This window comes from Pan troglodytes, chromosome 14 (assembly GCF_028858775.2).
Source record: "Pan troglodytes isolate AG18354 chromosome 14, NHGRI_mPanTro3-v2.0_pri, whole genome shotgun sequence".
In the NCBI taxonomy this organism is placed as follows: domain Eukaryota; kingdom Metazoa; phylum Chordata; class Mammalia; order Primates; family Hominidae; genus Pan; species Pan troglodytes.
The window spans coordinates 26413913-26485259 of record NC_072412.2 but is presented as its reverse complement, the minus strand read 5'-3'; the positions used below and the strand labels follow the sequence as shown (position 1 = coordinate 26485259).

Genomic DNA, 71347 nt, shown 5'->3' with positions numbered 1-71347 from the left:
TTTACCAGCATCTTAGAAGCCCATGTGTGTTCTCCCCTGAGCACAGCCCTGTCCTCCTCCAAGAGGAATCTGCATACTGAACTTTATATCATCATTTTTTGCATTTTTTGAAGAGTATTTCACAATTGTATGCATTTCTACACAACATGTTGTTTAATTTTGCTTATTTTTTTCTACTGTATACTCCTAGAATCATACATTGCTCTATATTTTTGTGACTTACTTTTTTCATTCAACATTATGCCTTTGAGATACATCCATGTTGATACAAGCAACTGTAGTTTATTTATTTTTATATATTTACATTTTTTTGAGACAGTGTCTCACTCTGTTGCACAGGCTGGCATGCAGTGATGCAGTCATAGCTTACTGCAGCCTCAAACTCCTGGACTCAAGCAATCCTCCCACCCCAGGCTAAGTAGCTGGCACTATCGGCACACACCACCATGCCTAGCTTTTTTTTTTTTTTTTAATTTTTAGTAGCGATGTGGTCCTGCCATGTTGCCCAGGCTGGTTTCAAACTTCTAAGCTCAAACAATCCTCCTGCCTTGGCCTCCTAAAGTGCTGGGATTACAGGCATCAGCCACTGTGCCCAGCCTGTACTTAATTTATTTTTTACCATTGTATAGTACTCCATTATATAAATATACCAGAAAATTAATATTTGTGGAGTGAATGGATAAGTGAACACATCCATCATCATACAAAGCCCCATTTCTGACAACAGAATTTTGCTCTGGACATAAACATTTGTTCTCTCTTCCAGTCATTGCCCCTAACACATCTTCTCCATCACATCCCAACACTGTTCTTCAGCTGAGGGCTGGCCCTGCCCCTCTCCACTGTACTAAATCCTGGGGTTTATTTCATTCTAAATCTAAGTTACCCTTCTTTGGGACATCTTCTGTGGTTAATCAATCAACCAGTCAATTACTTTTGGAGGCAGAAAAGACTTTAAAGGGCTTGTAACTGGATGCCCATCTACTATGATGCCCTCTGGCAAGTGGACAGCCAGGTGTGTGAGCACATCTAGTGTGGAGGAACCCACTGCTTCATGACAACACCCATTCCATTGGCCATTGTAACTTTCAAAGTTCTTCTTTCTCTTGAGCTGAAACTCATTCCCTGTAACTCTCACCCATGGATCGTTGTTCTGCATTCTGGAGAGACAAACAAGAAACCTAGCTCCCTTTCCCCATCATCCCCACCAGTGCCTGCAAAGCATTTGCAGGTTCCCTTTGCCCCACTTATCACCCACCCTCAACACCCTCACCACAGGTTCTTCTTTTTTCAAAGTTGACCATTCTCAATTCCTTGTATCATCTCTTGTTTAATATGATGTCTAGGTTCTTTTTGTAGACTGGCCACTATCCTCTGATGTCCCTTCTGTTTGTCAACATGATGTATGAAATAATCTCAGACAATGATTTCCTCAGACAATGAATGCCCCAATGGTGTCTCACTACTTTCAGCATGAATATTCTGTATTGTTGTCTTGGTGCTTCTTGGTGTGGTAGAATGTGTTACATGTGAACATATGCAAGAAACATTAGACATCAGGTAACCACTCTACAACCACACTTTAAGCATCCTATCCTGGGCATATATATACATATATGAGGAAGGAACAAACATTTAAAAAATCACAAGGGTTCTATGCTGAGTAGCTATGATGAAGTTCTGGTTTCTTGTTCTAGGTAAATTTGCATAAAATAATTGATTCATTTATTGATTTCTGTTTATCAATGTGTCCATCTCATTTCCCCACCAGAATTGCAGGTTCATAATAGATTGGGGCTGTAATTAACCAAACATTCAATGTTTTTCTCCTTAGTACAGCCCCGTATACCCTGTGAGTGAGAAAAGTGTCTATTAACATTGATAAAAAATATTTTAGTGTTTCAATGTGAGGGCAATCTGACTATGAAATCTGTCACCCCATTTACCACTAGTTGCTAATAACAGCAGCTAACCGTTATTTAAATCCCTACTGCATTAGTTTGATCATAATAAAATATAGTAGCTCTAAAAGCACACTTCATCTCCAGAGCTAGCCACGTGTGTCATTCGGACATAGATATCATTAAAGGGAAAGGAAATATTTTAGACTAGGAGCAGTGCTCTCAGATCTAACTAGGTACACTGAAAATTAATTAAACATTTGGGACCCTTGACAAGGTCAAATGATCAACTGAAGAACCACCTGACATTAAAGAGCAGCTCAATTAATTTATATTCTTGTTATAAACATATTCAGACAATCTTGAAGAAAAGGAACATTTTCAAATATAAAGATCTATTAAAAAGTTATAATAAGGAAGCCCTTTTTAGCCAAATGACGCTAAATCAACTGGGCATGGTGGCTCACGCCTGTAATCCTAGCACTTTGGGAGGCCGAGGTGGGTGGATCACCTGAGGTCAGGAGTTCAAGACCAGCCTGACCAACACAGTGAAACCCCGTCTCTACTAAAAATACAAAAAATTAGCGGGCGTCCATGGTGGCGTGAGCCTATAATCCCAGCTACTTGGGAGGTTAAGGCAGGAGAATCACTTGAACCCGGGAGGTGAAGGTTGCAGTGAGCTGAGATCATGCCACTGCACTCCAGCCTGGGTGACAGAGTAAGACTCTGTCAAAAAAAAAAAAAAAAAAGAAAGATGCTAAGTCATATGGAAAAGGTGTCTTTTCTCCTATTTCACACTAGATTTAAAAAATCCAACTGGATAACAGATCTAACTGTGAAAGGCAATACAATAAACCTCTTTGAGGGAAGCCTCTTCATGATCTTGAAAGAGGCAAAGATTTCTTAAACAGGCAACAAAAAAAACACTAATAATAAAGAAAAATAATGAATTAGACTACATTGAAATAAATAATTCTGTTCACCAAAAGGCACTATTAACAGAGTAAAAAGAGAACTTATATATTGGAAGAAGATTTTGCAACATATGATCAACAAATATTTATGTTCTAAATATAAAAGGAACTCCAAATTGACAAGAAAAAGAATATTCAAAAAAATAACAAAAGACTTGAACAGAAACTTCACAAAAGAGGACATCCAAATGGCCAATAAACATATAAAAATTAGCGTGGGCATGATATCAAGACCCTATCTGTACAAAAAAATATGAACAAAAGTAGCCCAGCATGGTGGCATGTGCCTGTATTCCCAGCTACTTGGAAGGCTGAGGTGGGAGCATTGCTTCAGCCCAGGAGGTCAAGGCTGCAGTGAGCCACGATTACAACACTGCACTGTAGCCTGGATGACAGAGTGGAGACCATGTCTCAAAAACATAAACATAAACATAACAATTGCTCAACTTTGGCCAGATATGGTGACTCACACCTGTAATCCCAACATTTTGGGAGGCCAAGGTGGGAGGATTGCTTGAGGCCAGGAGATCAAGACCAGCCTGGGCAACATAGGGAGAATGATTCAGTTTCTACAAAAAAAAATTTTTTTTAATTAGCCAGGCGTGGTGGCATGCACCTGTGGTCCCAGCTACCTGGGAGGCTGAGGTGGGAGGATCCCTTGAGCCCAGGAGGTCAAGGCTGCAGTATGCCATGATACCACCACTACACTTTAACTTGGGTGACAGAGTGAGACCCAACTTTAAAATATATGCATATATGTATATACATATACACATACAGATATATATACACACATATACATAGATGTACACATATATATATACACATATATGATTAATTGCTCAACTTTATTAGTCACCAAGGAAATGCAAACTATAATGATCATATCATGCCAAAGCAGCCAAAAGGAAAAACACCAAATATTGTGAGGACGCAGAGCTACAAGAACACTCACAATGCTTCTGGCAGGGTGTACATTTGCAAAACCATTTTGAAAAACTGAATATAAACTGAATTGAAGCTGAACATATGCATACTCTGCAGTCCAGAAATTCCATCACTAGGTAAAGACTCAACAAAAATGCATACTTATTACACTCAGTGCAATAACAGTCAAAATTCCAGAGAGTTATTTTATAAATATCAACAAACTGATTCCAAAGTTTATATGGAGAGGCAAAAGCCCCAGAATAGCCAACATGATATTGAAGGAGAAAAACAAAGCCAGAGGTCTGACACTACTTGACTTCAAGATTTAATAAAGCTACAGTAATCAGGATAGTGTGGTATTGGGGGAAGAACAGGCATAGATCAATGGAACAGAATAGAGAGCCTAGAAATACACTCACATAAATACAGCAAACTGATCTTTGACAAAGAAATAAAGGAAAGACAACACAGCAAAGATAGTCTTTTCAACAAACAGTGCTGGAACAACTGGACATCCACATGCAGAAAAATGAATCTAGACACAGACCTTATGCCACTCACAAAAATTAACTCAAAATAGATCATAGACCTAAAATGTAAAGCGCAAAGCTATAAAACTTCTAGGATATAAATATCCTAGAAGATAATATAGAAGAAAATCTAGATGACCTTGGGTTTGGCGATGACTTTTTAGATGTAACACCAAAGGCAAAACCTATAAAGGAAATAATTGATAGGCCCAACTTCATTAAAATTAAAAACTTCTGCTCTGTGAAAGACAACATCAAAAGAATGAGAAGACAAGCCACAGACTGAGAGAAAATAACTACAAAACACATTTCTGATTAAGGATTGGCATCCAAAATATACTTTAAAACTCAACAAGAAGACAAACGGGGACAGGCGCAGTGGCTCATGCCTGTAATCTCAGCACTTCGGGAAAACCGAGGCAGGCGGATCACTTGAGTCCAGGGGTTTGAGACCACCTGGCCAACATGGCAAAACCCTGACTCTACTAAAAATACAAAATTTAAGGTCGGGCGCGGTGGTTCATTCCTGTAATCCTAGCAATTTGGGAGGCTGAGGCGGGCAGATTGCCTGAGCTCAGGAGTTCAAGACTAGCCAGGGCAACATGGTGAAACCCCGTCTCTACTAAAATACAAAAGAAATTAGCCAGGCGTGGCGGTGTGCACCTGTAGTCCCAGCTACTCGGGAGGCTGAAGCAGAACTGCTTGAACCAGGAAGGCAGAGGCTGCAGTGAGCTGAGATCGCGCCACTGTACTCCAGCCTGGGCGACAGAGCGAGACTCTGTCTCTACAAAAAAAAAAAAAAAAAAAATTAACTGGGCCTGATGATGCATGCCTGTGATCCCAGCTACTTGGAAGGGAGGCTGAAGCATGAAAATCACTTGAACCTGGGAGGCAGAGGTTTCAGTGAGCCGAGATGGCACCACTGCACTCCAGCCTGGGCGATACAGCGAGACTCTGTCTCAAAACGAACAAACAAAACCAAAAAACTATTCACAGATATTTACAGCAGCAGCTTTATTTGTAATTTTCAAAACCTGGAAGCAACCAAAATGTCCTTCAGTCAGTGGATGAATAAACAAACTGTGGTATATTCAGACAATAAAATATTTAGCAATCAAAATAAATGAACTATCAAGCTACAAAAAGACATCAAGGAACCTTAAATGTATATTAGTAGAAGCCAGTCTGAAAAGGCTACATACTGTATGATTCCAACTATATGATGTTCTGGAAAAGGGAAAACTATGGAAACAGTAAAAAGATTAGTAGTTGCCAGGAGTTACGGGAAGAGGAACGGATGAATAGGCAGAACACAAAAGATTTTTAAGGCAATGAAACAATTCTGTATGATTCTATAATAGAAGATACACGTCACCACGTTTGTCAAAACCCATAGAATGTACAATGCCAAGACTGAATTATAATGTCAACTATGGACTTCGAGTGATAATCACATGCAAATGTAGGCTCGTCAATTGCAACACATACGCCACCCTGTGCAGGATGCTGCTAGTGGGGGAGGCTGTGCTAGCGTGAGGGCAGGGAGCACGTGGGAACTCTGTATTTTCTGCTCAATTTTGCTGTAAACCTAAAACTGCTCTGAAAAAAATGTCTATTAAAAAAAAAATTTTGGCCAGATGTCTGTAATCCTAACACTTTGGGAGGCTGAGGCAGAAGGATAATTTGAGGCCAGGAGTTTGAGGTTACAGTGAGCTATGATTGTGCCACTGCATTTCAGCCTGGGTGACAGAGCAGACCCTGTCTCTAAAAAATAATAATAATAATAACAAATAAAAAAAATTTTATAAAATAAAAAATAAAATAAAATAAAATAATTATTTAAAATAAAAAATTTTAAAAAGGTGTGAGTAGATGAGACTATAAAGATTTATTTGTTTTATCACCAAGGATAGACAGTATCTTTATGGCAAGATTAACTTGGAGAGTCACCCTAACTTAGTGTTATTCTCATGTAAACCTCCAAAACGACACTATAAAATGCAGCTTTCTGTGGGTGATAAATGGGAAAAGACAGAACCTGTTGTCCAGCTTGTGTTAACAATTAACAATAAATGATAAAAACAACAACTAGGAGTGAAAAAGAGGGAGATGATTTTGTCAAGGAAAATCTTGGGTGCAATGGCTGATTTGACAACTAGAACTATTGCTACGTGATCTTGCAATTCAGTTCTCATTCATTTCAACATTTCCTTCCATTTTGTGTTTTTTTTTTTCTTCTCTGCAGGATATTTAAAAGTGTTCCAATGGTGACAAAGAGTTCTTTACCTATTTGAAATGGAATGCCACTTGAGCCACTTTGAGACTTCATCCCATTGTCATTTCCATTTGTCTTCACTGCCTCAGGAAAGACAAGCATGGTTCAAGGACAAAGCCCAGGCTCAACGAGCTCCAAAGAGGAACCCACAGAAAACAGAGGCAGCCCAGAGTGTCTCAGCTTAGTGCTGCTGAAGCCTGGGCCCTTAAAAGCTTCTAGCAGATTCTGTTTATAGATAAATTGTGACAGAATCACTCATGTTGCATATTTACAATGAGAGGAGATTTGGGGAATACAAAAGGCCTTTCAGAGAAGTTGGTACGTCGTAAGAATGGGTTATCCTTCCTCCCTAGGCGAGGGCAGGAGATCCCAGGCTGGGTAGAAGTGGGGAGGGGTGCCACAGGCCATGCCTGAGGGGAGATGGCTGGACTGGACTGGACTGGACTGGAGGAGAGGTGGGAGATGGCTCAGGCAGTCCTTCAGGAAGATGGCATTCCCCAGTCTGGCCAGAAGCTCAGAGGCCTGTCGGACCAGGCTGCCCACAATGACGGCCGTCTCAACAGTGATCACCGTGGGCCCGTCATTGGTGACCAGAGGACCTCACCCCTCAACTTTTATCTCCCCTCACTTGGCAAAACAACACGGTGCCTGGCACGTGGTAGACATTCATTGAAAAAGTTTTTGAGTGAATGAAGAAAAGAAACATTGTGTAACATTGTGTGACTTTTTATAATGGACACTTTTCTACTAGAGAACCTTAAGCTTCTTTCTCTCATTTGGTACATAAACACAAAATATCTCCTAATAGGGCAGGGCACAGTGACTTACACCTGTAATCCCAGCTGACTCATGCCTATAATCTCTGCACTTTGGGATGCCAAGGCAAGTGGGTCGCTTGAGCTCATGAATTCGAGACCAGCCTGGGCAACATGGCGAAACCCCGTCTCCACAAAAAAAATACAAAAATTAGCCAGGCATAGTGGCACGCATCTGCAGTCCCAGCTACTTGGGAGGCTGAGTTGGGAGGATGGCTTGAGCCCCGGAGATGGAGGTTGTGGTGAGCCAAGATCATGACACTGCATTCCAGCCTGCATGACAGAGTGAAACCTTGTCTAAATAAATAAATAAATCCTAATAAATACAAAGTGGTCCACTTACTCGTTTTCAAATCTTGGACTTTCGCAGAAGTGGTCTTCCAAGAGACTCTGACCCGTCCCCTGATAACTGATGTTATATATAAGCAGACACATACGGTTTTAAAACAAAGTGAAAAAAGTATTTTCTTCCCACTCAAAGAGAAAAATGTATTCGACCTTAATTCTCTGAGCTCTGGTTCATAAAGTCAAATGAGCTTCTAGTTATCTGGCCAGGAAAGGAGAGTGGGGCCGAGAAGCAGGCCCCTCATTTATAGGAAAGTTCAGCTTGAGCTACCCGCAAACAGCCCAAGCCTGCTCTCAGGGCCCTGCGGCTGATGCCTCAGAGGTCCTGCCAGCTCCAGGGCTGAGGAGCTGTTAGTAGGTGGTTATGGAAGGTTATAGTACCATTAACAAGTTGAAGGGAGAAAGAGGCACGTCATGAATTGGCTCTGACCCAGTGTCCCAGTGACTTCCATCCACTCTTCTTTCCTTGTCACAGCCTTGCCTGCTTCTCTGTCCTCCAGGGCTGTGTAGTCATCTAAAGCCATTAGTAGGGCACCTGCCACACCCAGATTGCTGCTGGTGTTGTCAGAAAGAAACCCCATCAGCTCTGCCCATGTGTTTGTTCCCTGTCTGCGCTTGGAGGGCTTGGGATTCATTGCCTTACACAAAGGTCCCAGTCTGGCTTAAGGAACTGGGGCTTGGTACTGATACAGGAGTGCTGGTAAGGGAAGAGTGTGGCATGGAAGTAGGGAAAGGAAGTGCTGGGTAAAGGAGGGCGTGGTCCCTGGCTAGGGCTCCACCCCCACGGACCTAGGTGAGGACAGGCATTTCCTGCCCAAATGTTGCATTTCCCAAGACCACCTTGGCCTGCCACGCCCGCATCCTGGGCCTATAAAAACCCTCAAGACCGTAACAGGCCAACATTGCAGGCTCAGCAAGTGGAGATGGGCGCATCACCGGAGGAACCGAGGCGGCTGGAACACGCAGGCGGCTGGATGTTGACGGGAATGGACCCACAGGTACTAGGAGACAGGACCGGCAGAAGCGGAAGGATGAGAAGTTTGGCTGGGGCAGTCAGAGGAGAAAGCCCAGGCCTTTGAGCTGCCTGACTCCATGGGAAGATCTCTCCACTCTACTCCCTTCTGACTTACCCCGAGTTACTTCCACTCGAAACCTTGCACTCGTTCTCCAAGCCCGGGTGTGATCCCATTTTTCAGTACACCAACGGTAGGACCTGGGCTACAGAAAGCGCTCTTTGTAACAACGTAGAGGATATAATTGAATTGGTTAGCACAAACTGCCTCTAGACAGCAAAACTAAAAGAGCACTGCGTAACACACGCCCGCTGGGGCTTCAGGAGCGGTAAACATTCACCCCAGACACCGCTGTGAGGTTGGAGCCCCCCGCCCCCCAGCCTGCCCCTCTGTATGCTTTCCTTAGAGGTCTGAGTAGCGGGGCACTGGAGAAGGGAGCCACTCTCGTGTCACCCGGCTTGCGAGGGGGACAAGGGAACTTTTCCCATTTCTGTTGTAGATGTTTGTCGTGGAGTCATTATTAGTGTTCTTTGTTCTTAAGAGAACTCTGCTTCCCACTGGGCAGAAAACACGTGGGTTAGATCCTGTTGCCCCGGCTCCAAACACCACCTGGCACCTAGGCAAGTTCCTCTCCCTGTGCCTCACTTCAGACCATTCACATGGTGGATCTAGTCACAGCTTGTCTATCACGGTAGGAGAGTGATGGCAGCAGGCAGCCTAGCAAGCCTTCACTTGAGGGTGAAAAGTGTGGGCAGTGGTCCTAGTGGTCGTCTTCAGCGCTCTGCCCAGCCAAGCAGTCAACACACACCTCCCTAGCAGTCAGGAATTCCTTCTGGAAGGTCTCTGGGCTGTGGAAGACCAAGCATGTTCACGGAGAAATTGCAGGGCTTCTTCAGAGGCAAATCCTAAGCTTTCAAGAATGGTAGCGCCTTTCTGGTTAGAGAAAGCTAGTTGTTGCCCAATGCCCGTTCTCCTATGTTTTGTTAGTGACAGACCCCAATATTTCAAGGGCGGCAATATGTCCAGAGAGAAAACTGCAGTCCCCAGCTTCTCTTGCAGGTACATTTGGCCTTGTGCCTAATGAGGTATAAGTGCAAGTGTTGGGTAGGACTTCTGTAAAGGTTAATGAAAGATAGGTCATTGGGGCTACTCCTGCCTGCTTTCTGGAACTTCCTGGTACTCCAGCGGCCATCCTGGACCACGATGGTGGGGGCCACACAGTATAGCTAGCAGGGCAGGAAAAGAACACGTTCCTGGGTCTCAGGCAACAGCCGCTATTCCAGCCCTAGTAGCCTACCTGGATTTTTTTTTTTAATCAATAGACTTACTGTTTTTTTTAGCACTTTTATGTTTACGAAATAAGGGAGCAAAAAGTACTTAGTGCTTTAATGCTGAGGACGCCTCCTTGCTAAGTCATGTTTGCCCGAAGCCTGCATTCCCAGTCTCAATGTGAGTGAGTCCCCAGCAGACTGGAACCAGCAAAGAGGCCCCCAGAGAGGTGGAAACGCTGCTGGTTCTCTCACTCTGATTGATTGCGTGCGCCTGCGGCAATGTTCCTCGAAGCCTGTTCTGGAGACGGTCTGCATCAAAACCTCCTGGAGTGGCTGCTTTAAAACTCAACTAGTGCTTTAGAATGTTGGGGTTGGAGCCCATGGATACAGATTGAGAATTTCTAGAAGCTGCCAGTGCTGAAAACGCCAAATAATTTTTTCTTCCAGACATTAATGAAAATGTAGAGGCAACCAGCTTCATGACTTGAGAGTCAAACCATCCAAATAATGCTTTGAGCATCGATAGCTCCCTAGCCCCCCAACTTCAGTGGTCCCTCTATCAGCTGAACACGTTTGGCCACACCTGGCTCATATGGCTAAAAAAGAACAACTATTTCCTGTCCCTTACAACTTCCGTTCCTCATCTTTTCATCCAGGGCAACTTCCTTCTCACTGACTTTTCTGAATATAAGTCATATCTGCCCTACCTTCTGAGAGTCGCTTATCTAATAAGTTTGTTCTTGCTTTGTGAAGGACACCCCAATCCCTGCTAATACTGATGCCTGGAGTAAACCAAGAGGAGGGCATTTCAAAGGGCTTGTTTGTACATAATTATAGACTGGAGGCCGATGAAAGACTCAGTCAAATCCTTTTTAATCACTGTGATGACACAGAGAGAGAGATAGAAACAGAGAGAGGGGGAGGCTTTCATACAAACCAAATATGTCTATGTCAAATATTTGACACAGACAAAATATTCTTTCCCCCGATCTGCTCACAGGCCACCCTATATAGGGTTCAGTTCAATAACTGACAGGATGAGGAAGGGTGGAACGGGAATCTGTCAATATCAATGCAGTATATCGCATATATTGATATATTCATAGCCTTCTTCCAATATGGGTGGGAGGTGCCAGGAGATGAGGAAGGTAGGAGAGCCCACATGTGTACACACACACACACACGTACACTCACTCAATTGCGCCTTTAGGGCTCCCACTTCTGTGGCATGCTGATGGCCTTAGTATTGGTGAGCTGTCTGTATTGCCCTTCAAGATGACTTTCAACTCTACAAGCAAAAATCTTTTCTCTTCTAAAATTCACAGGCTTCACTGCAGGCAGACGTGACTTAGCAAGGAGGAGTCCTCAGCACTAATTACAATCCATTTTTGTTTTCCGCTATGTTTATGGTACATTTTGTGTGCTTTTTCTTACCTGTTTTTTGCTATTTTTTTCCCAGTTATTACTAACACCATTGAAATTCTTCTTTTGTGAGACTAAATAGCCAAAAGAGGAAATTATACTTCACAAATAGAACTAAGGCATGTGATGTTCCTCTCAGGAAGAAAGACAGCTATATAAGAAATTTCCACCTAGTTTTCTTCTTAAAAAAAAAAAACTGCTATTTTTTCCCTCAGAGATTAATATTTGTAAAAGCTTTATATTGGAGGTTCTTTTAAAGAATGCATCATTCAGCTGGGCACGGTGGCTCACGCCTGTAATCCCAGCAATCTGGGAGGCCTAGGCGGGTGGATCACTTGAGGTCAGGAGTTCAAGACGAACCTGGCCAACCTGGTGAAACCCTGTCTCTTCTAAAAATACAAAACAAAACAAAACATTAGCCGGGCGTGGTGGCAGGCACCTGTAATCCCAGCTACTCAGGAGGCTGAGGCAGGAGAATCCCTTGAACCAGGGAGGTGGAGGTTGCAATGAGTAGAGATTACACCACTGCACACTCCAGCCTGAGTGACACAGCGAGACTCCATCTCAAAAAAAAAAAAAAAAAAAAGATAAGCATAGTCTTAGGTCCATAATAAGTATAAGTGTCTAGACTTTTGGAGAAAGCTTATGCAAACCAACCTCCTAAAGCTAAACCTTATCGACCACCCCTGCAGAAGTTTAGTGAATCAAAACCACTGTGATGATTATTCCCATATTCACTATGATTTACCACCCTACGTTCTTTTAATGTACATAGCGATAAATCCAATGGAAACTCCCAAATACTTCTATATTACAAAAGAAAGCCACACACAGCAGAACTTTTTTCTCAGTTTAAAACTTTAAAAAATTCAATTATATAGAGACAATTCATGAAAGAAAAAAACAGTTTATAATTTAAAAAATCAGTGTTAAGTGGTGTGAAAAATTAATATTGAATACAGAGTAACATCTGGACTAACACATGGAAGTTTCTCATTCAGAAAATGTTCCCCAAACAAGAAACAACCCAAGAGAAAGATATAGCAAGTATCTCCACATGCCAGACACATCAATCATGTTGCTCCTGAAGAATTGCTCAGGTTTTATTCTCAATCTAATAATTCTTATTTTAAATACATCTTTTAAAAAGCCTTTAGGGGAAAAAAGGGGCTGTTTCTCAAGTCCATGTTTCATTTCAAACTGCTGATTAGAAGGATAAAGACAGGTTGAGTTAGCCATGCACCGACAGCAAGGCTGCTGGAATGCACTCCCCCTGGGTGCAGGCCTGTGGTCCACTTTTTGTGTCTGTCTGTAGTCAGATTGTCAGCCTCCTGTTTTACTGTTTCTGTGTTGTGATGATTAATTTTTTGTGTCAACTTGGCATTTGGTCAAATGCTAATCTAGAGGTGGCTGTGGAGGTATTTTTTTAGGTGTGATTAACATTTTAAGTCAGCAGACAGCCTGGCACAGTGGCTCATGCCTGTAATCCCAGCACTTTGGGAGACCAAGGCAGGAGGATCACTTGAGGTCAGGAGTTCGAGACCAGCTTAAACAACACGGCAAAACCCCATCTCTACAAAAAATACAAAAATTAGCTGGGTGTGGTGGGGCGCCCCTGTAATAATCACTTGAGCTGGGAGGCGGAGGTTGCAGTGAGCTGAAATTCAGCCACTGCACTCCAACCTGGGTGACAGAGCAAGACTCTGTCTCAAAAACAACAGCAACAACATTTAAGTCAGCGGACTTTGAGTAAAGCAGATGACTTCAGTATCATGGGTGGGCCTCATCCAATCAGTTGAAGGCCTTAAGAGCAAAACTGAGGTTCCTGAAAGGAGAAGGAATTCTCTTCAAGACTGCAACATGGAAGGCTGGGTGGGGTGGCTCACACCTGTAATCCCAGCACTTTGGGAGGCCGAGGAGGGAGGATTACTTGAGGTCAGTAGTTCAAGACCAGCCTGGCCAATGTGGTGAAACCTCATCTCTAATAAAAATACAAAAACTAGTTGGGTGTGGTGGTACATGCCTGTAATCCTAGCTACTCAGGAGGCTGAGGCAGGAGAATCTCTTAAACCTGGGAGGTGGAGGTAGCAGTGAGCAGAGATCATGCCACTGCACTCCAGCTTGGGTGACAGAACGAGACTCCATCTCAAGAAAAAAAAGAAGAAAAAAAGACTGCAACATGGAAACATGTCTAAATTTTCAGCTTTCTATCTCAAGATTGCAGCATCATCAACTCTTACCTGAATCTCCATCTTTTTATCTCACTCTCAATATATCTATGGATTGAAAATAGATTGATAGATCTCTTATTGGTTCTGTTTCCTTGGAGAACCCTGACTGATATATATGTTTGCGTCATATTTAAAAAGATCTTCACAGCCGGGCGCAGTGGCTCACACCTGTAATCCCAGCACTTTGGGAGGCCAAGGCAGGTGGATCATGAGGTCAAGAGATCGAGACCATCCTGGCCAACGTGGTGAAAGCCCATCTCTACTAAAAATACAAAAAAAATATTAGCTGGGCATGGTGGCGGGTGCCTGTAGTCCTAGCTACTCGGGAGGCTGAGGCAGGAGAATCACTTGAACCCCGGAGGCGGAGGTTGCAGTGAACCAAGATTGCGCCACTGCACTCCAGCCTGGAGACGGAGTGAGACTCTGTCTCAAAAAAAAAAATAAAATAAAAATAAAAATATCTTCACCATTCTGAGATTAGTAAAACAATTTTCTCTCACAATTTCCTTTCACATTTTCATGTTTTCTTTTTTTATTGTTTAATGTTTTATCCATTTGTTTTTTATTTTGGCATAACATGTAATTAAGAATATAACTTTATTTTCTCCCAGATAGGGAAATGCCATTTTGATTTGTACATCTGGCATAACTATAAAGTAAAAAGACTGATTTTATTACACAGTTTGTAAGCTGGTTCAGAGAACAATTATGAAAGAAGAGTTTCAAAAACACTTTGAAGAGTACTATCAGCTTTGAGAAAAGTGGATTACTTCACAGGAAGTACTTTGAAGAAAAAAACTCACTCAGATATAGAAGTCTTGAAGTGTTTGCATAAGACAAGAAAACCAGTAACTTAAGAAGATCTTCATGTCAAACTATATTGCCGAAATTAAACTATTTAAGGAGCTCCCGCACAGGCATTGATCTGGGGCCGAGGAAGCTGTTTTGCCCACCAGCCGTTAATACATTGTGTCTTGTGATTTTCGTTTTGCACCAGAGCAGTGACACACTGACTCAAACCAGTGGGAAACTGCATACACACAATTTCATTCTGCCCTTTATTAAATCCAAACCACACACTGAAAGCCCTTTGGCAAAAGGCAAATGGTACAACTCCAATGGGAAGATGATCTATTGAATGAATGTCTTCAAGATGCTGATTCAAGAGGTATGACTTTTCCTTCCACAAATTCAGTTTGTTCACGATGCTGTTTGAACATTATGAACATTTTAACAGTTTGGAACTAGTTTCCTAACAGAGTAAAAAGAGGAACCCAATCCTGTATCCCCCCCACAAAAAATACTACTTACAGAGTTTATAATAATGCCTTCGATTTGAATTCAAAGCACAATTCAAAGTCAAATTTTAGCCTCAACAGGTACATTTTTCTCACCAAACTATTTGACATTGTCAAATGAACACACATTCCCGAAAAAAAAAAGGGACTCAAATCAAGCACTGAATGTAATACATTGGACATAACCAGCAGGCACACACACAGGAGTGAGCACATCCAGTTTCCAGTTGTTTACGCCATAGCGTGGTCATTGCAGCCTGTCTAACCCTTGGCAGTAGCTTTTCTTTTAATTAACATTTTACAAAAGTAATCAGTTTTTGGAAGAAAAGCCATAGAAATGCACATAAGCACAAGGAAGAAAGTAACACCAGAATCTTCCCACCCAGGGATGCACACTGTGGGTGTGTTCAGGTGCGTCCTCTTTCTCTCCTGTTCTGCACATTGATTATTTAAACAGGTACATGGCCTCCATACTGTTTCTAACCTGCTTTTTCTAGTTAACCACAGATCGGAAACATTTTCCTACGTTACAAAATAGTCTTGTATACCAACATCTTAAAAGCTTCAGTACTACATTTTTTTGTATATGTGTAACAGCATGCCTAGCTCTATTAGGAAATAAAATGTTGTTACATAAAGGAAAACACCAACCTGATTCAATGTTAAATCAGTCAAAACTACTGGATTGACCAGGCGTGGTGACTCATGCTAGTAATCCCAGCATTTTGGGAGGTGGAAGTGGGAGGACTGCTTGAGGCCAGATGTTTGAGACCAACCTGGGCAACATAGTGAGATCCCATCTCTAAAAAAAAAAATTTTTTTTTTTTGAGACAGAGTCTCACTCTGTCACCCAGGCTGGAATGCAGTGGCGCGATCTTGGCTCACTGCAACCTCTGCCTCCTGGGTTCAAGCAGTTCTCCTGCCTCAGCCTCCCGAGTAGCTGGGATTACAGGTGAGTGCCACCACACCCAGCTAATTTTTATATTTTTAGTAGAAACAAGGTTTTGCCATGTTGGCCAGGCTGGTCTCGAACTCCTAACCTCAGGTGATCCACCCACGTCAGCCTCCCAAAGTGTTGGGATTACAGGAGTGAGCCACTGCACCCGGCCGTCTACAAAAAAAATTTTTTTAATTAGCTAGGTGCCATGACTCATGTCTGTAGTCCCAGCTACTTAGGAGGCTGAGGCAAGAGGATTACTTGAGCCCAGAAGTTCCAGGTTACAGTGAGCTGTGATCTTGCCAGTACACTCCAGCCTAGGTGACAGAGTGAAACCCTGTCTCTTAAAAAAAAAACAATGTTTTTAATTAAAATAAATCTATTGGGTTCCTCTTGCCCCTGTTGAAATGTGGGGTGTAAGAAACTGGTTCTAGGATCAATGCCTCGTCCTGAGCTTCCGGAAGCTGCTGGTGACTGTTGAGGCTTGCCTTTTCTGCTTGTACTCAGACAACTCCTTCTTTCTAGAGACCAGCTGTCTCCAGGCCGTGAGTCTGGAGCGCTGAGAAAGTGCTCTCAGGTCTGGGTCTCTGCTCTTGCTCCCACTGAAAGAGGTCTGGGTGCTATTTGGTCTGCGGGTTGTAGGGGCCAGCAGACTTTTTTTGTTCTTGTTTGTTTGTTTGAGATGGAGTCTCGCTCTATCACCCAGGCTGGAGTGCAGTGGTGCGATTTCTGCTCAATGCAACCTCTGCCTCCTGGGTTCAAGTGATTCTCCTGCCTCAGCGTCCCGTGTAACTGGGATTACAGGCACGTGCCACCATGCCCAGCTAATTTTAATATTTTTAGTAGAGATGGGGGTTTCAGCATGTTGGCCAGGCTGGTCTCCAACTCCTGACCTCAAGTGATCCGCCCGCCTCAGCCTCCCAAAGTACTGGGATTACAGGAGTGAGCCACTGCATGTGGCTGGGCTGGCAGACTAAACAGCTTCATAACTCTACTGCATAATAGCTTCATGGCAGAGGAGGACAAACTCGCTCCTTATTCCTGCATTGCTTCATCAGTAATAGAGGATAATGATAGTGCCTCGTCAGGCTGCTGTGAACCTTAAGTAAGATAGCAAATGTGGAGTTCTCAGTTTAATACCTGCGGGAAAGCTGTCATTACTTGCTGGACAAGACCCTTGTGGTGAATGAATATGTATTGAGATTTTGCAAGGTGTCACAGGGAACACTAAGATAAGCCAGAGGCCTTGCTTTCAAGAAGATGATAACATCCTAGAGGGCAGGAGTCAGTACAGTTTGCAGGCCAAATCTGGCTGCTCCTTGTTTTTGTATAGACCACATGCTGAGAAAGATTTTTACATTTTAAAATATATTTTTTTAAAGATCAAAGGAAGAATATTTTGTGATATAAAATTATATGGAATTCTAATTTCAATGTCCATAAATTTTATTTATTTTTATTTGTTTTTTGGAAACAAGGTCATGCTCTGTCACCCAGGCTGGAGTACAGTGGAGCCATTATAGCTCACTACAGCCTCAGACTCCTGGGTTCAAGGGATCCTCCTGCCTCAGCCTCCCAAGTAGCTGGGACCACAGGCACATGCCATCATGCCCAGCTAATTTTTAAAAAATTTTGTTTATTTATTTGTTCATTTATTTTGTAGAAATGGGGTCTTGCTTTATTGTTCAGGCTGGTCTCAAACTCCTGGTCTCAAGCAATCCTCCCGCCTTGGTCTCCCAAAGTGCTAGGATTACAGATGTGAGCCACCATGCCCAGATACAATGTCCATAAACTAATAACATTCTTTTCATTAGTAGACCTGAAACATTATACTCAGTTATTCTTGTATTTTGAATTTCATCAGTAACGATGTTGTGGAAATCTATTCTCTTTCGTCGTAAAGACATATATAATTGCCTCAATTTTGCCTCTTGTCCCCTAAGCCTAAATATTTACTATCTGACCCTTTACAGGAAAAGTTTGCTGACCCCTAACATACAGGCAAACAGCTCATTATAACATGGGGTACTCTCTCACACAGGTGCCAGCAAACTTATGAAGTCAGAGAAAGGAGCAATGGGACCCAGTGGGAGGATTAGACGCTGGTCTATGGAGAGCACACTGTTTGAGCTGGAAACTAATACAAGCGGTTACCTTTGGGTACATGGGGAGGAGCACAAATTGGGTGGATGAATACAGGAAGAGAAGTGAAGATTTTCACTTTATACCTTTTTACATTTTTAAAAATTTCTAACCATATGAAAACATACACATTTCAAAAAACAAAACTTGAAGGTTGAGCTACACCAGACATATTGGCTGTCGCCCTCCACGGAGAAAGTTCTGTGAAGGGCCCAGGTGAGGAAGGAAGAATGAGAGCCCAAAGTTCGTGGTGAGGACCTGGAAGGATGTCCTTGAGGTGGAAATGGCAGAGCCCGGTATCTACCATGATGACAAAACCATGCCCTGCTCTCCTGGATGGCAATCCCGCCTGATAAATCTTTGCTCAAATGTTGAAAGCTGCCATGGTGCAAATGACACTTAACTGGGGAACGAATCCAAGTGAGTGATCTTTCTGAACACCAGGAAGCTGGCAGAGCTATTAACTAGATTGCTCACTGGTTTTCACGTGTGTCAAACTTCTCATTCTGCAAATGGGCTGTCCCTCAGGCCGGGAATAGGAAATTTGTGGCAATTCTCAGGAGGGAAGGGAACATTCTGTTTCAAACCACCAACCCTACTTTAAGTGGAAAATAATGTAAAACTTATTGTATTTGCAACATTACATTAAGAATGATGCAAAACTTACAAAAAACAGAATTTGGGGTATTTTTGTATAAATGGAACTTGAACACAATTCCATCTAGCAGTTGAACCGGTAAATAAGTTGACAATTTTACTTTCACAAACATTAACTGGAGAGAATACCACAGGAAGGATATACAAGGACCCGGCAAAAGTGAGTTGGCATTGAGGGAGTGAGTCCAGGTGACTGGAGTCAGAGCTTTCCCTTCCACTTTATTAAAAAGGAAAAGGAATTCAAAAGAAATAGGAGGAGGAATTCTGTGTATTAGAAAAAAACAAATGTTGCTGAAGAAGGCTAAACTATCGGGCTGCCACGTAATCCTGTTGACCACACCCCATAACTTGGCACTCACGCCTTCCCTGACTTCTAGGACAATGCTCTCTTCTGGTTCTTCCCTCACCTCTCTGATGTTCCTTCATAGCCCTGTCATAGGCTTTCTCTTCTTCACCCATCCATTAATTCCCACAGCCTTGCCACCCATCCTGGTTCTACCCTTGGTTCATCCCCCTTCTTGTCCTCCCACTACACACTTCATTTTGGACAAACTCATTCACTCCCAAAGGTTGATTCCCCAACTTTGCCCCAAGCTTCAAACAGGTGTACCCAAGTGCCCAGATACTTAATGCTTCTCAGTCTCAATATTCCCACTTCTGAATGCACCTAAAAGCCAAGGGAAGACCATTGGGTTGTGGGAGCAAAGGGAAAATTTTCCTTTGTTCTCTGAAGGTTTGCTGAAAAATCAACTGACAGAAGGTGATTAACAGGAAACAGGCATATAAAATGTATTTACATGCATGTGTGTCCACAGGAGTCATACACAATATGAACTCAAAGAGGGCCAGATGGTTGAGGCCTAAGTACTCTCTTCATAGGGAAGAGACTTAAGGACCTGGGAGGTGGGAGGCAGGCATTAGGGAAGGTGAGGGGTGGGGCTGCACAGGAACAAAAGGTGTCTTATTACGCAGACAAAATCTCCCAAGTCATCTCTTGGAGCTGGCCTCAAAGGAATAGATGAAAAATCTGTCTGGGTGTGTTGATAACACCCAGCCTCTTCTCTTTCAGTTTATTTTTCCTGGTTACTTGATGGGATCCCTAGGCAGGAGGTCTTAAAACAATTTCATATCCTTTGGAAAGAAGCTTTATTGGCCAGATAAGGAAATTTCAGAGAGCCCTTCTCTGCACTTGATGTAGGTAGGGGGAAGAGGACAAGGTAAGGTTACAGGGACCTTGATTCTTGGGCAGCTTCTAAGTCCTCTCCGCATATCAAAGTGACAGACTTTGGGGTATTGCTTTCTGAACCCCAGTGGGGGCCTCACAGGGGTCACTTTCTCCATGTGGGGCTTGGCAGGAAAAGGCTTAAATGGCTTGGGAGACAACAGAGCGTAGTTAGCATCAGGTGGGGACCAAAATGTCGTGTTCACTACTGTACCTCCCCGTTGGCATAGCGTCAGACAGATGCTACAAATATTTGTTGAGTGGAAGAAAGAGAAAGAGAAAAGAAAGGAGAGAGAGATAGGGAGGATGGGAGGGAGGAAAGGAGAGAGAGAACAAGGAACAATCTTGATCAAATCCTAGCTGTTTACTAAATGTATGACCTTGAACAAATAACTCAGCCTCCTTGTCCCTGGACCTCAATATCCTTATCCATAAAATAAGGCGCTCTCCCCAAGTCGTTGTGAGGATTGAATGAGAGCATATATGTAAAATGCTTAGCAAAGGGCCTGACTCGTAACGAGTGGCCCATAAGTGCTACTGTGATGACTATACTCTCCAGGGTCATACAGCCAGTGAGGAGCCGAAGCTACAAATATCCAAGGTCTTTCTCTCTGCTGTTGGAAGCTCTCCTGGCATACCCTGGGTTCTCACTGCCCTAAGAGCCCTTTCCCCTCTGGTGAGCACAAGTTCTGTGCTGAAAACTGCCAGCCCCATTGTTTCTGTGAGCTTGAAAACCTCTTCAGAGCAGCAGGCTCTGATACATGCAAAGAAGGAGCAGACAGAACCATTAAGACACACTCAGCCTGAATCACTGTCCTCCTCAGCAGGGCTTTGTGGCAGCCTGGGGAGATACTGTTCTCAGCCACTGGACCAGATTGCTCAGGGAGCAGGAGGATGCAGGAAGCACAGGCCACCCGCTCCTGCTGTTACTGACCTAGTTTGGACCGCTTTGCTGGGAATGTGAAGCCAAACCAGATGGAGGGACACCAGAAACCGCTGATGCTAGCTGGAGGGATAGGAGCTCGGGCTCCAGGGAGCTCAGACTTCGGGGCATTCCAGGGCTTGATTTGGGGCACAGAGTGCTCACTTGGTTGGGGGGGATGGCAGTCGTCTTAGTCAACCCAGCTGCTATAACAAAACACAACAGACCAGGCGGCTTACATAACAGTAGTTTCTTGCCATTCTGGTTACTGGGACATCCAAGCTCAAGGCTCTGGCAGATTCGATGTCTGGGGAGGGTCTTCCTCCTGTTTCCTGGATTATACCTCCTCACCGTGTCCTCACAGGGCAAAGAGAGGAAGCCAGCTCTCTGGTGTCCCTTCCTATAAGGACACCAATCCCGCTATGAGGGCCCCACCCTCAGGACCCCATCTAATTCTAATCACCTCTAAAGGCCCCACCTCCCAATACCATCACATTAGTGGGGAAGGTTTTGAATTATGAATTTTGGAAGGACACAATGGTTCTGTCCCTGTGGTAGGTAACAACCTTCCTGGCCTCCATGTGGTCTTGACCATCCTGACCACAGACAGAGGCCTCTCAGTGAGGGGCAGTTATGGCATAGTAGCTAAGAGAGCAGAGCCTGCAGCCAGACTGCCTGGGTGTGAAGGTTGAGTCTGCCTCTTGACAGCTGTGTAATCTTGGGCCAGCGATATAACTTCTCCACACCTCAGTCTCCGCATCTGTAAAGTGCAGGTGACAATAACAGGACTTAACGTCATAAGGGTGTTAGATGTGAATCCATGTACAGCATTTACATAGAAAGGTGCCTGGATCATCATCAGCACTGCATAAGTGGTTGCTGTCAAAATCTTACTATGTCACCAGATAAGCCAGTTTAATGCTGGTGACGGGACAACCAAGGGCACAGAGTTCTTAATGTTTGCCCAAGGCGTGGGAGAGCGTAGGAGTGGTGACTAAAAGAAGGCTCTCATCTCTGTGCTCCCTCATCCTTACAATGAGACCCTGCACATGGCACGTTATCTTTCTGAGGCCCAGTTTCCTCCTGAAAATGAAAATAATAGCTTCACTCTGCCTAATTCGCAGGGTTCTTTGATGACTAAATGAGTTAGCATTCATGAAAAATGTTTGAACACTCCAGAATGCCAAGTGTGATGACCAGCCTGAGACTCCTTTTGCCTCTAGGGATGGCCATGCCAGCAGCGGGTGGATGAGCTCAGACCCCAACACTGGCAATTCATTCCTCACCTCTTCCCATGCCCTTGGAAGTGGCAAAGCGTGTGCACGTGAGCACCTATGTTGGAGTGATGAGACAAGCCAGCGGAGACACTGGATCAGAGAACACTGAATCAGCTGGGAACGTGGGAGTTGAGTGGGTGGGGCTGGAGAGTCATGCATTTGTCATTTTCTATTGAACAAAGGTACAAGCAAATATAAAAATACCTAAGGAAGACACATGACTATTATTAAAAGTTTAATGGCAAAATTATTCCAGCTCCCTCTTTGTTTCAAAGTGGAAAGAGTCACTTCGAGATGGACATTTGCATCCCTTCCATAAGGAAAGAGAACAGCCCCAGGTCCTCGGAGTGCAGATTATGATCTGGAGGCATGGGTTTGTGCACGATGCCTTCCAGCATTAGAGAGGGGATGAGCCATGTATGTATTTCTCCACAACAAACCTCATCAAAGGAGTATCAACTGGCTGGGGCTGCCATTACAAAGTACCATAGCCTGGGAGGCTTAAACAACAGACATTTATTTTCTCACAGCTCTGGGGGCTGGAAGTCCAAGATGAAGATGCCGGCAGAGTTTCTTCTCCCAAGGCCTCTCTCTTTGGCTTGTAGATATCCCCCTTTTCCCTGTGTCTTCACACCATCTTCCCTCTGCATATCTCTGTGTCTAAACCTCCTCTTCTTATAAGGACACTAGTGGTATTGGATAAGGGTCTGCCTTAATGACCTCATTTTAATTCATGTACCTCTTTAAAGACCCAGTCTCCAAACACAGTCACATTCTGAGGTACTGGGGGTTAGGACTCCAAAATGTGAATTTGGAGGGGGACACAATTCAGTCTATAATAGAAGGCAAGGGCTTTATTTCTGGCATCTATTCCACATCATGCTATAAGCCCAATATAATTATCCATAGCTACAGAAGCTTAGCACAATCATGGGCATGACCCAGCATAGCTTCTTGAGCACTGCAGAGCAGTGTGGTGACTGGGGACAGGGACTGAGGGTGACAGGCAGGAGGAGGGTACAGCTTCCTGTGCCCCTGAGCGTGCAAGGTAGAGTCTAGCTGAGTCTGAGCAGCTTGATCTTGTCATCTGCCATGGGCATGTTACACCTGAACTCTCAACACTTCTCAGGAAGAACTTACACAAACAACCTCTACACTTAATGCTTCCATTTAAAGAAATATTTGCAAACATCAGACTTCTGTTTCCTGAACAAACTCAGCATCAGCAAGACCACATCCTTGTCTGCATAAAACAGAAGAGTCGGGGCCAAGGGGCCCTGCGAAGCATACATATCTCTGTCTCCAGTTTCCCAGCACAGACAGAATAGGAAGATGTAAAATTCAAATTAATTTAGTCCACCAACCTGTGACAGCCTTCAGCTGTCATACCCTGACTTACAAAATAACTCACCTCCTGTGGACTGGATGTCCCAGGACCACTTGTACTCTAATACTCTGTGACTTTAACAAGAGTTACATAAAGCAACAGAGGCAATGAAAGTTTCATTCTTCCTTCCTTCATTCACTCATTCAACAAGTAATACTCAAGCAACTTCTATGTGCTAGGTGTCCTGGGGGAGGAGCAAAGATTTCAGAGGAGGCTGCCTGTAGGAAGTGGCATTTGAGTTTGCTTTTGCACGCAGGCTAAGACTTTGGTGAGCAGATGAAATTCCAAGTGGAAGGATGAATAAAAGCCAGGAAATAGGAAAGACAAAACCTAGTTACAATCAATGAGTAGGTAAGTTCTGATATGTAGAGAAAGACCATTGCGTCAGGAAAGAGTGGGCCAACCATCCAGATGTGTAGGCAAGAAGCTGATGTGCCTAAGAGAGAAGACTCTCCACCTCGCCTTCTGTTCTTCACTTCCGACAGGCTTAAAGTCAACCTGCAGAGATCAAGGAGAGGCGGGGAAGAATGAGGAGGGAGGCAGATGGTTCTTCCTTCCGATGAAAGGATGGAGGGAGGAAGGAAGCAGTGACGATTACAAGCTGTTTGACTATAAACAGCACAAGTAGTCTTCTAGTTGGAATCTCGGTAGCTCTTGTTCTGGCCATTCTAAGTGGGCGTCTGCATTTGTGTGGGGGAAAGTGACATGACTGCCTATTTTTGAACATTTAAATCTGTCACTGGTTGAGTGATTTTGTTTCATGCCACTCACAGGATGAAGAGGATTGCTCATGCTGATACTGCCTTGCCAGCATCAATGGGTGGAAACCAAGGGAAATGTATGGTGTACTCCACTATGGCCTCTAACATGGGAATTAGTGGCTATGGAAAGACTCCCTAAAATAGAATCACAAGGGAATATCATTGACTGCCTAAAGTATGCTAGGGTGAGGGGCAATGAAGAGGGGACTATGGCTGCCCAACTATACCCTGAGAGGACTGAACAGATTTCCAGGGCAGCTGGATTTTTTTTTTTTTTTTTTTTGCTCTGTCACCCAGGCTGGAGTGCAGTGGCACCATCACTGCTCACTGCAGCTTCAACCTCCCCAGCTCAAGCAATCCTCCCACCTCAGCCTCCTAAGTGACTGGGACCACAAGTGTACACCACCACTCCTGGCTAATTTTTTTCTTTCTTTTTTTTTTTTTTTTTTTGTAGGGATGGAGTCTCACTACATTGCCTAGGATGTCTTCAACCCCTGGGCTCAAGCAATCTTCCTGCCTTGGCCTTCCAAAGTGCTGCAATTGCAGGTGTGAGCCATTGTGCCTGGCCAGGGGCAGCTGGATTTTTGAAGAAAGAGGGGGCTTCTTGTTTAATCCTATCGGTCAGGCACCTCCTTCTTGTTTGTTTGCAGGATTCGGCACTTTCAAGGCACTCAAGAACTGTAAAGGGAAGCTTGTAAAATGCTGTGTCCCTTCTGTAGTATGAAGAAAAACAAAAGGAGTGGTTTGTGCCAAGAAAATGAGTGAGGTGCTACCTCAGAAAGACCAAGGATACTGTTCGTGTAGGTTGTTTTGAGAATTCAAAATGCTACTTAAAGTATATTACTTTCTAAAAATGCCTTTGCCAATAAATGTTGGGCTTTGAGGAAAGGAATCTAAAAATATTAGAGCTAGATTAAAAGTGACTAAAAAGACATGACAATTGAATACAGTATGTGACTGGATCTTTCACTACAGAGAAAAAAAGTGCTATAAAGAGCATTCTGGATACTAGACCCTTATCAAAACCACAATGAGACATCACTTCACACTCACTAGGATTGCTACAACCAAAGACAGATAATAACAAGTGTTGACAAGGATGTGGAGAAACTGGAGACTTCACACATTGCTGGTGGGAATATAAAATAGTGCAGCGGCGGCCGGGCATGGTGACTCACGCCTGTAATCCCAGCACTTTGGGAGGCCAAAGTGGGTGGATCACGAGGTCAGGAGATTGAGACCATCCTGGCTAACACGATGAAACCCCGTCTCTACTAAAAATACAAAAAATTAGCCAGGCGTGGTGGCAGGTGCCTGTAGTCCCAGTTACTCGGGAGGCTGAGGCAGGAGAATGGCGTGAACCCAGGAGGCGGAGCTTGTAGTGAGCCGAGACTGTGCCACTGCACTCCAGCCTGGGCAACAGAGCTAGACTCCATCTCAAAAAAAAATAATAATAATAAAATAAAATAATAAAATAGTGCAGCGGCTTTGGAAAGCAGTCCAGCATTACAGTTTATTATAAAATAGAGTTATTATATAACCCAGCAATTACACTGCTAGGTAAGAACACATATGTCCAGACAAAAACTTGTACATATTTGTCTGCATTATTCATAATAGCCAACAAGTAGAAACAACCCAAATGTACATGAACTGACAAATGGATAAACTGTGGTACATCCAGACAATGGAATATTACTCAGCAATAAAAAGAAATGAGCTACTAAGCCATGAAAAGACACAGAGGAACCTTAAATGCATATTGCCAAATGAAAGAAGCCAATCTGAAAAGGCTACATACCCTATGATTCCAACTATATGACACTCCAGAAAAGGCAAAATCGTAACTGCTTCAGATCCACCTGGGTCAACTTTTTTTTTTTTTTTTAAATGGAGTTTCACTCTTTGTTGCCCAGGCTGGAGTGCAATGGCACAATCTCAGCTCACTACAACCTCCGCCTCCCGGGTTCAAGCGATTCTCCTGCCTCAGTCTCCCAAGTAGCTGGGATTACAGGCACACACCACCATGCCCAGTTAACTTTTTTGTATTTTTAGTAGAGACAGGGTTTCACTATATTGGCCAGGCTGGTCTTGAACTCCTGACCACAGATGATCCACCCGCCTCGGCCTCCCAAACTGCTGGGATTACAGGCGTGAGCCACTGGGACTGGCCCCACCTGGGTCAACTTTTAAGTAATAAAGTTGTGAGTTGCTTTTCAGTTGCCATCGACCCTCATGTAACCTGAGCATGCCCAGATGAACCAAGTGTGTAACCACAAGGGGAACCTAAGTGCTTGGACCAAGGGGAGGGGACCAAATTAAGAAGCGGACAGCACCTGGCAGGATCCAGGATCCAGTCAGATCAAGCTCTGGCATTACCCCATGGCAGGACCCAATTATATTATGCCTCCTGGCATCACCTCATTGCAAGATCCAATCAGGTCACACCTCATTATCCTATGATTACAAAATCTGACCCAGCCCCCCGGGGAGACAATGATTTGGGAACTATTCCTGGTATTCTCCTTACTTGTTACAAGAAATAAAATTCCCTGGCTAAATCCTCCTTGGTTATGGTCATTGGGTTGATAATCTGCCAAGTACTAAGCTGCCAAACTCACCCACTGTGGGTAACAAGACTATAGAGACAGTAAGAAGATCAGTGGTTTCCAAGGGTTCAAGGGGTAGGTAGAGCACAGAGGATTTTTAGGGCAGTGAAATCACTCTGTATGATACTGTAATTGTGGATTCAGGTCCTTACACATTTGTCAAAACAAAAGACAGAACCCTAAGGTCAACTGTCAACTTTGGTTAATAATGATGTCTCAGCGTAGGTTCCTCAACTGTAACAAATGTACCATCCTGCACAAATCTTGCTGGATGTTGCTAGTGGGGGAGTGTATGTATGTGTGGGGGCAGAGGATATATGGGAACTCTCTGTACTTGCTACTCAATTTTACTGTGAACCTGAAACTGTTCTTAAAAATAGAGTTTAGTAAGCCAGGTGAGGTGGCATGTGCCTTTAGTCCCACCTACTTGGGAAGCTGAGGCGAGAGGATCATTTGAGCCCGGGAATTTGAGGGCAGCCTGTGCAACACAGCAAGCTCTTCCTCACTACATAAGTAAAATAAATGCAGCTAAAAAAAAAAAAAGAAAAAGAAAACAAAAGTGGAAGGAGGCCCCAGGCCAAGGAACACAAGCAGCCTCTAGAAGCTGGAGATGACAAGGAAACATCCTCCCCTAGAGCAGCAGAGGGAACACAGCCATAGGGATATCTTTATTTATTTTTTATTTTTTATTTTTTTCTTGAGACAGAGTCTCACTCTGTCACCCAGGCTGGAGTGCAGTAGCGCCATCACGGCTCACTGTAGCCTCAACCTCCTGGGCTCAAGCAATCTTCCTGCCTCAGACTCCCAAGTAGCTGGGACCACAGGCACACACTACCACACCCAGCTAATTTTTGTATTTTTTGTAGAGACAGGGTTTTGCCATGTTGCCCAGGCTGGTCTTGAACTCCTGAGCTCAAGTCATCTACCTGCCTCAGCCTCCCAAATTGCTGGGATTACAGGTGTGAGCCACTGCACCTGGCCGACGTCTTGCTTTAAGCCCAGTGAGACCCATTTTGGATTTGTGACCTCCAGATGTGTGAGATAATACATCTGTGTTATTCAAAGCCACCATGTCTGTGGTAATTTGTTATAGCAGCCATAGAAAACAAACACAATAGCATTGTTTCACTAAATGCACCATGGTTATATAAGATAATAACAATAGAAGCTCAGTGAAGACCACACAAGAAGCCTCTGTGCTATCTTGGGAATGCTTCTGTAATCTAAACTTATTTTAAAATTAAAGTGTTTTTTTAAAGAGGCTAGGATTTGCCAAAAATAAGCAGGTAAGGCTGTTACTGAACTGAACTGGCCCCATTTGCCCACACACTTTGGAAAGCCAAACACTGAACCGAGTTTCTGTAGAAAGAGTAGTTTACTGCAAGGCTGCCAAACAGGGAGACAGGAGTCAGCCTCAAGTCTGTCTCCCCAGTCTGGGAGTTGGGGCAGGTCTGATAGTTAGAGGGTAATGAGGCATGATCTGACTGGATCCTGGATCCTGCTGTCTGGTTTCTGCTTCCTTTTTTTTTTTTAGAGTGAGACAGAGTCTCACTGTGTCACCCACACTGGAGTGCAGTGGCACAATCTCAGCTCATTGCAGTCTCTGCCTCCTGAGTTCAAGCGATTCTCATGCCTCAGCCTCCCAAGTAGCTGGGATTACAGGCACGTGCCACCAAGACCAGCTAATTTTTGTATTTTTAGTAGAGACAGGGTTTCACTATGTTCAAGCCAGGCTGGTCTTGAACTCCTGACCTCAGGCGATCCGCCTGCCTCAGCCTCTGAAAGTGCTGGGATTACAGGCACATGCCACCACACCCAGCTAATTTTTGTATTTTTAGTAGAGACAGGGTTTCACTATGTTCAGGCCAGGCTGGTCTTGAACTCCTGACCTCAGGTGATCCGCCTGCCTCAGCCTTTGAAAATGCTGGGATTACAGGCATGAGCCACCATACCTGGCCAGGTTTCTGCTTCTTAATTCATTCCCTGTTCCTTGGTCTGAGCAATTAGGTCCTGCCTGTGGTTGCGCACTTGGTTTATCTGGGCACGCTCAGGTTACATGACCTTCAACCTGGAAAAACAACTCACAACTTTGTTACATAAATGTGGAGTCAGATTGGTCGGATGCAATTACAAGACTCATGGCCTGGGTCCCAAGCAGCAGGCAATGGAGACTTTCCCCTCCCAATTCTATCCCACCTCCTTATGACAAGGAGCCCTGACACAGAAACCAGAAAGAAAACCAAGAATTTCCTGAAGGGACTGCCCAAAGGGAACCTAACCAACTGATGATGCGCCAGTTTTAAAGAAGAGGCAACTCCTTTGCAGCAGGGACTGCGTGCCCCTTGCAAGAGAGAAATTGAGTCATTATTCAAAGATTAGAGTTTGAGCAGTAACGAAGTAGAAAATGTGCTAAACATCTGGCACAAGATCAACAGATACTGGTTATGGACAATGATGATGCTCTGCCAGCCCTATGTAGTGTCATTTAGTAAGCATAGCAATGGTTTCTAGACATATATATGTATGTATATATATCGTATATATATCATATATATACACATATATGATATATATACATATATCATATATGATATATACACATATATCATATATATGATATATATATACGTATATACATATATCATATATATGATATATATACATATATACACATATATTGTGTGTGTGCGTGTGCGTGTGTGTGTGTGTGTGTATGTGTAACTATTCCTTGGATTGAGGAAAGTAGAGTCTTAACAAACTAGATTTTCCATTTTAAAAGTTATATTATTGCCGGGGACAGTGACTCGCGCCTATAATCCCAGCACTTTGGGAGGCCAAGGTGAGCAGATGGCTTGAGTCCAGGAGTCTGATACCAGCCTGAGCAACATGGCAAAACTTGCCTCTACAAAAAATACTAAAATTAGTTGGGCATGGTGGTGGGTTCCTGTAGTCCCAGCTACTTGGGAGGCTGAGGTGGGAGGATCACTTGAGTCCAGGAGTTTGAGGCTGCGGTAAGCCATGACTGTGCCACTGCACTCCAGCCTGGACAACGGAGTGAGATCCTGTCTCAAAACAACAACAACAACAAAAAGTCATATTATGATTATTAAGAAATTAAGCAATTTTACCAAGATTTATTAATCTTGGTAAATCTTACTAATCTTGCTTGGTACCAATGTTACCAAGCAACATTACCAAGATAAAAAAGCATTAACATTAAATTCTAAGCTATTTGCATCACCCAGCCTGCCCTTCAGCATGAGGAATATCACACACTCCATGATTACTTCCACCCCAGGGCTTTCAAAAGGACTCAGTCGGCATCGTGCCCCTCCCACCTCCCAAATCTCTCACCCTGACTTATCTTCTGAGCTGAGGGCATCTGCGAATCTCTTCAATTCAACTTCCTCTTCCACCCAGCCCCTCTGCTGGGGTACCTTCCACTGGAACAGAATGTTTCTTTCCATCCAGTTCTGCACTCAGAAGTTTGGGTCACCTTCAAGACCTCTGTCTCCTTTGCTCCAACCTCTAGGTTATAGACACCTCTCTCCTGCGGACTCTCCTTTTAAACTGTCACTCCTGCATCTGCCTCATCCCGTCTGTTCTCTCTGCCACGGCCGTAGTCCAGGGGACTTTTTATTTTATTTATTTATTTATTTATTTATTTATTTATTTATTTATTTTATTTTATTTTATTTTTTGAGACGGAGTCTTGCTCTGTCGCCCAGGCTGGAGTGCAGTGGCATGATCTCTGCTCTCTGCAAGCTCCGCCTCCCGGGTTCACGCCATTCTCCTGCCTCAGCCTCCCGAGTAGCTGGGACTACAGGAGCCCACTACCATGTCCGGCTAATTTTTTATATTTTTAGTAGAGATGGGGTTTCACCGTGTTAGCCAGAATGGCCTCGATCTCCTGACCTCATGATCCGCCTGCCTTGGCCTCCCAAAGTGCTGGGATTACAGGCGTGAGCCACCATGCCCAGCTATTTATTTATTTATTTTTGAGATGGATTCTCACAATGTCGCCCAGGCTGGAGTGCAGTGGTGGGATCTCAGTTCACTGCAACCTCCACCTCCTGGGTTCAAGTGATACTCCTGCCTCAGCCTCCCCAGTAGCTGGGATTACAGGCATCTGCCACCACGCCTGGCTAATTTTTGTATTTTTAGTAGAGACAGGTTTTTTGCCATGTTGGCCAGGCTTGTCTCAAATTCCTGACCTCAGGTGATCCACCCACCTCAGCCTCCCAAAGTGCTGGGATTACAGGCGTGAGCCACTGTGCCCAGCCTTCAGGGTACTTTTGAGATGGCCACAGTTTCCTCTTCTCTCTAACACATCCTGCTGTATTGGCTGCCCCTGGGGCTTCCACTGCCTCTTTCCTGTCTTGGAAGGACATCAATGCTCTTCACAATCTGGACGCAGACTTGCCTTCCCTCCCACTGAGTCTCTCTTATATGTGTCCGCACCAAACCAAAGGACCTGCACCTTGGAGAATGCCCAGTCACATCAGTACCTGGTACTCTGGGCACAGGCCACTGTCTCTGGCTGGAAGCTCCCCGCCTACCCGACCCCTGACATGTTCCTCAATTTGGGGGCCACATTCAGTGCCTCCTTCTCTCAGATGCTCACTTTAACCCCTCCTGTCAGAAAGACTGGAGCCCCCTTGTGGACCACCCACTCTGCTCCCAGGGCACATTGCTCTTCCTTTCTTGGGCTTCTATGTGGGTCAGCCTTGTATTCTGTGATTTGAGCATCAATCTTAGCTTCTTTACTAAAGTTCAAGCTCCCTTGGGGCAATGTTTATTTACAGATCCAGCAGAAAGGCTGGCTTGTGGTTTATGACAGCGTCTTGTTAAAGCAGTAGCAAAGAAGGCCAGGCGCAGTGGCTTACGTCCGTAATCGCAGCACTTTGGAAGGCCGAGGCGAGTGGATCACCTGAGGTCAGGAGTTCGAGACCAGCCTGGCCAACATGGTGAAACCCCGTCTCTACTGAAAATACAAAAATTAGCCAGGTGTGGTGGCAGGTGCCTGTAATCCCAGCTATTCAGGAGGCTGAGGCAGGAGAATCACTTGAATCTGGGAGACAAAGGTTGCAGTGAGCCTGGGCAACAGAGCGAGACTCTGTAACAAAAAAAAAAAAAAAAAGCAGTACCAAAGAATGCAAGATTGGCAGGCAACGTCACAGGCCTTGGGTCTCAGCTCTGCGGCTCCCTAATTGTGTGACCTGGGGAAAGTCTGTCAGCTGCCATGTGCCTCAATTTGCATATCTGTAACATCAGGATGGTAAATACATACCTCACAGGTCTGTTGTAGGATAAAATGAGTTAATCCAGAAATAAAACTCTTCAGAACAGTGTCTGGCACATGTCAAGTGCTTAGTAGGTTTTGGGTATTATTATTCTTGGGCCCCAGCTGGAATTGCTGTGTCAGGATCTCTCTCTTATTTTTTTTTTTTTTGAAATGGAGTTTCGCTCTCATCACCCAGGCTAGAGTGCAATGGTGCAATCTAGGCTCACTGCAACCTCTGCCTCCTGGGTTCAAGGATTCTGCACCCTCAGCCTCCCGCGTAGCTGGGATTACAGGCATGCGCCACCACGCTCTGCTAATTTTTGTATTTTTAGTAGAGATGGGTTTCCCCATGTTGGCCAGGCTGGTCTCGAACTCCTAACCTCAGGTTATCTGCCTGCCTTGGCCTCCCAAAGTGCTGGGATTACAGGCGTGAGCCACTGCACCCAGCCTGTGTCAGGATCTCTGACAGTGCATTTAGACAAGTGTGATTCTACTACATGCTAGATTCTGTGGAGCATTAATGTAACCTCAACCTTTCATTTTATAAATGAAGAATTTAAGGGCCAGGTAGGCGAAATAACTTACCCAAGTTCCAAAAGGACTTGCATAATCCACTATCTAGTCTACCTTTCACAGGTTTGAACAGCTCCAGCAGCACCAATCAAGTTTGATTTTCAGATGCCTTTCCCACCCCACCCAGGGGTGCTTTGATCTCAGGGCCAGGCTAGAGGGCACCAGAGCCCATGGAACTGGCACAGAAAGGAAGCCCAGCTTTGGCCACTACACCCAACTCCTTTTACATCTCCAGATAGAGAACCAGAGCCCATGAATTACCACTTCTCTCATTTCCTCCATCCCAAGCTCCCCACATTCATAAATGAGGATGACATTGACCATCAGATGTGTTCTCCAGTCTGACCACACCCAGCTGAGGCTGGGGACCTTGCTGTGATTTGTGTGGGTGACTCAGGAGATGCTGAGACAGGCGCCCTGGAGTCTCCAGGCTTCTCGGGCCCAGAAACAGAGAAGCCACTGAGAAGACATAGGACAGTGCCATTGGGGAGCAAACATCCACTTCCTTTTCCAGCCAGACTTGAAAGAAAATCACCCCTTCTCTTTTTCGTCCCATACAAACCTGCAAAAACCCAAGAAACTCTATCTTACAATATTCTCAGCTCCTTAAATAAATTGTAGTTTTCGGTCAGACAAGAGCCGCCATGCTAAGGAGTGCATTTCTCTGTCACATGGTGGAAGTGAATGAAGGGATATGGTTAAGTTCAGCGTCCTTGCCTTAAAGGAAGAGAGTCTGGCTCAGGCACGGTGGCTCACGCCTATAATCCCAGCACTTTGGGAGGCTGAGGCGGGTGGATCACCTGAGGTCAGGAGTTCGAGAGCAGCCTGGCAAACATGGTGAAACCCCGTCTCTACTAAAAATACAAAAAATTAGCCGGGCGTGGTGGCAGCACCTGTAATCCCAGCTACTCGGGAGGCTGAGGCAGGAGAATCTCTTGAACCCGGGAGGCAGAAGTTGCAGTGAGCCGAGATTGCACCACTGCACTCCAGCCTGGGCAACAGAGCGAGACTCTGTCTCCAAAAAACAGGAAGGGAGCCTGCTCTTGCCCTGCCCTTTCCAGCCCCCTTTCTGCTACCAGGAATGTGGACGTAGCTGAGAGCCATCGTGAGGGTGGCACCTGGGAAAGGCAGAGAGACAGAGAGGGGGTGCCAGGGCCCCCAAGAATCCCCAGAGCGGAGCATCAGTGCCCAGCTTACCTGCATGTGTGGGAGAAAGACAGTTGTCTCTTATGGGAGCCATTTGGATTTCATATCAGCTAAACCACACTCTAGTCTAGAATTCAGGAATCCAGTACAGAGTCCTATTTTCTTCTGCTCTGGGCTGCCCGAGCCTGGCAGCGAGGCATGGATTTGGATTCTGAAAGAGCACTGGCTTTAGATTCAGAGATTCAAGCGTGAATGTGGGCTCTGACATTTACTACCTGTACCAGTTTGCTAGTGTTGCAGTAATCAAGTACCACAAACTGGGGGGCTTAAACAACAGACATTGTCTCCTGGTTCCAGGGGCCGAAGTCCGGGATCAAGGATTGGTAGGGCTGTGCGCCTTCTGGAGGAGCTAGGAAAGGATCTGATCCCGGCCTCACTCCTGCCTTCTGTGGTTTCCTTGGCTTGTGTACACATCACCCCTTCATCTCTGCCTTAATCTTCACGTGGCATTCTCCCCCAGTCTCCTCATGTAGGCTTCCCTCTGTCTCTGTGTCCAAATCTTCCTTTTTTATAAGGACACCAGCCACATTGGATTAGGACCCACCCTAATGACCTTGTGGTAATTTAACTATCTCTGTAAAGACCCTAACTCCAAATACGGCTGTACTCCGAGGTCTTGGGGGCTGTGCATATCTATTTTGGGATAACACAACTCAATCCACCATAATAACTCTCTGCACTAACAGACTTTGGTTGTTAACACCCCAGTTAAAAATCTCAGTTTCCCCAGTAGAAGCCCCCAGCACACACCTTGGAGCTGGTCACTGCAGTTGTCATGTTTACACTTGAAAGTAGGTGCCACCTCCCATCAGCCAATCATCACTAAATGTGTGTGGTGGCCTTTGCTGTTTTTTCTGGCTACTCTCAGTCTCCAGACCCCCTTTGCCTTATGAGCCTGGGTGACCGGCAGGGCCCCTCTACCACAAAGATGATACAAATGCCAGATATTTAGGATCTCAGCCTCCCTTAGAGCTGCACAGCCTCCACTGTGGTCCTCCAGCTATCTCAGTCAGTGACTCTGTGAGTTACTCAACAGTCTTTTAATATAACCCCTTTTCACTAAATCAGCCAGTCTGTTCTATTGCTTGCAAGTGACAGCCTTGACAGATACCATACAATATTCAACGTCCAAATAGTTGATTAGGAGAGTGGTAGCAGCTTCCAGATGACCCATGAGGATGCATACAGTAAGACAATTGGCTTGGAAGCCACACAGTATAGTGGCTTTCGAGTCAGGAAGACTCAGATTCAAATCTCAGCTGTGCCACTTACTAGCTGAGAAACCATGAGAAAGTGAACTAGCCTCTTTGAGCCTCATTTTCCTCCTCTGTGAAATGGTGATTATAGTGAACTACTTAATAGAATTGTTGGGGGAATTCAACGAGATAATGCAGCTAAAACCCATACTGTATATGATTATTCATTTTATGTGTCAACTTGACTGAGCCACGGAGTGCCCAGATATTTCGTCAAACATTATTCTGGGTGTGTCTGTGAGGGTGTTTTTGGGTGACATTAACACCTCAATTCGCAGGCTGAGTAAAGCAGATGGCCCTCTCTCATGTGTGTAGGCTTCTTCCAATCATTTGAAGGCCTGAATAGAACAAAAAGGTTAACCTCCCCTAAGCAAGAGGGAATTCTGCCAGCAGATGGCCTTTGGACTTGAATTATACCATCAGCTCTGGTTCTCCAGCTTGCTGAATGCAGATCTTGGAACTTGTCAGCCTCCATAATTGCATGAGTCAATTTATTATGATAAATTTCTTTCTATATCTATGTCTTTACCTATACCTGTTACCAATATTGACATCCATATAGGCATAGCTATAGATATAGACATAGACAGATAGATATGGATATAGATTAGATATAGATACAGATATAGATATCTCCTATTGTTTGTTTCTCTGGAGAAGGCTAACACACTGTGACACATGGAACAATAGTGTATACTTAGTAACTATGGCAGCTAATTGTTGTTGTTAATTTTATTATGATGCTACAATGTGGCCAGCATACAGGGCCCCAGCCACAGCCCCTCAAACACTATGGCAGCATCCTCATATTTTCCCCAAGTGTGGGGAAAATCAATGGCCTTTCTTTTTAAACTCTGAACCTGTTACCTCTCTCTTGCCTCTCCCAGCACATAGACAGGTGCATGTGCACACACACGGCATGCAATTCCTGGAGACAGTGCTGGATAAGATCAATGGAGGGGGCAGGAGTGGGAGGGGGAATGCTTTGAGCTCTCAAAGGTGCATTGCAAATTTCTGCTCTGGCATAGTAACCATTTACTCCCACAGCCCTGGGACATGGATGACATTCGGTCACCTCCTCCTCTTCACAAGATGCTAACCTGCTGCCTCCTAGACAAAAGAAAGCACATGAACCACCAAGGGCTGCCGTAGAGGCTGCCTTTCAGGGCTCTGGTAAGAGAAGAGAGAATGTGGCCAGTGGGAGGGTGTCCCTGGGGCCCATTGATGTAGATAATACCCACTACCCCCATCTCCCGCCCACTATGCCCATCCTAGAATGGCTTTCAAAGGGGTGACTCAAGGTCACCTGGTCATGGAGAAGGACTCAGCTCTGCCAAGTGGTACTGAGGCAGCCTGGACGCAGCTTGGCTGGATCAACTCACCCAGCACCCAGCCTCATGGCAGGACACCCATCAATTCCTGTCTTCTTCCCATCAAGGCTTTTGCTGTCCAAGTCTGACTGCCCCTTGGATAAACAAGAAGCCTGGAACAAGTCCAGACCAGGGTCTTGCTCACAGGCTTCACAGCTGGACGTCAGGTATCAATGCCAACCAGGAAGTTTGCTGAATTGCAAGTTCCCCACCAACCACAGCTCAAAAACATAGCAACAGAACCCCTGGGGCTAGACCCTGAAGCTGCATTTTTTACAAGTTCCCCACAAATATGTCAGCAGGCACAAAGACCTGGGCAGAGGAAACAGCCTGAGCTGCAGGGGATTATCTTCCCTGCCTGGAGACAGATATCCTGGTTTCTTGGCTCATATGACTTTAGGCCATTCATTGCTTGACTTCTCTGGGCCTCAGTTTCCTAATCTGAAATATGGGAGACACTTTTTTGGGGCATATGTGAAAAAACGAAATATGCTGAAACAGGGAAACTTCCCTTGTCCCCCTCACAGGGCATGTGACGGGGGAGTGGCTCACTTCTTCAGTGCCCCACTGCTCAAAACTCTAGGGGAGCATACAGACAGGCAGGCTGTGGGGCTCTGACCCCACGGCAGTGTCTAGATGCGAACGTTTACAGCTAAAGGCCCAATGGGCGTGTGTTACAGGGTGCTTTTTTAGTTTGCCGTCTATAGGCGGCTTCTGTTAGCTCAATTAGACCCCTGCCTTATCGCAAGGACAGAGGGCTTTCTGTATGCCGGGGTTTCCTGCCTTGGTGTACTGGAAGAATCGGATCACAGGTGGGCTTGGAGAATGAGTACAAGGTTTTATTGAGTGGAAGTAGCTCCCAGCAAATGGGGGAGCCAGAAGGGAGATGGCTTTCCCCTGCAGTCAAGCTGGCCCGGGCTCTCCTCCAACTACCCCAGCCAAACTCAGTGTTATTCTGCTGGCCTGCCGGAGAGCAGGTGCCTATGGGTGTGTTGCTCCGGACATCCAGCCACCTGCGTGTTCCTCAACTGATGCGCTCCTCTCTATATCCAGCTATGTGTGTGTCTGCTTGCTGGGGTGTCAGGGCTTTTACAGGCACAGGATGGGGGCTTGGCAGGCCAGGGTGGTCTTGGGAAATGCAACTTTTGACAGAAAAGCAAAAATGCCTGTCCTCACCCAGGTCTGTGGGGGTGGAGCCCTACCAGGGACCACACCCTCCTCTACCCAGCATTTCCCTTCCCCTCTTCTGTATCATTTAAAGGGACCACACTCTTCCCATCCCAGCACTCTCATATCAATGGGAGCGATAATAGTTCTATCTCAATGGACTATTTAGAGAATTAACCCAGCATACATAAAAGATCAATAATTGTTAGGTGTTATTATTGAAGAAACAACTATTCCCTTGCAAACCTTCTTTTTCCCAGAAGTGAAATGGGAAAAATCATGTACTTCAAAGCAACTACTGTATCTTTTAGAGTATACAAGCAAGCCCAAGAAACACTCATTTGCAAAAGCAGCTTCATAATGTACCAAGGTATTTTACTTTTATTTATTTATTTTTAAAGCTGGGGTCTCACTATGTTGCCCAGGCTGACCTTGAACTCCTGGGCACAAGTGATCCTCCCACCTTATTCTCCCGGGTAGCCAGGACTACAGGCCTAAAATATTTAAAAATAAATGAATAAACAACTACAACTTACTGACCAACTTATTTGTGTCAGATTCCACAAACAATTCTGTCTGATGGGTAGTATTATTTCCATTTTAAGATAAGGAAGCTTATATCACCAATGGCAAAGTTGGGATTTGAACACAGACCTCATTCTGGAACGTGTGCTATTCTGTCTCCACAAAGCTGGTTAGTAACAGCCTATTCATTGGCAGGAGCTTCTGAAGCATCCTTGTTTTCCCAGTTATAAATCCACATTAGTATTGCTCGGCGAAATGGGGTTATATAAGTAAGCCCTGCAGTTAATAGTGTTTTTCCAATATAAGCAAAGAATGCCAGTAAGAAATGGCAGTAAATATTTTACAATTTTAACTCATTAATCTTGAACTGAACACATGCCTCTAAGGAAATGATGCTTTACAATTTGTAAAGTAAGAAACAGCCTTTCTTAGTAAGGATACTTTCACACTCTTCGGAGTTTTTGCTTCCATCCACCCTCAGCTCTGTGATCTGCATCCTCCATTGATTTTGTCAACACCCTCAGGTAGGGTCAGAGTTTAAATTTACATCTCTTGGAAAAAAGTCACACCTTCGGAGGTGTGACCCAGAACTCCCACTGAACTCAGTTCCTGGGAAAGGAGGCTGTCTTGGTCACAACAACATGTAGCACAGGGCTTTTTGCACAAAGTGGATTCTCAATGGATGTGATTTGAAATAATGCAAATCACTGTTGTCATGGTTTTTCTAAAGATATGAGGAAAACTGAAGGCATCTATTTTGTTCAAGTAGCCTTTCTCTGGAGAATGTTCTCTGAGTTAAAGAAGGGGAAAGGAGGCAAGGTACAGTGGCTCACGTCTGTAATCCCAGCACTTTGGGAGACTGAGGCGGGTGGATCCCTTGAGCTCAGGAGTTCGGGACCATCCTGGGCAACATGGTTGTTGAAACCCTGTCTCTATCAAAAATATAAAAATTAGCTGGGTGTGGTGGTGCGTGCCTGTAATCTCAGCTACTTGGCAGACTGATATGGAAGGATTGCCTGAGCCTGGGTAGCAGAGGTTGCAGTGAGCCGAGATGGCACTACTGCACTCCAGCCTAGGTGACAGAGTGAGACCTTGTCTCAAAAAAAAAAAAAAAAAAAAAAAGAGGCCAGGGAGATGGTTGGGAAAGGAGCTGTCTCTGACAGTTTGACGAAGAAAACTCAGGATATAGATATATACCCCTTGTTATGGTTAATACTGAGTGTCAACTTGATTGGATTGAAGGATATAAAATATTGATCCTGGGTGTGCCTGAGAGGGTGTTGCCAAAGGAGATTAACATTTGAGTTAGTGGGCTGGGAAAGGCAGACCCACCCTTAATCTGGGTGGGCACCGTCTAATCAGCTGCTATTGCAGTTAGAATATAAGCAGGCAGAAAAATGTGAAAAGAGAAACTGGCCTAGCCTCCCAGCCTGCACCTTTCTCCCATGCTGGATGCTTCCTGCCCTAGAACATCAGACTCCAAGTTCTTCAGTTTCGGAATTCAGACTGGCTCTCCTTGCTCCTAAGCCTGCAGATGGCCTATTGTGGGACCTTGTGATTGTGAGAATTAATACTTAATAAACTCCCCATTACATACATGTATCTGTTCTTTAGTTCTGTCCCTCTAGAGAACCCTGACTAATACACCTCTGTTCTCGTGAACAATAAAAAAATAACTTTAGGGACCCCAATATTTTTAACAGTTCAGCTTAGCCAATATTTTTGAGGATCCTGCTGTGTACTGGACACTTGAACAGGTGCTGTGGAGCTGAAGATAAATGAGGACTCACTCAAATCCTAACAGAGCTGATTTTCTACTAGAGGAGAAGTACACAAGAAGATCCAGACATGGGAGGCTTCTGGACATTTCATCTAAGATAGGCACATTTCTACTCTGTTATGCTGAAAACTGCTTTGCCATTGCAACCAAATCATGACTTCCATAGATTAATTTTTTTCTAGGGCCTTAGCTCAATTAATGGTGTTTGGAAAATAATCTTTTTTTTTTCCATATCACATCTTTCTTCCTAAGTGCCACAGTAGCTTGAAACTAATTTTAACAAAGTCTTTCAAAATATTCCACCTTTTGGAGAGAGAGTAAATGGTAATAACAGTTTATTAATCACAGAAAATATATTTGCATTGTAAATTTGAATTGGTAACTTTGCATAATGAGAAGTTGAAATCGCAACATATACAAGGAGCAAAAAAGCAATTCGAGCCCCAATTTATGACTAAACAGTCATCTTGTCTTTTTTATTTGCTCTATTGTTTACCACTGCCTTCCTCAGTATTTATTTTAATCCATTTCTCTAAACAGATATTAATAAACTTGAGAACTTCCGTTGTGCCCTTCGCCTAAACACAAGCAAAACAAATTTATTTTCTTCTGTTATAATTGACTTATTTTTCCATTATTCGAGTTTGCTTCTCATGAGTTGCATGTGAAGTACGGAATGTTTGCAGGATGTACAATTTAGCCATTTTGGATTGCATCCATTTCTCCAGAACGACACTGATTGCAACATTAATTAAATCATTCTGCAGAGTTTTAAAGCAGAATCAGTGACTGAGCCTTGACCAGAAGGAGAATGAGTGCCAGCAGTGGAGGCCTGGGGTTTTCAGAGACAGATTTTCCCACTGAGGCAGGGATGCTTCCCACGGAGGCAGGGATGGAGGAGGGAGGTGAAGTGGGTGGGGGAAGCCGCAGTCCCACCTCTCTCATGAGGATAGAGGTAAATTCTTGCACCGGCCATGACACCTCAGAGGTAAGGCAAAACTATTGGATAAAATGCACAGATACTGTTCTCTCCACATCCACCCAAGTTTTTTTAATGTTCTACCCAATGTTCTGTCCAGTGTTTCAGGACTTCTGACCCTGCCTGCAAAATAATGACACCCATGGCTCTCTCAACTATGCCCTCCCCATTGGTGAGGGAAGGGGATGTTGGCTTAGAGCTCAGCTTCCCCTGTTAGGGCTTCCTTAGCACTCAGCCAAGCCCATATCCTCAGCTCTCTTCCCTACACAAATTCCCCATCTAACCGCCTTCCAAAAACTCCATGCTCACCTCTTCCATCTCCGGGGCTACCATCCCAGGAGCCTTCCAGATGCTCCCTAAGCACCATGCCATGATCTCCAAGAGACCCCACTGCTGATCAGCAGGAGGCCTGGGAAAGAGCGGTCACAGGCAACGAAGTTTCTCCATGACCAGCAAGCCAGCTCCTATGCCGGGCCAGTTTCAGGGACCAGAGAATAAAGCTGGCCGTGAAGCCCTGGAGGCCAATTATTTATGATGCTGGGAGAGAAAGAAGACAGGGTAGGGTGCTTTCTGCTTGGCCCATCAGCCTGCCTGAGCCCACAAGGCTGTGAGTCCCTTTGAAATGGCCTTAGGACTCATCTTTTGACCCTTCTGATCCACAGCCTGCTCCCCTGAAGAGCTCAAGATGACTTTCTGTTCTTACCATTCACTCATTTGAAACTTGATCATAGGTGGCCTGGGGACATCTCTTGTCTTATTCTTTAGCTTTTAGATTATGATTTAACTTTTTCCCATGGGATGTTTGATCTCAGTTCCTTGAAGGCAGAGAAGCCCCTGGTGACAGGTGGCAGTCTGGACATGTTGTAGGCATGGCAGGGACTAGGAGAATCAGTTGTTCTTGGGTCTACACCCAAGATGCACAATGTTAAGATGCACGTCAGGAAGCAGAACAGATGACAGAGCTTTTGTTTCGAGAGCACGCAAACAAGGAGAATGTGAGGCATTTTTTAAAAGATGGAATCCAAATTAATATTTTATTTGGACACTCTTTTAGACATGCATTATCTGATTTTCTTAACCCTTCATGCCATTTTGTATAGGTAGACTCCCTTCAACTACAGGGAAAAGTGGTGCTGACATCACAAGTCTGGACAGAGCTGTCCTTTTGGAAGGGTAATGGTCTGTGATTGCCAGAAGCTGCATATGTCAGTCCCTTTCCACCACAGCTAATAATCTTTAATTACTCAGAACACCTGTCCTTGTCCTGCAGAAGTAACAATTTGTTTCATGGTAATCTCCCATCATTGACCCTTGGCACCATAAATGGTGCATTCATTCATTTATTCATTATATGTTTACCTAAAACTTACCACTCTATGGGCAAGCACTGAACTAGAAGATTGGAAGACAGGATCATAAAATGCAGCTACTGCCCTCGAGGGGGACTCCTTCTAATGGAGTAACAAATAGCTACATGACAGGGTTGGGTTATAACACAAATGCTCCAGGAATAGAGGAAGACCAGAGAAGGCATTTCAGAGCTGAATGTAGCATGTGACTTGGGTTTTTAAAGATGAGTTAGCAAGCCATTATGTGTAGAATCAGAAAAAATATTTGAGGCAAAGGGATAGTTTGTGCCAAGGCAGGAAGACATGAAAGAGCCTGGAGCAGCTGAGAAAGACAATCTGTTGGAATGGACTGACTGCTGGGGTGTGTGTGTTGGAAGGAGGGGTTGATAAGCCTGGAGAGGTGGTAAAGAATCTTGATGCCATGTCTCGTGTCTATCTTAACCAGTAGCTAAGGGGAAACCAGCTGAGTTTTTTATAGAAATAAAATGATTAGGGTTAGTTTTAGTAGCATTGTTCTGATGTGAAGAGACAATTAGGAGATGTCATTCTAGAAGGCAAGAAACATGAGTCTTGCCTAGATTCTTGCCTGCCAGTCAAAGGGAGGTCTAGATTAAGGGACAGTGAGGCTTTAGAGAAAAACAGGAGTGAGGATGGACATATCTGGTGCCCTATTGGAAGGGAAGAATTTTGAGGCAACTTTTGGGTGGTAGGGTCCACTTACTGACATAAGGAATACTAGAAAGGGGTTGTTTTTTAATATGGGTAGAGTATAAACTTGCATTTGCACCAATAAATGTTACTCATGGCTTGTAACGTTTTAGCATCAGCTCACACCGTACCCCTTCCCTTGAAAATCACACAGTGTCAATTTCATGACTGGTGGCAGTGTCCCATTTAAAGACCTCCTGCCGTTATTAAAATCCCTCTCCTCCTCCACATACTTTCCTTTCTCCCACAACAGACTCCCTCTACGTGAACTCCTCCCCACTGCGAGACACCAATCAGAGTTCAGACTGAGGGCAAGCATGGAGCAGCACTGGGCGCTGGTGCAAGTACAATTTCTATAAAAAGACATTGAGAAAACAATGAGCAATGTTGCCATTTTGCCTTTAATGGAAAAGTGGCCAGCAGTTACAGTAAAAAAAAAAAAAAGTTCTTTTAATAAAACAAAATTTTATCCAGCTTCTAGGCAATCACTGTTTGAATTTTCAGAAATACACATGTACTTGAAAATCAATTTTTTTATAAAAATAAACTCTGAATGTGTGATTAAAAAGGGAGAAGCCCAGTCTTTTAGCTGCACAAATGCGTATTAAAAAGGAGAGGCATCTGTCTGAGATAGTTCACCCCAGTGCAGAGGGGGCTTTGACTTTGGGAGACAGAGCCTGCTTGAAGCGTCTCTTCAGGTCCTGCATGTTGGGAGAGCGGGGCCGAGGGATGATGGAGGCTCTTCTTCTTTCCCCACTGAGGCCGTGCATCTTGCTCACTTCTTTGCAGAGATGCTGAAACACATCACAGACATCTTCGTAGTTTTCGCTAGTGGAAATTTCAAGGAACAGGCTGCCCAGCTCATTGGCTAGCTGAATACCGTCCTGTGTCTGCACCTGCCGGGCATGCAAAAGGTCCCCCTTGTTGCCCACGATGATGACAGGGGCTTTAGAGTCAGGGTGGACCTTCCGGATGTGCTGATAAAGGGGTCGGATGGACAAGTAGCTGTCATAGTCTGTGATGGAATAGACCAGCAGAAAACCCTCGGCCCACTGCACGCATTTGGACAGGGAATCGACGACCTGGGGGAGGCTGTCTTGGATCTGAGAAAACATCAAAATGAGATCCAGTCAAGGAAACCCTCAGTGGGAGATAAACTCAAAACAACATCAAGGCAACCCTTGAAGAAACACTTGAAAAAGAAATCTCTAAATACAGTTTTCAGTTTCCACCCAGCTTCTGCAGAAGCAGGCTTTTGATATGGAAAGAACAGATTCCCAGGCAAACTCCCTGCCTGAGTTACTTTATTAGCTGTTATCCCTGCATTATTTTTAAACCCCTTGCTTGTCAGGCAGTCTCTGGTGAACCATGGCTGACTGAAGAATGACCTCAAACCAGAATGGCTCAAGTTTTAGGAAACACTAACTCATAATAAACAAAACTTTGAAAATAAGCCAAGATAAATATCTATTCCCAAACTCATAAAAACATTTTTAACATGCACTTCTTAAGAATGTTACAGAAAGAAATTCCTTTCTTAGGGTTCTTCCACAAGACCTTTCCTCTGGAGAACGGAGTAGCAATTAGTAACTGGTTAATAAACAAGTTACATTCTAGACCCTCTGCCAAGGGGTTATCTGATTGCAATTACTGACTTGAGGGAACAGCCATTAACAGCAGCAGTTCAGCAGTGCTTGAGCCGGGCGCTGTGGCTCATGCCTATAATCCCACCACTTTGGGAGGCCGAGGTGGGCGGATCACTTGAGGTCAGGAGTTCGAGACCAGCCTGGCCAACATAGTGAAACCCCATCTCTATAAATAAATAAATAAATAGCTGGGAGTTGTGGTGGGTGCCTGTAGTCCCAGCTACTCGGGAGGCTGAAGCAGGAGAATCGAGGAGAATCGCTGGAACCTAGGAGGTGGAAGTTGCAGTGAGCTGAGATCCAGCCACTGCACTCCAGCCTGGGCAAGAGTGAAACTCCGTCTCAAAAAAAGCAGAGCTTGCCAGGGGAGAAGACTCTCTCCCATCAGAATCCTACCTCTTTTTTGGTTTGGTTTTGTTTTAAACGTTTTTTTCTTTGTTAATGGTTCCATGGCTACCTCCGGAAGAAATGGTGAGACCTGCTTAAGTAGTGATGGCCCACCAGGGTTGCAAAGTGAAGTTAAGTCAGGTGCTTAACAAGAGGAGGCTGCTTCTAACCATGCTTCCCCCTTAGGGAGTTTCTAACAACCCAACCACTGGCCCCACCTGTGGACAGCCCATTCCTACCTCTAAACGCACAGGTCGGTTTAGATGCCTTGCTCAGACCCCTGCGCCCAGCATGAGCGCCCTACGTGCTGTGCCCACCGGGGTGGTCTCACGGGTGGGGGTGAGCTGTTTGCCCCTGGCTGTTCTTACCTGGACGCCCCCGGGAGTATCCTGGATCTGCAGGGAGAGCTGGTCCCCCTCGACATAGACCAGCCGTGAATACAGCTTGCCTGGAGAATGAAGCAGAGTTTGCTTTTTAATTCTCAAACTCCCATCCGTAAAAAGAAACATGCAAGCATAAAAGTAGGGAGCGTGAAAGTATTCTCACCTGTATTCGGTTCATAGTCTCCAATGAATCTCTTGGTCAGGAAGCGCACGATCATTGCTGAAAAGGAAATAGGAAAATCAACCGAAGGAGTAGAACAAGCCGGTCAAACCCAGGCACCTCGGACAAACTGGGGGGAGTGAAGGGTGCAGAACCGTGGGCACTGCTCGCTTCCAGAGGCTCCGCAAAGCCGTGGTGCCGCGGGCTTGGCCGCGAGTACGACTGGCGGGACACCTCTCCCGCACCCCATCCCCGAACAGGCGCCAATCCCGCCGAGAGCCCAGGAGTAGATGCACCAGGAAACGCCAGGGAAGCAGGCCGGGACGGACCGGGACCCACCGAGCGCGAAAGCAGCCCGATTCTACCTGCACCCGCGCCCTCTGCTTCGGCCGAGGCTCCCTCTCTCCGCAGCGCCCCCAGTGGTCGCGGCCGGAGCCGGGGAGCGAAGCCGCCCGGGGGTCCCCGCCGCACTCACCGCTCTTGCCCACGCGGCCGGCGCCCAGCACCGCCAGTTTGATGTCCTTGGGCAGTAGGTAGTCCGAGGAGGACTCGGGGATGGGTGCGAGCAGAAAGTGCCCGGACATGCTGAGCGGCCGCATGGAGCGCGTCCCGGGGTCCGGCGCGCAATCCGAGAGGGCTGGGCCTCGCCGCACCCAGAGCCGGCTCGCCAGCTGGGAGTGCGGGACTAGAGGTCCGGGACCGCGGCGGCTGCCTGCAGAACTGTCAAGGCCCGCGGCTTTTAAAGGGCTTGGTGCGCCCTGGAGCGCGGCGGCCGTCCCAGCTCCTCCTCGTCTCCGCCCCTTCCCGGAGCGGCCGGGAGGGGCGGGAGCAGAGGCCGCGGAGCTGACTATCGCCGAGGCTGTGCGCTTCGTCGTGCTGCTGGCTGCTCGCGGCTCCAGGCGCTCTGCGGCAGGACTGCGGCTCCGGGGCTCAGACCCTGGAGATAACGGCCACCGTCCAGAGCGCGCGAGTGGCCTCTAGTCAGGCACTCTGCGAGTCTCCTCGACCCGCAGCAGCCAGCCGGAGTCACTAGACCTGTGGGTGAACTTGAGACAGGAGTTACGAGTTGACGAGAGAAGAAAAAGTGCAATCAGTTGGATGTTTCTGCAACAATGGGACAGATTCCTGTAAAACGCTGCCCTTTTTATTTTTAAAAGGTGCTAAGGGGCTGGGCGCGGTGGCTCACGCCTGTAATCCCAGCACTTTGGGAGGCCCAGGTGGGCAAGATCATCTGCGGTCAGGAGTTCAAGACCAGCCTGGCCAACATGGCGAAACGCTGTCTCTACTAAAAATACAAAAATTAGCGGGGCGTGGTGGTGGGCGCCTGTAATCCCAACTACTCGGGAGGCTGAGGCAGCAGAATCGCTTGAACTAGGGAGGCGGAGGTTGCAGTGAGCCGAGATGGCACCACTGCACTCCAGCCTGGACCACAAGAGCGAAACTCCGTCTCAAAAAAAAAAAAAGAAAAGAAAAGATGCTAAGGGGTAACATTAATATGGGAAAAGGGAGGCGGGGGGCAAGAGCTCTGAATTAGTATCAGTGGAGGCAACTGCAGTCACTGTGACCTTGCTAGGGATAGATGAAGTCCCCTTAGGGGCAGTGATGGTTAGCAGCTCAGTATCCATGCCCAGCCCCTCCTCTGCAGGCAGGGGTTGCACTGGCTCATTCCTGAACACTCATGAGCACTCCACTGGCTGGGGGCCCTGGCCCTGCACTAAGTGTCCATCATTAATACTATCCTATGTGCTTGAGTCATGCATTTGCTTCAGTATCCAAATATTTACTTCTAGGTGCATGGTGGGGTCTAGGGTGGGGTGGGGGGCAGTGTGAGGAACAGGACACAGACCTATAGACTGGTTCTTGGATTTCTGGAGCCCACCAGAAATAGCACAGCAGAAGCCTCAGGACTTTAACCTTGAACAGTTAGAAGACCTTCATGCCTCTGACCTCCTGTGTTCCAGCCTCACTTGCCTAATTGCCTATTAGACAGCCCCACCCTAATTCATACCTTTCTCTACCCTGGTTGTACCAGTTTTTGCTGCATGACAAGCCACACCAAACTAGATGGCTTAGAACAACAATCACTTACAGTTGCTGAGCCCTTTGATGCATCTGCAGGGAGCTTCCAGGTTCTGGAGGTGGGGGCTGGCTGCCCTTGGATAGCCTTACTCATGTCTGGCAGCTGTTGGCTGTGATGAGGGAGGGTAGTGACTGAGTTACATGTCTCTTCTCATTCAGCACGTTGGCCAGGGCCTGCCTTCATGGTAGCTGAGCAGAGTTCCAAGAGAGTGGGTGGAAATGGATAAGGCCTCTTGAGACCTAGGCCTTGAGGAGGAACCCATCCCTTCTGCTGCATTCTGTTGGCCAAAGCAAGTCATGGGGCCAGCCCATATTCAAGGAGTAGGGAAATACACTCCCCCCCTTTGTGGAAACAGCAGAAAAGTCACGTGTGAAAGGGCAAGGAAGCAGAGAGTGATGGAGAATGGGGTCCATTTTTGTAATTGACCATGCTAATGAATGTGTCTCCATCCACCCAGTGGCCCAAGCCTGGGAGACATCCTTGACTCTACCCACTCTCTCACTTCCACATTGATTAATCGCCAAGTTCCATCATTTCTCCTCCTATATTTCTTGGTGTCTCCCTCTGTATCCCTACTGTTCTCCTCATTTCTTATCTGCAGAATTCTGAATAATCCTGAAGTAAACTAATCTAGACTAGATGGTGACTTCAGTTTACATGTTCCTCCCTTGGAGAAGCCGTCTCTGATCACTGCCACTGTCCCCACCCCTATCTTGCAGTTACTCACTCTCAGGGCACTGATCTCAACTATCATTACTTTCTGGTGGAATATTTGTTTCATGTCTGTCTCCAGGAGGACAGGGACTCTAGCTTGTGACTCTAGTACCCAGCACATAGTGGCACCTGGGACTGGCAAGGTCCTTAATAAATGTTTGTTCACTGGCTGACTTTCCAAATGAATGAATGAATGCTGTCTTCAGTGTATGAACTGGAAAATACAGAAGTCATGTTTCTGACCATTTTCCCATTGCCTTGGTTTTGAGAGCAGCTTGCTCTCAGGAAGACGTGTGCTGGGAGATGTCCTGAGATAAACTGCCATATTTAAGTTGTACTGACTTTTGACTGTTCATAAGGCAATTTTCTCTGTTAAACTGCAGTTTAATTGAAAAGACTTGAAGCAAGGCACCTTCCTCCCTGATGGGGGAAAAGGCACCATAAAGACAATGACTGTCTAGGGAACAACTGGAAGCTGTTAAGTTCCAGGGTCATGTGCAGCTCCGTGATGGGGGTCTGGGCTGTTGTCTCTGATTCCTTTGACTTCTCCTTTATGGATGCAGGGTGGCTCCTGCAGCATCAAGTCCTTACCCAAACAGGAAGGGAAGGAAGTACTCTCTTAGTTGTTCTCTTTAATTATGAAATAAAGCAGTTCTCACAAGAACTCAGCAGACTCTCTCTTACATCTCACTGGCCAGAACAGAGAAACTGGGAAACAGATTACTCAAGTATCTAGCAAAGAAGACTGGGATGGCCATGACTAGTTTAGACAATCATGATTCCTCCCTCTAGCTGGACATACCACCACCCCCATCCAAAATCAAGAACTCACAGAGAGAATGACTGCCAAGGAGATCTGCCATAAACCCTATTCACCTTCCTGGAGTGAAAATCCAGCACTTTCAAGGGAAAAGAGTCCTTTCTTGGTGGAATGCTGAGTATCTCTGTCTCTCCTCACCTCCTTCTCTGTTTTACATTCCCAGTCTGGAATAAGACCATTGTAGCTTAAGGTCAGCCAATAAGGAAGATTCCTAAGACTGTTCTCTGCCCAGTGATAATCATGTTCCACTTTGCATTTACATTGCACCTTTGCTCAGAAGAGCTCAACATGTTATTTCATTCTCCTTGGAAAAGCTCTTTGCATTTATAAATATACAAAATAATCCATGACCTTCTAGTGAAGACAGTAAGTGACTGAACTGTAGAATTATAAATAGCCTTGCCTAAATTGTTGCTGCTTGTGTTCTGCCATTTCCTTTTAAATTTGTGTCCAGAGTTATGTAAAACTATGGTGCAACCAATATAACAGGCGTGCTGAAGTGGTTTTAAAAAGATAATAGAAATGCGTAGGCATGGATACAGATATACAAATCTGTGGGTGTTTAGAATGAGTATAAAGGCCAGAGTTTGGTAATATGCAAATAATAGCACACTTGGGAAGTTATTAACTCTTTCCCAGTCAAATAAAAGCTTGAATTCTAGTCATCAGGCAAAATTTTGCCAAGGGTCCTCCTCTTGTTCACAAACAACTCCCCCACCCCAGCCATAACCCAACATCAACTCCCTCTCCTGTATATCCTAAGTCCTTGACTATTGAGTTTACCGGAGCCTCAGAGCCCCTGCCTTTGAGGTGCTCTCCCTAAACAGGAATCATGGCTCTGCCCTCTACCAGCTCCCTATTTTACTTCAACTCAGCAGGCACAATTACTGAAAATTGATTCTGTGAGGCTCCGTGATAAGTGCTTGCGCAGAACACAAAGAGCAGCGAACATTTACTAAGACAGCAAAGTATAACACACTCCTACCTGCCTTCACAGACATCCCTGTAGTGAAGAAATTTATCAAATTCACTATCATTTATAAATTACTGTTGAGTTTACCAAGAAAATTCTCAAATATTATCTTCATTTTTAATTAATCCTGTGAAACAGGTAAAGAATATCCTCTAAATTGTGGTTTAGACAAATTGAGTAACTTATCCAGTCACAGAGCCATATAGTGGTGCAGGCCTCAAACCCTCTGAGTTTTAATCTTGGCACATTCCACGGGTATGGAGGGCAGGGTGCAGAGCCGGGCACTGTGGCTCCCACCTGTAATCCAACACTTTGGGAGGCCAAGGCAGGAGGATTGCTTGAAGCCAGTGTTCAACCCTGTCTCTACAAAAAAAGAAAAAAGAAGGAAATAAAAGAAAAGAAGGAGGGAGGGAGGGGAGGGGAGGAAGGAAGGGAGGGAGGGAGGGAGGGAGGGAGGGAGGGAGGAAAGAGGGAGGAAAGGGGAAGGGAGGGGAGGGGAGGGGAGCAGAGGGGAAAGAAAAATTAGCCAGGCATGGTGGTGCATGCCTGTTGTCCCAGGTACTCAAGAAGATGTGGTGGGAAAATTGCTTGAGCCCAAATCAAGGATGCAGTGAGCTGTGATCATACCACTGCACTCCAGCCTGGGCCAGAACAAGACCCTGCCTCAAAAAATTCAAAATTCAAAAAAAAAAATACAAAATAAAGAAAGCAGGTTGTAGAACACTGTGTTGGTAATGGAAGGCCAGAGCAGGTCAGGATGCAAACTCCAACAGAGCTGCCACAGGGAGAGTTAGGTCTGATCCAAGTATCAGGGAAAGCTTCAGCATGAGCTGGGCTGCAGGTGAGTCAGGTGTGATCGGTGGAAACCAGGGGAGGGCGAAGGCCTGTCAAATTGAGGGAACAGCATGCGCAAAATCATGGAGGTACATGGCAAGTGTGAGGAATTCTGAGTAGTCTCAACAGTGAGAAGGATGTGGTAAGTGACCCAAAAGGCTGGGGGCCAGACTGTGAATGGCATGCTAAAAAGTTTATCCAGAGGCTATGGAAAGCCATTAATCATTTCTTGAGGAGAAGAGCTCCTTCTACAGTTGTTTCTCGGGTTATCTGTAGGGCTTTAGTTCCAGGACACACTGAGAATACCAAAATCCAGGGATGCTTAAGTCCCTGATATAAAAAGAGTGTTGTATTTTCATATAACCTATGCACATCCTTCCTACTTTATTTATTTTTTGAGATGGAGTCTCACTCTGTTGCTCAGACTGGACTGCAGTGGTGTGATCTCGGCTCACTGCAACTTCCACCTCCCGGGTTCGAGCAATTCTCCCGCCTCAGCCTCCTGGGTAGCTGGGATTATAGGCGTGTGCCACCATACCCGGCTAATTTTTGTATTTTTAGTAGAGACTGGGTCTCACCATGTTGGCCAGGCTGCTCTCGAACTCCTGACCTCAAATGATCCACCCACCTTGGCCTCCCAAAGTGCTGGGACTATGGGCGTGAGCCACTGCGCCCGGCCCTTCCTTCCTACTTTAAATCATCTCTAGATTACTTATAATACCTAATACAATGTAAATGCTATGTAAATAGTTATACTGTATTGCTTAGGGAATGACAAGCAAAAAGTTTGTACATGTTCAGAACAGATGCAATTTTTTGTCCCAATATTTTCCATCCCAGCTTGGTTGAGTTCATGGATGCAGAACTCACAGATACAGACACAAAGAGCAGACTGTACATACAACAGTATGAGTACTAGGAGCTTACAAATAATAGGATATGGGCCTGGTGTGGTGACTCATGCCTGTAATCCCAGCATTTTGGGAGACCGAGGTGAGAGGAACCCTTGAGCCCAGGAGTTCAAGGCTGCAGTGAACTGTGATTGTGCCACTGCACTCCAGCCTGGGTGACCCTGTCTCAAAAAACAAAAACAAAACAAAACAAAATGATATGGTCTCTGACCTCAAAGATCTTAAAACTGTTTACTTACTCATCTCCCATGAGCAATTAATTTAATCTGAACCTCTCTTCCTTCTTAGGTGGAACCAAAAAAATCCAATCATCTTCACTTGAGCTAAGCCATCATCTCATTTTACAGAGACAGTAAAGAGTACCCCATTTAATTTCCAACCCAAATGATTTCCATAAATCCAAGTCTTGCTGGAGAAGTGTGTACGACAGCATTTGTGTGCCTCTTCCATTAGTGGCTTTGTGTGGTGGCCTGTCAGCAGCTCCTCGCCACACACGGCTGTTTGAAAAGAAACACAGTGCAGAGCCTCGGCTGCTTATTCACTCCTCTGTGCACATTTTCCACCTCAGCAACAGCAGCTGCAGCTGCTGCCTCACTGTTATTATTCATAACCTAGCAACTGGTTGAACAGATTCTGTGGAGAAGGATTTTTGCTATCAATTTTTTTCTAAGTGGAGCTGGGGTGAAGAAACATGCTATAAACACTCATTCCAAATAAATCCAACCCAGTTTTAAATCCTTTGTCTTGTGCACAAAAAAAGAATAAGATAAACCTACCTTGTTCATATTTTAGCAATTCTTTATATTTTAGCAAATTTTCCATCCTAGTACAGAGAAAATGCTACTACAGGAGTGGGAATATGGAAGAGACAAGAACCTGAGTGTGTGTTTCTGCCACAACATTCAGAAGAAAACTTCAAAAAACAGTGTGATATATTTTATCTAACCCTTTGAGACTGGTTTCAACTGAACAAAAATAGAAGGCCTTAGAAAATACCTGGCTAGATCAGAACAGACTTCAGTTCAAAGTTCAAGGAACCACACAGCCTCACTTACAATCATGGCTATTACTTAAAAATAGGGTGAAAAAATTTATAGTTAGGATATTTTTCTTCATTTTCACTGACAAGTGTAAGAAGGGAAATTGGACAGTAAGAGGTTAATTTATAAATTCACAATCTGTGGTGGTTGCTCAGGACCTGCATTTCAAGGCAGACATGTAATCTTATCAGCACACACACACATTACTCAAAGTTCGGAGGTTCCAATTTAATTATCTCCCCACTTATAAAACCTAATCTGCAGGACATCCAGATGGAGCTGCCCAAGAGGAAGATGGAACTACAGATATGGGGCTTCAGAGAATGTGAGCTCTGCAACTGAGCCTCAAGTATCAGAGAAGGCTAAAGATGTAGACCAGTGGTTCTCAAACTTGAGCATGCATCTTATTCACTCAGAGAGCTTGTTAAATAAAGAGTGCTGGGCCCCATCCCCAGTATTTCAGATTTGGAGGGTCTTGGGCAAGTCTGCATTTTTTTTTTTTTTTTTTTTTTTTTTTGAGACGGAGTCTCGCTCTGTCGCCCAGGCTGGAGTGCAGTGGCACGATCTTGGCTCGCTGCAAGCTCCGCCTCCTGGGTTCACGCCATTCTCCTGCCTCAGCCTCCCGAGTAGCTGGGACTACAGGCGCCTGCCACCACACCCGGCTAATTTTTTGTATTTTTTAGTAGAGACGGGGTTTCACTGTGTTAGCCAGGATGGTCTCGATCTCCCGACCTCGTGATCCGCCCACCTCAGCCTCCCAAAGTGCTGGATTACAGGCGTGAGCCACCGCGCCCTGGCCAGGTCTGCATTTTTAACAAGATCTCAGATGATGCTGATGCTGCCAGCTGGGAGATCATACTTTAAGAACCTCTGGCTTAGATAACCCAGGAATAATTTATAAAGGAGAGAGAGACAAATGTGGAACATCTAGGAGGGGCCAGAATGAGGCTAGAAGGGGGTCAGATAGGGAGAAGAAACAGTAAAGTATGATGGCAGAACCCTCTGCAAGAGAAAGAATTTGTTGGCTGTGTCAATTATTATGTGAATAAAATTAAATTGGAAAAAAGTATCTACATTTGTTAATTAGCAAGCTTTTCGTAACCTTTAAGAGTACAGTTTCATCAGTGGTGGAGGCGGAAGCCAGATTTGCAGTGGGCGACCAGGAAATTTAGCTATGAAAGGGAGGAGGAAGGCACAACAGGAAGGGCTGCTTGGTTTATTTGCTGGTTTTTGCAAGCCTGCAGGCTGAAGTCAAAAAAGCAGCAAGTTGGGCTGGGCGTGGTGGCTCACGCCTGTAATTCCAGCACCCTGGGAGGCCGAGGCAAGCAGATCACCTGAGGTCAGGAGTTCGAGACCAGCCTGGCCAACATGGCAAAACCCCATCTCTACTAAAAATACAAAAAAATTAGCTGGGTGTGATGGAGGGCGCCTGTAATCCCAGCTACTCGGGAGGCTGAGGCAGAATTGCTTGAACCCGGGAGGCGGAGGTTGCAGTGAGCCAAGATCACGCCACTGCATAGACCAGGATAATCAGTGAAACAAGAGGGCAGAGGCAAGAGCCCTGTCAATACCAACTCTTTCCTCTTTTACCCTCCTTGATACCTTGTTTTATGAAGGGATTTAGGTCTTACTGTTCCTCCTATACTGTCACCTCCTTAATAAGGCTTTATGGTGTCTCTCTTTTCCCTTCATTCCACAGTAGAGTAGGTACCAGTAAACATCCCCTTACTGGCCAGGTGCGCTGGCTCATGCCTATAAATCCCAACACTTTGGAAGGCCGAGGTGGGCAGATCACTTGAGCCCAGGTGTTCGAGATTAAGTCTGGGCAATATGGCGAAAACCCATCTCCACTAAAACACAAAAATTAGCCGGGCGTGGTGGCATGCTCCTATAGTCCCAGCTACTCAGGAGGCTGAGGCAAGAGGATCACTCGAGCCCAGGTATTCGAGGCTGCAGTGAGCCTTGATCGTGTCACTGCACTCCAGCCTGGGTGACGAGGGAGACACTGTGAAAGAAAAAAAATTCCCCTTGATAAAGATCTATAGATACAAGTTGATAAAAACTCAGACCACTAAATAAAACATATATTGGGTAATGATAAGTACTATAAGGTATAATATAGAAAATGAATAAAGTCTGTATAGGATATTGAGATAATCTTGATAAAATTCGAGCAGAGGCTGACTAAAGGGGACAAATCATGGGGAAGGATGAAGGAAATGCATTCCTTCATAGCGTAACACGCTCCTTCAAAAGCATTTCTTCATATTTTGTACTGCAACTTACTTACAAAATCCCTCAGGCACGAATGCACTTGGCATATTAAAGGCACAGCGAGAAGGCTTATGAAATCGGATCTGACTTTGGGGCAGGAAGTGGTACAAGACTAGGTCGCAAAGGTAGCTATAGTACAGATAATGTAGGGTTTTGTAGGCCACGATAATCATCAGAATATAAATGGTATTCAAAGCCATGAGGCTAAATCTCACCTGAAGTATAAAGGTACTTCAATATTTGGAGGTCAGAAAGACAGAACCAGCAAACACTGCAGATCAGGTAAAAGGAAACCAGGAGAGGGTTCCAGAAGCTAACTGAAGCCAAACTCAATAATAAGTATTTTCTCTCACCAAAGTAGCAAAGATTAAATTAAAATAATCAATGCTGATGAGAATGCTGTGAGACAAGCATGTTCCCTGGAAGGTGGAGTGCAAACCGGTATAACCCTTTGGTAAATCAATTCATCAGAGTGAATCAAGAATTTGAAAAACACATATTCTTCAACCCAGTATTGTGCTTGTGAGAAAATCTATTTTTGAAGATTAATCCAAAATACTAAAATTTTATGTATATTCATAGTATTGCCACTGATTGTTTTAAAAATTGCTATGCTGTACATCAAACAGGAAGAGTTCATTTTCTGAATATCTGTGCTAAGGATAGTAGTTCCCCTAAGTCAATTCGGCATGTCATCGTTTTCTCTCATGCCCAACTTCATCAGCCCCTCTGAATTGACACCTCATATCCTCATTTCCTTGTTGACAAGTCACAATTTACTTATTTCATCTGGTTGTGTTAAAACATGAAATCATAGACCTAAATGCACAAAGGGCCTATAGGAATCATTTTATCCAACCCCTTATACTCAGGTAGGTGATACCACTTTACTGATGAGGCAACAAAAAGTGAAGGTAACATGACTTGTTGGAGAATGAACAAAAGAATGTTTAAGGTCTCCTGATCTTTGCACGTTACATGGGAGGTTTAACAATCCTACATACTCATATGCAAAATGGTTACAAGTCCTCAAAATTCAGAGAAACACTATAGTTTTGTAAAGACTGAACACAGACATATCTATCCTTTTTTTTTTTAAAGAGCAGTCTTTTTCTCATTATCCTCTCGTTAATTTGAAGGGCATTTATTGAATGCTTACTATTTTCCAGGCATGAAGAGTGCAAAATTTAGTAAGAGACAGTCCCTAAACTCAGGTGTAGTGGGGAAGACAGAACCTTACAAGTTAAAAACACTGTAACAGAAGCAAACACATCTGTCATGGGAACAAAGATGTGGGGGATTTTATTACAACCAGAAGTATCTCTCTTCTCCGATTCCAAGAGCTTTCTTCATTCCTCTCCTTAAAATACTTGCATCAGGGAAGGTATCTTCTATGAGATAATACAGGGTGAGTGCTAAAGGACAAGCAGGAACTCATCAAGTGACCAAAGGAAAGCCTAAATGTTTCAGGCAAAGGCAAGTGCATGTGCAAAGAACTTGAAAAAACCTATTTCCCTAATATCTAAAGCATAAAGTAGGAAGGCAGTAACAGGAAGTGAAAGGGAAAACAAGCAGAAACCAGATTACAAAGGGTCACATACATGACGGTATCACGTGTTTGCACACTCATCCAATTGTCTAAACTCATCAAACTGTACACATTGAAGGTGCAGTTATCAATCATACCTCAACAAAGCTGTTACAAAAAATAATGTGGTCTTCCAGACACTATCTGGTACCCACCACCCACCCACCCACACACTAACTTATTGGAGTCTTCAGGGATCCACTTGGTAGTCTAACAGCACAGCAAACAGAGTAACTCTTTGGCATAAGAGGATCATGGGTTCAAGTCCCAGCTCTGCCACTTTCTGGCAGTGTAACCACTGGTGAGTTATTCTCCTTTCTTGAGTCTTTTATCTTATTCATAAAACATGGTAGTCCCCACATCTCAGAGCAGCCAGGAAGATGAAACAGATCAAGTGGTCAACAAATGTTGTTACGCATATAATACCAATTCATTAATAGAGCTCAATTTTATGGATGCTCTCTCAAGCAGATAAATGGTAAATAGGGAAACATACCACACCCCCTCCCCCAACAAAAGGAGGCCACATATACTCTTAAAACCTAAATATTAGTAAATTCTAGATTCACTGGAAGGCAATGACTTAATTTTGGACATCCAAAATACTCCTGGCAGGCATTTGTAGAGAAACAACGCAAAATTCTCAATTAGCAACAGAATATGAAATAAAAGTTGGTCGTAACTGAATATTCACTGTAACATCATGATGTGCTTTGTAAGTATTCCCATCTAATCCTCAAAAATCACCCTTTTAGGGGCACTTTTATTATCCCCTTCCACGTAAGAAAACTTAAGTCATATTGGTCAATTTGCAATGTATTAACAGAATGAGTAAGTGTGGACTCTGGAAGCTGCTTTAATGAAGGGAACAAGGCAAGTGTGACTAAAGGGACAGGCTGTGAGGACTTCAACTAGATGCATTGTTGAGCCATGAACTATGATCGGAAAATACACAGGACTAATGTGATAATTATGTTTACATGCAACTCTCCACTACTAGAATGTGAATCCTTAGGGGCAGTTATTGAGAGATTCATATCCAGGTGTGAGGGATCCCAAAGCTGTACATACCACCCATCTCGCTTCATTAGAAAAAACTCAAGACCACCAACTAGACTTTTCTCTATTTACACTAAAAAATGGTTTTTTTTGAGACAGGGTCTTGCTCTGTCACCCAGGCTGTAGTGCGGTGACACAATCACAGCAGACTGTAGCCTTGACCTCCTGGACTCGTGATCCTCCCACCTCAGCCTCCCAAAGTGTTGGGATTACAGGTGTGAGCCACTGTGCCTGATCTTTCATAGCATTTAGTAAATATTACTAGGTCTTTGCCTTACACAGCAAATACACCCCGAGAAGGTAGCAACAAGACTGACTGTAGAATCTCAAAGGTTAGATAAAATCAATTAGGGGATGAAATGGACTTACAGTCAGTAAGATTAGTGAGGATACATTTCAAGGACCCATGTTTGCTAAGTAAAGGTTTCCAATTGAATGGTACTGTTTTAATATGTCCTATCCAAAATTCATGATGAAACTTAATCCCCATTGTTGCAAAGAAATTGCCATCAGTCATGCACTGCTGGTAGAAACGTAAAATGGTAGAAAACTCTCTGGAAAACAGTTTAGCAGTTTCTCAGAAACCTAAACATGCAACTACCGTTAAGACCCAGCAACTGCACTCTTGGACATTTATCCCAGAGAAACGAAAACTTACATTCACACAAAAACCTGTACATGAATTCTCCTAACAGCCTTAAAAACAACAGCTAACAACTGGTAATAACCGAAATGTCTTTTAGCAGGTCAATGACTAAACAAACTGTGATACGTTCATACCGTGAATTGTACTGAGCAACAGAAATACACACTATACACGAAACAACTTGGATGCATCTTCAGGGAATTATGCTAAGTCAAAAAAGGCAAAGGGTCACATCTAACTTACATGATTCCTGGTCATTTCCATTCTTGAAATGACAAAGAAATGAAAGCTAGCTTGGTGCTTGCTAGGGATCAGTGAGGATGAGGGGAGATAGAGGTGGTCTGACTACGTAAGGCAACATGAGGTATCTTGTGGTGTTAGAACTGTTCTACATATTGACTTTATGCTTATCACTTTTTTTTTTAAGATGGAGCCACTCTGTTGCCCAGGTTGGAGTGCAGTGGCATAATCTCGGCTCACTGCAACATCTGCCTCCCAGGTTCAAATGATTCTCTTGCCTCAGCCTCCAGAGCAGCTGGGATTACAGGCGCTCACGATGGCTGGCTCATTTTTGTATTTTTAATATAGAAGGGTTTCACCATGTTGGCCAGGCTGGTCTCAAACTCCTGACCTCAAGTGATCCGCCCACTTCGGCCTCGCAAAGTGCTGGGATTACAGGCATGAGCCACCATGCCCGCCTATTATCAATATCTTGATTGTGAAACTGCACTACAGCTTTGTAAGATGTTATCATCGACAAACAGGATACAGTGTACAAGGGATCTCTATTATTTGTAACTCCATGTAAATCTGCAATTATCTCAAAATAAAACTCAATTAAATAAAAAAAAGGAACTCCCATTGTGGCAGTTATCAAGAGGTAAGTTAAGGCCAAACCTTCATAAGACACCGAATCTGCCAGCACCTTTACCTTGGGACATCAGAGCCTCCAGAACCACCACATAAGCTTCTACTGCTTACCCAGGTCTGTGGTATATTGTTACAGCAAGACAATGGCCTAAGACAAATGCTATTACCACTATTATTTTCTGAGTCCTGTTCCATGCATGGTCAAAGCAATTCCAAGCTAGTATATAACACACAAAGAATGGATGCTTTAAACAATCTTTTTTGTTTTTTGTTTTTTTTTAGGATTCAAAAGCAAACTCTGGATCCTGAGCTTAACTGTTATGCAATAGATGACATCCCACTTATTTTTGTATATTTTATTTGTCCTGGCACAGTAGCTCACGCCTGTAATCCCAGCACTTTGGGAGGCCAAGGCAGGTGGATCACGAGGTCAGGAGTTTGAGACCAGACCTATCAACATGGTGAAACCCTGTCTCTACTAAAGATACAAAAATTAGCCGGGCGTGGTGGCACGCGCCTATAATCCCAGCTACTCAGCAGGCTGAAGCAGAATTGCTTGAACCCAGGAGGCAGACGTTGCAGTGAGCCGAGATCACACCATTGCACTCCAGCCAGGTTGACAGAGCAAGACTGTCTCAAAAAAATATATTTTATTTCTTCCTTGATGATTTAGAAGGACTATCTTCAAACCAGTACAAGTATTTCATATATAATACCTCGCCATTTTCTGAGTAATTTGTTGCACAATAAGCTACCTCATGTCCTTCAGCAAGAAATACATTAAATTTGAATAGCAAGGACATTACATAATGAATTAGGACACAACCAAAATTTGCTTTAAATATTTCTTTGGGGGAGAGGACACCACACTTCTACTCAATGAAGAGAAACATTTTTGTAGCCCAGATGTCCTTTATTTTTTTTTTTTTAACACCTATTATGCCATGAATTCATAGGGAATAGGTTCCAGCAGCTCAGGCTCCTTCCCATTGGTTCTCACAAAGTGTGCTTCTCTGGGTGGAGCAGGCTATTAAAGGAAAAAAAAAGGGAATAAAATAATTATGTGATGTGTTAAATCTCAACCTTAAAGTGCTCTCAGAACCAATGAAATATACACCAAATTCTCACCTGGCGCTTTAGTTGAACCCAGGTACCTTTCTCTTTGGCTTCTTTCTTTTTCTGATCATTTTCCTTCACACGTTTCAGGAAGCTATCTCGGCTCTTAGAGTGCTTAATGTGCTCAATACGCACATTAATTCTCTTGGCAAGAATCTTGCCCCTGGACAGAGCAGAAATTCTTTTAAGTGCTTTAACAAAAATATAACAGAAATGTAGAAAACTGATTTTGCAGTTTATTAAATAAACCATAAACCTTTTACCCAGATATGACAAATCAACAAAGTATGCCTTGATTACTTAATTTACAATCAATTAATCATCAGAAAAGGCCTTGCAGAGAACATCCCTACTTTTAACTCTTTGATGAGATGATGGCCTCTTAAACTCTAGTAATCTAAAACCAGACTGCTAATAAAATTTAAAGTTTACTAAACTTCTCTTTTTATTCTATAAAAACTGCTGGGCCAGGCGCGGTGGCTCATGCCTGTAATCCCAGCACTTTGGGAGGCCGAGGCAGGCAGATCACGAGGTCAGGAGATTGAGACCATCCTGGCTGACACAGTGAAACCCTGTCTCTACTAAAAATACAAAAAATTTAGCTGGGCATGGTGGTGGGCCCCTGTAGTCGTAGCTACTCCAGAGGCTGAGGCAGGAGAATGGCGTGAACCCAGGAGGCGGAGCTAGCAGAGAGCAGAGATCGTGCCACTGCACTCCAGCCAGGGCGACAGAGCAAGACTCCGTTTCGAAACAAAACAAACAAACAAACAAACCGCTTAGTAACAAACTGTGTAAGACTTTCCAGTAAATCTATTTCAATTTGTTTCCTCTGACAGGATACAGACAAACACCCAGTTTGCCTGAGTTTTAAAAGGATATTTCCTTTGCCCCACTTGAATGACCAATAAAGACATAAGTCCAACTGGCAAAGTGAAAAGGGGGTATAAGGGAATACTGGTTAGCCACAAAGAACTACAACACTACTTACTTAACTTGTTTGTTTACAACAATGCCAACAGCATGCTGGGTAACATTGTAGACTCTTCCAGTTTTGCCATGGTAACACTTGTGGGGCATTCCTTTTTGAACAGTACCCATTCCCTATTAAAGAGACCAATGTTATATACCAGCATTTCCCCTTCCTTTAAAATTCTGACTTTAAGTAACTGCAAGGTATTCTAAGATTTCTTTCAAATGGCAACTCAAGAGCTTTCAGAGCCGGTGAAATGTGTTTTTCACATTGCTTCAAGCAATCAAAAAAAACCAGTCATCATTAAGCTCGAGTGCCAAGATACATTTAAATCCAGGTCACAGAAGAACACAGCTTTCACTAGGAGGGTTTTTAATCATATTAATAGTAATCTTCATCAATAATTAAACTTTGCACTAAGGCATTCCTTTCCAACTTGACAAACTCATAATTTCCCACCCTACCACCCAATTTCCACTAGCTGTTAACTCCAAGCGGGTAATGAGGAAAATTTAAATTCTGCTAAGAATAGCACTTTAAAAAATCCATTCTAGGCCGGGCATGGTGGTTCACACCTGTAATAATCCCAGCACACTGGGAGGCTGAGTACGGCGGATCACCCGAGGTATTCAAGACCAGCCTGACCAACATGGAGAAACCCCTTCTCTACTAAAAATACAAAATTAGCCAGGCATCATGGTGCATGCCTGTAATCCCAGCACATTGGGAGGCTGAGTCCAGCGGATCACCCGAGGTGTTCAAGACCAGCCTGACCAACATGGAGAAACCACTTCTCTACTAAAAATACAAAATTAGCCAGGTTATCATGGTGCACGCCTGTAATCCCAGCTATTTGGGAGGCTGAGGCAGGAGAACTGCTTGAACCCGGGAGGGAGGCGGAGGTTGAAGTGAGATCGTGCCATTGCACTCCAGCCTGAGCAACAAGAGTGAAACTCTGTTTCCAAAAAAAAAAAAAAAAAATCCATTCTATACTCTTACAGATGCAATATACACTAGTATTTGAATTCCTACACTAGATTAAATCCAACTTTTCTATCTTCTGTAGTATTATTTTCCCAATTTTATGTTTACCTTGATGTCTACAATATCACCTTTCTTATAGATTCGCATATATGTGGCCAAAGGAACAACTCCTACAAAAATAAATTTGGTACAGTGAGTATTAAGGCTAAATGTCTAGAGTAAAAGAAATGCAATTTTACTAGCTTTTAACACATATATCATTTTTGATGGTTACATGCTTATTATCTTGCCAATGGACAATTTCTCCTGACAGCACAATCAGCCTACTAAATCACAACCTCTCTCCAAAGTTTAATCTTGCATCAATACTTAGTCACAAAATTACCATATAATTTTGGTAATTTATTTACCTTATCACGAAATAAGCTGGGTAGACGCTAGTTATTTAATTCTATTGATACACATTCTATGAACTACAACACATGTTGAACACAACAGAACACAAATGTGTGCCATGCTTCTCTCAAGGAAGGTAAACCTACTTACCATGTTTTCTAAAAGGCCTAGAGAACATATATCGGGTGCCTCTCCTCTTTCCCTTTGTGTTCGTCATTTTGGCGAATTACTGAAACCAGAAAGCAGAACAGTCAAATACGACTGACAACTGGCATTTGCCCCAAACCCCTGTAATTTCAAATGTTCACATTTCAGTAGCAAAGTGAGAACTGCAAACTGAAAGCTGGATCACCAAGCAGTTAGTTCTGTTGAAAGGTTTAAAAATCATTATTTTAGCAAGTAAGGTCTTTTGGCAAAACTGCCCAAGTTCTATAACATCAAAACTCTTAAGGAGCAGAACTTGATAGGAGAATCCAAACTAGTACCCTTTCTCTATGAGAATATAAAAACACAACAGGACTTCTACCACACTCTATCTGTAGAACCCAATTTAGAATGCCAAGGGCATGTAATTACTAACTAGAAGACAATTTAGTGGAGAACACAATAAAAGAGCCTTACATTTTTATGTGAATTAAACCTTTCTTGTCAACCAAATTTTCCGTGATGGTGTATCTCAAACACCATCTATTTAACTATCAGAAATCTCAAGCCACTTCACATTTCTGATTATTTACTACGAACGTATATAGGGTAGAAGAGAGGGGAACCCAGGCTTTACAATCATTGACCTAAATTTGACATAGGCTCTGCCACTTACTAGCTGGGAAACCCACATTTCATCTCTCATCTTCATTTGTGAAATAGGGGTGAACACTTTCGTAGCTGAGGTAATGTCTACAAAGAACTCAGCAATGCTTGGCCCGTGTAAAGTGCTCAGTAATAACCGGCAGCTAATTTATCATTATCTAAGAATTCACCTACAGGCATTTAGAAATTAACCTTTCCTTTGTTTCCCAAAAAGGCCAAAACAATAGTTTTGATAGCTCTTTAGTCATTATAGGGCAGAAATGCCATTCCTGGTCATTACTCCTACCATAAGGTAAAATACAGCAGTCAGGCTTAACGTGTTGACAATATTCTAACACAATTTGGTTTCTAAGTTTACCAACAATCCTTTAAGAATGGCTCCCAAAGTACCATTTTTATAAAAATTGTATAACAAGAAGACATGTTTCACCTAACTCACCAAAGTCAAACCATTGTTACAATGGATGAACCCTTTAAATGCCAGGTACCCTGTTCCAATCCCCAAAGCCTTTAGATGTGTATAAAGTTCCAAAAACTTGTGCTAAGTTAGTACACAAAAGGTGATACTGTGTAGATTCAAGTCACTTTGTGGAATCACCAAGTGGCATAATCAGTTAACTCATTCCTGATTCCAGAGCCCATAATCCTCCACTAGATCCATCTTTCTGAGTTTGGAATCCATTTTAAGCATGGACCCCATACACTTACAACTGAAGGCACTTTTCAAAACGATGCTTTACAATCTGTAAGAGTATTAAAATCATGGCAACTAGGATCCACCATAAAGAGCAACCTGCAGTTTGCTCGACTCTGTTAACGTCCACAAACTAGACAAAATGATGAACTATGGCTAAATGTTTCCCTTCACTCAAAGCATGCTGCCCTAGAATTCGCAAAACAGTATCTCCTCTTGGTCAAATATTGGTGTTGCAACCTCAAAACACTTTCCCTTCGTCCGATCACCATGTGGGGTCAAAATTTTAAAAACAGTCGGAAATCGTCTTATGCATTAACTAAGGGCAGTGAGGGTTCATCACCCAGGACGACTCCGGGACCCACTCTCCGACCAAGAGCCCGGGTTTTCACACCTGTAGGCTTCACAGGAGATTAAAGCCGACGCCTGACTTTAAACCCATTCCTACTACCCCTTAAGTCCTCACCCAACATCATCACAAGATTAGGAATAAAAAAGCCACACTGAAAGGAGTTAGAAGGGCATCAGGCCACGCGGCCCCCACACAGCCTATGTGAGAGGGGCCACCCACAGTACCGGAGATGCAGCCACGGGAACATAAAACGAAGTCTTTTAAAGATTAACTCGAGTCGCCTCACCCCAAGCGACTCAGTCTCGTCTTTCTCGCAAATGTCCCCCCGCAGGGCCGCAACATCGCAGTCCGGTTCTCAGCCCACGGCCCAGGCCCGACCCGGCGCACGCTGCTCCCCGTCTGGCAGAACATGGTTTAACCCGCCCATGCCAATGGACCTCAAACAGGTTAGAGAGTCTCCCCACGGTCCCAATGAACGACCTCTGAGGCCACAAGGTCGCGGTTCAAGTCTGTCGAACACCTAGCGCCCGGGAGCCACGCGTAGGCCCTACCTGGAAGATGGCGGTTCCGGCCGAAAGGAAAGAGGCGGGGCCGCGGCGCGCGCCTTACAAGGGCCTGTGGGCTGCCCACGGCGCTGCCTGAGGGAAACGCCAACCGTAAGCGACTTCTTTCTAGGGAAGAAGATCGTCTCTGAGAACACAGAAAGTCTGTGAGGATATTTTCCCCTCTTGCGAAAGAAAGGCAACCGGCCAACACAAGCTGACACTTGCATCGTGTCAGACAGCCCGGAAAGGGGCCTTCAAGGGCGATCAAGAGGACGCCGTCGTCCCGAGCGTGCTTACGCCATCCTTTGCGTCACCGCCTTCGCCGGAAGCTGCCTTGTATCCGCGTCTCCCCAAGGAAAACTGCGGCTGGCGGTTCGGGAAGTGCTAGTAGTAGTTGCTTATTTGTTTGTTTGCAGAAATAATTGCGTGGGTACGAAGGTCAAACGAGAATGAAGCAAGTATATTATCTAGTTTGTATGTCTTTAAATAGTTTCTCCTCCACACGTCTGAACATACGCACCTGCTAGTAGGTGCGCAAATGTTAAAACCTCTTTGGGAAAGCAATGTGGCAAAATCTAGTAAAAAAAGGTTTTCAATTACTAAACCCCAGCACTCTGCTCCTACCTATATGTCTTGTAGAAACTTTGGTAAGTGAGCAAGGATGTACGTAACAGCGCTGTGGGTAGAAGCAAAAAATTAGAAACGTCCATCAATAACAGAATAAATACCTTATGGGATGTTAGTTAGGATTATACGCCAATAAAAGAAGACTGAACTCAGAAATGTGATGAGGCAAAAAGAGAAAGATGTAGAAAAATAAATAGTATGACAATTCATATACATTCAACTCTAAAACTTGTAAAACAATGCTATATATTGCTTAGTTATGCATACATAGGTAGTTAAAGAAGTCAAGAAATACGAGAGAATGAAAATCAAGTTGAGAAAAGCGGTCATATCTGGTAAGGAGGGGACAATAACCACTATTAAACCGGGTGTTAAATATATGGGTGGCCATTGTTTTATTCACTACACCTTTAAAAATAGATATTATTTTCTTAATGTAGTTTATTTAAATTGAGATAATCCCATATACCCAGCATCCAGTTTCCCCTATTATTAACATCTCATGCTAATATGGTACATTTGTTGCAATTAATGAACCAATATTTTACACTGTTATTAACTAAGGTTCACATTTTATTCAGATTTCCTTCGGTTTTACCTAATACCCTTTTTCTGTTCCAGGATTCCATCCAGAATACCACATTACATTTAGTTATGATGTCTCCTTATATGCCTCTTGTGGCTGTGGCAGTTTCTCAAACTTTCCTTACTTTTGGTGACCTTGAGAGTTTTGAGGAGTACTGGTCATGTATTTTGTAGGATGTCCTAATCATGGAATTTGTCTCATGTTTTTCTCATGATTGTATGTATTTTTAGGATGCATTTTTAAAAAGTCAGCTAAGTTAACAAAATCCCTCATCAGACTGAATGTAAGTAATATCGTCCAGTCGCTTTTGAAATTTGCATGTCTTCGACTCACTCTTCTGATGCACCTGAAAGTTGTAATTTCTAAGAACTGCGTCAGCACCATTTTTTAAATGTGTACATTCTGTGACCACCGTCATCAGCACTTACATCATTTGCTGAAGAACTTGAGGAGGAATAGGATTTGGTATTGATTCCTTCAATACGTTGACTCCTCCAGACCTTCACTGTAACCATTAGCCCTTGGCTTCTAGATTGTCTTTAACTTTTCTGTAGTTCATTATTACAATCACTCTGTTAGCACTCACTTCCTCAGGTCACTTTTCCTTTCCCATTACTTTCTTTCTTTGAGAGGGAATTTTGTTCTTGTTGCCCAGGCTGGAGTGCAGTGGCGCGACCTCGACTCACCACAACCTCTGCCTCCCGGGTTCAAGCGATTCTCTTGCCTTAGCCTCACGAGGAGTAGCTGGGATTACAGGCGCCTGCCACCACACCTGGCTGATTTTTTTGTTTTTAGTAGCGACGAGGTTTCACCATGTTGGCCAGGCTGGTCTCCAACTCCTGACCTCAGGTGATCCACCCGCCTCCACCTCCCAAAGTGCTGGGATTATAGGCGTGAGCCATCGCGCCTGGCCCCCATCACTTTCTTAGCACATATCGAACCTTGGATAAATGCAACCATGACAGTACCTCCACAGCTGAGCATCGTTGAAGAAAATCTTGTAATCTGGTGTGATGACAAATCAGAAACTAGTCATCCACGCACTATATTTTTTTGCACTTGGAAATATTTTTTTGAGCCCATAGAGTGTTTTAAAAATTAACATATCAAAAAAAAAAATAAAGAATTCTGGCTTCCCTTGAGAAATCAGGAGATCTGGCAGCATAGAGCTGATAGTCTTGATGGCCACTCCACTGGCTTCCCCTTTAGATGGGGCATTCATTCTTGAGTTCCTTCGTCACTCAGCCTGCTTCAGTCATTTACCTGCCTGACTCCTGTTGGCATTTGTGTTTTTAGCCTCTCCCATAAATTCACGACCAACCCTTAACAAATGGGTACTGTACTGTTTAGCATCCCCACTACAGTTCCCCAGTTAATTTGCTTACCTGCCGTCAAAAAAAAAAATTAAGCTTTTACATAATTAAAGTTAGTTTTATTCAGAAGTCTCACTGAGGACTGTAGACCAAGGTTTATACCCTGAGGGCAGTTCTTTCACAGGGCTCCAAAGTGGTCCTTCAGCCCATTGCTTCTATGTAGGTTGTGGGGGTTCTGTATGTGTGAAATCTCATTAAAGTTTGGGTGTAAGAGTGCATCAGTTTATAGATTACTAAAGTAATTTGGTTATAGATTGTAGAAGCATAATCACTAACCCTGTCAGACATCTTCATGTAGGAAAAGGCAAGGTCAAGTTCATTCACTGTTTCAGGAACATTGTAACTCAGGCAAGTGACACGGGGGGCCGTGTACTCTATCCTGTTTTAAGATTCTTCCTGAGGAGCTGCATTTCATCACAGTCAGGGGTTCAAGCAGAAATAAGCAAACCTGGCTTCTTAACATTTTCTATTTTGTCTCACATTATTCTATTTAAAGATTATTTCATGTCATTTCTTTGATTATCAAACCTTCCTTTCTCCCACCTTTCTTTCAGCTGATGACTGCCTCTTTTTTTGAGACAGAGACTCTCTTAGTCCCCAGGCTGGAGTGCAGTGGCATGATCTCGGCTCACTGCAACCTCTACCTCCCGGGTTCAAGCAATTCTCATGCCTCAGCCTCTCAAGTAGCTGGGATTATAGGCGTGTGCCACCACACCCGGCTAATTTTTTTATTTTTGGTAGAGACAGAGTTTCGCCATGTTGGCCAGGCTGGTCTTGGACTCCTGACCTCAAGTGATCCACCTGTCTTAGCCTCTCAAAGTGCTGGGATTACAGGTGTGAGCCACCACACCCAGCCAACTGCCTCATTTTTATCAGTGTACAAACATGCTCCCAGCCAACTCCATCATTTTTATCCATGTACAAACACGCTCTGGTGTTCCCGACTAAAAGCGGCAACTCTCTTCTTTCTGACTCTGCTTGATCTCATATTCCTTTATAACTACTGCCCCATATGTTCATTTTTCTTCTGTCAAATGTAAAAAAAAAGGAGTCATGAAATTTTTGGTTCTGTACATCAAAAATTGTGAAAGTTTAGCAGTGTCATACGGTTTAATACATAAACACTATTATCTCTTCCTCATCTTTCATTCAGCTTCAGTTTCATTTGACTTCTGTTCTAGTCATGTCACTAAAGCTGCTCTTGTCAAGGCATCAACTGCTTATATGTTGCCAAAGCCAAAAGACATTCCCTGTTCTTTCCTTTCTTGATCTCCGCAAAGCACTGGACTCTGTTGGCCAGCTCTTCCTCCATGAAACACTACCCTTCCTCACCACTCCACAGTCTAATTTGCTGATTTTCCCTCCTCTCCCTGTCCTATAAAGACTACATTTCCCTGGGTCTTGGAGCTAGGCCCCTGCTCTTCTCTTTCTGTTAATTCCATTTACTCCTATAATTTTAAATTTCATCTCTGTGTTGCTTACTACCAGGTTGATTTATGTGATTCCAGCCTTTCCTCAAGATTGCTATTCAACTTGATATCTATTCTTGGATACTCTTTAGCATCTCAACATGTCCAAATCTTTTATTTTTCTTTTCTTTTTTTTTTTAACTGCTCCTTGTGGAGCAGGGCTATCCCATAGGCAGCGTGCCTAGAGTAGCCAAAATTAATTGTATGTGGGTACTCTACTGTTTAGCATCCCCACTATAGTTCCCCAGTTAATTTGCTTACCTTCTGTCAACTTAAAAAAAAATTCAAGCTTTTACATAATTAGTTTTATTTAGAAGCCTCACTGTGGACTATAGACCAACGTTTATACCCTTGGTATAACCTTATGGGATGTGTTGTAAGTTTTTATGGGATGTTTTTAAGTTTTAGATATACTTTTTTTTTTTTCTTTTGGAGACAGGGTCTTGCTCTCTCTTGCCCAGGCTGGAGTGCAGGAACATGATCATGGCTCACTGCAGCCTCAACCTCCTGGGCTCAAGCCATCCTCCTGCCTCAGCCACTGATGTAGCTGGCATCACAGGCATGCACCACCACACCTGGCTAATTTGTAAAAATTCTTTTGTAGATATGGAGTCTCCTTTTGTTGCCCAGGCTGGCCTTGAACTCCTGAGCTCAGGCAATCCTCCCACATTGGCATCCCAAAGAGCTGGGATTGCAGGCGTGAACCCCTATACCTAGCTCATAAAACTTTTTATTTTCTGCCAGATGCGGTGGCTCACACCTGTAATCCCAGCAGTTTGGGAGGCTGGGGCAGGCAGAGTGCTTGAGCACAGGAGTTCGAGACCAGTCTGGGCAAGATGGTGAAAACCTGTCTCTACAAAAATACAAAAATTAGCAGGGTGTGATGGTATGCGCCCATAGTCCCAGCTACTTGGGGGGCTGAAGCAGGAGAATCACTTGGGCCCAGAGGTTGAGGCTACAGTGAGCTGTGTTCATGCCACTGCACTCCAGCTGGAGCGACAAAGTGAAACTTTGTCTCAAACAAGAAAACAACAACAACAACAACAAAAAACTTGATTTTTACCCTGAAGCCTGTTTCTGCTCCAATATTTTCCATTCAGTACATAGCATAATCAAGAAACCTTGGTTTTGTCTTTAAGTTTCCCTTTATCCCTTCCATATGGAATCAATTGGAAAGTTTTGTTCCAGTTCTGATTGTAAAATATTAATATATTAATGTATCTCCAGCTGACCTACCTCTTCCCATCTCTGTGGCCATGCCACTAATACCTCTTATTCTGAACTACAGCAATGGCATCTTTATGGTCACTTTTTTTTTCCTCTCTTGCCCCTGTTCTATCCATTTCCTATATAGTGGCCAGGATGATCTTTTAAAAATATAAACCTGATTATATCACACCCTTGCTTACAGCCCTCCACAGGCTTCTTTTGCTCTTAGAATAAAGTCTAAATTCCTTACCTTGTCTTAGAAAGTCCTGCATAAACTAGATCCTGCTTATCTTTTCAGATTCCTGTCTCCCTCACTTTCTTGTGTCTCTCTCTGCCTTCTTCAATTCCGTAAATACTTCAAGTTTTTTCTAGCCTTGGGATCGTTATGCATGCTGTTCCCTTTGTTCTTCAGTAGCTTGATCTTTCTCATCTTCTTGATTCCCGAAAGAGGCTTCCTAAGAGAAGTGATGCCCAAGAAATTAAAACATGAATGGGCGTTAGATGAAGACAAAAGAGCATTCCATCGTAGAAGACAATGTAGCATGTGACGGTGAGTACAAGCAGTGTGGTGTTGCCCATGCAAGACAAGAGTGATGGGAAATAAAGCCAAAAGGCAGATGGTGAAGGTTCTTACCAAGGTGCCAAAGAATGCTGAATCGAGCCTGTGAGGCTGGAAGCAAGATGGAGTCAGCTATACTAGACTTCTCTCACTTTCTTT

At 44.3% G+C, this 71347-nt stretch overlaps 2 protein-coding genes and 2 non-coding genes across 9 annotated transcripts; all 4 read right to left on the bottom strand.

Moving 5' to 3' along the window:
* Positions 1–43498: 43498 nt before the first annotated feature.
* Positions 43499–50639, bottom strand: RASL11A (RAS like family 11 member A). 3 transcript variants are annotated; one of them, XM_009426773.5, is made up of 5 exons: positions 47779–50639; positions 46165–46735; positions 45693–45749; positions 45515–45594; positions 43499–44219 (listed from the first exon to the last, which is right to left on the bottom strand). In XM_009426773.5, the coding sequence occupies exons 2-5, from the start codon at positions 46286–46288 to the stop codon at positions 43752–43754; spliced, it is 729 nt and encodes a 242-aa protein (XP_009425048.1). In that variant the 5' UTR covers positions 46289–46735; positions 47779–50639; the 3' UTR covers positions 43499–43751. The 3 variants fall into 3 exon arrangements, with proteins under 3 accessions (XP_009425048.1, XP_054521112.1, XP_016780582.1); XM_054665137.2 differs by having other exon boundaries at positions 46165–48861; XM_016925093.4 differs by lacking the exon at positions 46165–46735 and having other exon boundaries at positions 47779–47796.
* Positions 50640–60390: 9751 nt separating this feature from the next.
* Positions 60391–65656, bottom strand: RPL21 (ribosomal protein L21). Of its 4 annotated transcripts, none has more exons than XM_003339243.7 (6): positions 65372–65656; positions 63115–63193; positions 62677–62738; positions 61603–61715; positions 60627–60777; positions 60391–60525 (listed from the first exon to the last, which is right to left on the bottom strand). In XM_003339243.7, exons 2-6 carry the CDS (start codon positions 63179–63181, stop codon positions 60436–60438), a joined length of 483 nt encoding a protein of 160 aa, XP_003339291.1. In that variant the 5' UTR covers positions 63182–63193; positions 65372–65656; the 3' UTR covers positions 60391–60435. The 4 variants fall into 4 exon arrangements, with proteins under 4 accessions (XP_003339291.1, XP_063648500.1, XP_063648501.1 ...); XM_063792430.1 differs by having other exon boundaries at positions 65107–65399; XM_063792431.1 differs by having other exon boundaries at positions 65258–65380.
* Positions 61433–61558, bottom strand: LOC112205287 (small nucleolar RNA SNORA27). The gene has a single exon (XR_002939188.1). It is a non-coding gene; the product is annotated as a small nucleolar RNA SNORA27 (small nucleolar RNA).
* LOC112205276 (small nucleolar RNA SNORD102) lies at positions 61822–61894 on the bottom strand. The gene has a single exon (XR_002939177.1). It is a non-coding gene; the product is annotated as a small nucleolar RNA SNORD102 (small nucleolar RNA).
* Positions 65657–71347: the final 5691 nt, after the last annotated feature.

Coding starts and splice junctions, on each gene's coding strand:
- RASL11A (XM_009426773.5), bottom strand. CDS start 46,288: ATGCGGCCGCTCAGCATGTCCGGGCACTTTCTGCTCGCACCCATCCCC. Junction 45,595..45,692: donor AGACTATGAACCGAATACAG/GTGAGAATACTT, acceptor TTCATTCTCCAG/GCAAGCTGTATTCACGGCTG. Junction 44,220..45,514: donor ATACTCCCGGGGGCGTCCAG/GTAAGAACAGCC, acceptor ATGTTTTCTCAG/ATCCAAGACAGCCTCCCCCA.
- RPL21 (XM_003339243.7), bottom strand. CDS start 63,181: ATGACGAACACAAAGGGAAAGAGGAGAGGCACCCGATATATGTTCTCT. Junction 60,778..61,602: donor GTTGTAAACAAACAAGTTAA/GTAAGTAGTGTT, acceptor TGCTCTGTCCAG/GGGCAAGATTCTTGCCAAGA. Junction 60,526..60,626: donor GGGTTCAACTAAAGCGCCAG/GTGAGAATTTGG, acceptor TTCCTTTAATAG/CCTGCTCCACCCAGAGAAGC.